Source organism: Triticum urartu, chromosome 7 (genome assembly GCF_003073215.2).
Source record: "Triticum urartu cultivar G1812 chromosome 7, Tu2.1, whole genome shotgun sequence".
NCBI classification, from domain to species: domain Eukaryota; kingdom Viridiplantae; phylum Streptophyta; class Magnoliopsida; order Poales; family Poaceae; genus Triticum; species Triticum urartu.
In genome coordinates, this window is record NC_053028.1 from 420,294,853 (window position 1) to 420,366,941 (window position 72,089).

The 72,089-nt window shown below is 45.8% G+C and overlaps 1 protein-coding gene and 1 non-coding gene across 3 annotated transcripts; one reads left to right on the forward strand and one right to left on the reverse strand.

Annotated features, from left to right (window-relative positions):
* The first annotated feature begins 26,899 nt into the window (after positions 1-26,899).
* LOC125518934 (dihydrolipoyllysine-residue acetyltransferase component 1 of pyruvate dehydrogenase complex, mitochondrial) lies at positions 26,900-33,242 on the forward strand. Of its 2 annotated transcripts, none has more exons than XM_048683821.1 (17): positions 26,900-27,316; positions 27,381-27,414; positions 28,226-28,275; positions 28,363-28,407; positions 28,532-28,605; positions 29,489-29,558; positions 29,653-30,051; positions 30,873-30,933; positions 31,011-31,055; positions 31,139-31,222; positions 31,747-31,823; positions 31,907-31,969; positions 32,176-32,246; positions 32,342-32,402; positions 32,483-32,543; positions 32,625-32,699; positions 32,784-33,242. In XM_048683821.1, exons 1-17 carry the CDS (start codon positions 27,077-27,079, stop codon positions 32,840-32,842), a joined length of 1,569 nt encoding a protein of 522 aa, XP_048539778.1. In that variant the 5' UTR covers positions 26,900-27,076; the 3' UTR covers positions 32,843-33,242. The 2 variants fall into 2 exon arrangements, with proteins under 2 accessions (XP_048539778.1, XP_048539777.1); XM_048683820.1 differs by having other exon boundaries at positions 26,903-27,316; positions 32,619-32,699.
* Positions 33,243-34,059: 817 nt separating this feature from the next.
* Positions 34,060-34,144, reverse strand: TRNAY-GUA. The gene is given in 2 exon segments: positions 34,060-34,095; positions 34,108-34,144. It is a non-coding gene; the product is annotated as a tRNA-Tyr (tRNA).
* Positions 34,145-72,089: the final 37,945 nt, after the last annotated feature.

The window sequence follows — 72,089 nt, forward strand, 5'->3', positions numbered from 1 at the left end:
AATGCTTAAAGAAGTTATTTTTCTGAGGTTTGGAGTCCCTAGATATTTAATGACTGATGGTGGTTCACATTTTATTCATGGTGCTTTCCGTAAAATGCTTGCTAAATATGACGTCAATCATAGAATTGCATCTCCGTATCACCCACAGTCTAGTGGTCAAGTAGAATTGAGTAATAGAGAACTCAAATTAATTTTGCAAAAGACTGTCAATAGGTCTAGAAAGAATTGGTCCAAGAAACTTGATGATGCATTATGGGCCTATAGAACTGCATATAAAAATCCTATGGGTATGTCTCTGTATAAAATGGTCTATGGAAAAGCATGTCACTTACCTCTCGAACTAGAACACAAGGCTTACTAGGCTATTAAAGAACTAAATTATGATTTTAAACTTGCCGGTGAAAAGAGGTTATTTGATATTAACTCACTTGATGAATGGAGAACCCAAGCTTATGAAAATGCCAAGTTGTTTAAAGAAAAGGTTAAAAGATGGCATGACAAAAGGATACAAAAGCGTGAGTTTAATGTAGGTGATTATGTATTGCTATACAACTCTCGTTTAAGATTTTTTGCAGGTAAACTTCTCTCTAAATGGGAAGGCCCCTATGTTATCGAGGAGGTCTATCGTTCCGGTGCCATAAAAATCAACAACTTCGAAGGCACAAATCCGAAGGTGGTAAACGGTCAAAGAATTAAACACTATATCTCAAGTAATCCCATAAATGTTGAGACCAATATTATAGAAACCGTAACCCCGGAGGAATACATAAGACACTTTCCAGAACGTTTCAGACTCCGAAAAGGAATAGGTACTCCCTCCTTCCATTTATATAGGGCCTAATGCGTTTTTCGAGGTTAACTTTGACTAAATGTTAGAACAATAATATATGACATGCAACTTACACAAAGCATACCATCAAATTCGTATGTGAAAGGAGATTTCAATGATATAATTTTCACATTATGCATGTCATGTATTATTAATGTTGTCAATAGTCAAAGGCGGGCTTGAAAAAAGCATTAGGCCCTATATAGATGGAAGGAGGGAGTATGTGGTACGGTAAGTAAACCGACTCCAAAACAATTTTTAAGGCAATGTTTCTCTGTTTTGGAATATTTAGAAAAATAGAAAATTAAGTAGCAGTCCGGGAAGGACACGAGGGCCTCATGAGGGTGGAGGGCGCGTCCTACCCCCCTGGGCGCGCCCCCCTACCTCGTGAGCTCCTCGTGTGCCTTCCGGACTCCGTTTTCTTGCACGATACGTATTTTGGTCGGTAAAAATTCACTATATATTCTCCCGAAGGTTTTGACTCCCGTATCACGCAAAATCTCTTGTCTTTGTTTTGAGCCGTCCTGTTGTAGACAGAGCAACATGTCTTCCCAGGATTCGGAAGGAGAAAGCTATGTGGCTGACTACCTTGCAGACCCTAAGGTCTATGGAGAGGTGGAGCATTATGGTTGGACCACGGAAGAAGAAGAAGACTATGAACCCAAGGGAGAGGAGGAGACGAGCTCAGATGAAGATGAAGTCCCACTACCTCAACCTGGGGACATGCATGTGGAGTTCAAAAAGTCAAGCCTCCCGGATAGGGTAAAGAAACCTAAGATCGAGTTTATCCCTTTTCGACTCTTGCAGGAAAACAAGCAGGAACTATGCAAAAAGATACTGAGCCTGGAACAGGAGATCGAGGACCTAAGGGACCAAAATTCTGTCCTCAAACGCAAATTAAGGAAGAAGCCTACGCCATCAACAAAATCACCACCGTCTCCTCCAACAAAGAAGAATTGAGTATCTGGTATGGGCACTCCACTTGGCAATTGCCAAGCTTGGGGGAGTGCCCCGGTATCGTATCACCATCACTTTTATCTTTACCATTTTTCTTAGTTCGATCCTTTTGGTAATATTTTGATCTAGTAGAATAAAAGTTCTTAATATGATCTAGTTGTGAGTTTAGCTTTATTATCCTTCTATGTAATCGAGTCCGTGATCTATATAATAAAGATTAGTGATTGAGTCAAGGGCTTGTTTATTTTTGCCATGATCCCAAATAAAAGAAAAGAGAAAAAGAATAAGAAGAAACAAAAGTTCATATTGATCTTATTGATAGTAATGACTTCACATAGAAAGAGTGTGATGATTAAAAGTTGTTGGGAGTTGGCAGACATAGCTTTGGTCATCGTTGCAATTAATAGGAAGTAATAAGGAAAGAGAGGTTTCACATATAAATATACTATTATTGACATCTTTTATGATTGGGAGCACTCATCAAAATATAACATGCTAAAGAGTTGATGTTGGACAAGGAAGACAACGTAATGGGTTATGTTTTCTTATATCTGAGATAAAGTATGTTGTCATGGATCATCCAACATGTTGAGCTTTCCTTTCCCCCTCATGCTAGCCAAATTCTCAGCACCAAGTAGAGATACTACTTGTGCTTCCAAATACCCTTAAACAAGTTTTGCCATGAGAGTCCACCATATCTACCTATGGATTGAATAAGATCCTTCAAGTAAGATGTCCTCGGTGCAAAGCAATAAAAATTGCTCTCTAAATATGTATGATTGATTGGTGTGGGAGAAATAAGCTTTATACGATCTTGTGATGTGGAAGTAATAAAAGCGACGGACTGCATAATAAAGGTTCATATCACAAGGGGCAATATAAAGTGATGTTCTTTCACATTAAGATTTTGTGCATCCAACCATAAAAGTGCATGGCAACCTCTGCCTCCCTCTGCGAAGGGCCTATCTTTTATTATTATCTTCTACCTTATGCAAGAGTCATGGTGATCTTCACCTTTCATTTTTACATTTTATCCTTTGGCAAGCCCAGCATGTTGGAAAGAACCTGATATATATATATATATATAGAGAGAGAGAGAGAGAGAGAGACTATTCTAATCCTGGGAATAGAATAACTATTTGGATCACACCGATCCTATATAGGGCCCGATGGACTTTTCCCGAACTCCCCGAACCCGTGCAGAAAAAAACCCAGCCACTCTTCCACCACTTGCCCTCGATCCCCAATCTCCCCCGATCTCTCTGGTACAACGTCGTGCATCTCTCCCCGCTCTTCGATCTCCTAGTGTCACCGTTCCCCGTTTCCCCTACCTTCTGGCGCCGCCGTCCCCCGCTTTCCCCCTCCCTCACGGCCGGCCGGCCTCCTCCCCCACCCTGCTACCCAATGGCCGGCGCGCCTCCCCTCCTCCTCGGGCAGCGCGCCTCCTCTCTCGCGGTCGGATCCAGGCCTGCTCCCATGGCCAATGCTGCCAACTGCCCCGGTGCGCTGCCGTCGCCATCTTCCCTAGCGCGTCGCTGCCGCCATTCCTCGCCGCCAAGATCCAACCTCGCCGGCCACCGACGCACCCGCAGATCGGCGGCCATCGTCTCAAGCAGGATCACGCGGATCGGCGGCAACCGTCTCGAGCAGGATCACACGCGGACCACCCCCAGAGCCATCCCCTGCCCATCGACAGGTCGCCGTCCCTAGATCCACGCCGCTCCTCCACCTCCTCCTCCCGGCGGGGCTCTGCAGCCGAAGCGCCTAAGCAGTTCACCGTTATCACCTTGGGCCGTTCAACGACACACCACCTGACCACCAGGACGGTCGCCACTGCAGTGCCAAGATCCGCTTGGAAGACGGAGGTGAACCACACATGGTTCAACTTTTTCACTCCTTTTTCCCTACCTGATGCGTGCATTGATTGATTGATTAACCCGTTCTTTCCACAGTATTACTTTACTTTTTTGGCAAAACACTCTCACTGTTAATGCATAGTTTCTCTACGGGCTGAATAATGGACACTTCTCTCTCTTTTTTCTACAGTATGAGGCAGAAGAACAGCACCAATACTAGCTAGTTCTGTACTGCACAACAAGACAGGCAGACATACAGTAACAGTTAAAACAGAGGTGATGGTTGGTCTTGTACTACATGCTAGTGAGATGCGAGCTAAAATGTCATCGGTAAATTTCACCCAGTGCTGAACACAACTTTGCAGAGAAACTAACCATACTTATTCTTGATCATTTTTCTGATTTTTTTGCTCTGTGCATTCATGTGTTATCAAACCTGTATTCTGTCTCCAGGTAGCGTCGTCGGATTCTCCGGTATGGCCCCGGCGCTCCATGCCTCTGCCCCAACTCCCTGCTCGCAACGGCGCGACTCATCACATACTACCAAATTTCATCGGAGGAGGCCCCCCTACCGCACCTCCGCCTCCTGGGTCCCGCTGGCGGAACTCCCCTGTTACTCCTCACGGCTGCACTACTCTCTCTCACTCTCCCTCTCTCTCTTTCTGATTGAGGCGATTTCATTGGAACAAATTCATGTACATGCTTGATTGCAAGTATTTTTTTCTAGATGTGAACAAGAACCCATGGCTTGCTGTTTCTTTTTTGTAAGATTGCGTAATCACGTGTTTGATTCTATGCAAAAAAACAAAGAATATGTGTAAGTTCAAATACAGCAATTGCAGTAGTTCGAAATTCCTATCTAGTAAGAACAAAAAAGTATGCTCTCTAAAGCTGCTTGTGTTTATGACTCAAAAAAATTGTTTTCTCTGGAACAAAATACTAAGTGATATTTTGTTCCCTCTGAACATAAATTTTCTATTTCCAACTATAAAAGTAAACACTCTGATGTACAGTAATATCTTTATTTTAAAAAAGAGAGAAAAACACGATGAGAAAGGTTGTAGAGCCCTATGATGTTCAGTTTGTTTCCCTTTCCGAAGTTCAATTTGTTTTGCTTTTTGAAGTTCTGGTTGTTGATTTTCTAAAGAGAAAGGTTGCTTCACTTGCACTCCTCTATCTAGTCATGTGTGGTGATCTCCTCGACTCCTCGGTTTCTACGAAAAATATAAGTATGACGTTTAATTCAAAAAAGACGATTTGATGCTTATTTAAAAACCATATTTTTCTAATAATAAAACAAAGAAGTTCAAGTTCAAACTTTATAAAAACCTCAGATTTTTTCTTGTTACTAAAGAATAAAATGAAGAAGTTCAAATTAAAATAAAATGAAGAAGTTCAAAAATTAAATAACAAGAAGTTCAACTTTTAAAAATAGAGCGCTTCAAAATTCATAAAAAGGATTAAGAAATTCATATTAAAATTCATAAAAAATCAGATATTTTCACATAACTGCCAGAAGTTCACGTACTACACGGTGTGCATTTTGTATTAAAAAAAGAACGAAAAAGCAAACGCTGAAAGTTTTGTTGCTACAAGTTCAAGTGCTCAGCCCGAGAAAATTCCAAAATTCGTGTGAGAGAGGTTGAACAAAAAAACGTGACAGAAGTTCAAGGTGAAAAGATCAGGAAGTTCAACTACCACATTGAATGCGTTTCACATAAGAATATAAGAATAGAAAACAAAAGTCTTAAAAGGTTTGTTGCAAGAAGTTCAAGTGCTTTGTCCGGGGAAGTTGAAAAATTCTTGCGAGAGAGGTTCACCTTGTATTTCCATGTTCGAAAACACAAAAAAGAATTTTTTTTCTGTGTTTTAAAATAATTCTCTCAATCCACAAATAAGTTCAATTACTATTTGGGAGCAATTTGATTTCAAAAAGAAATTAAAAAATTCAAATTATAAAAATGGAAAAAGTTCATGTAATACATGGTGTGTGTTTGATATGAGAAAAATGAATTAAAAGGCAAGGTCCAATTTTTTTGTTATAAGTTCAAATCCTCGGTCGGAGAAAGTTAAAAAAATTATTGTGAGAGATGTTGTACAAAAGGAATATTATTTGTGTAACACTAACGAATGGATGAGAAAATTACAAACAAAAATACATCACAGAAGTTCAACGTGAAAATAGCTGGAAGTTCAACTACTACGCTGAATGAATTTTAGATTAAAAACATTTAAAATCGTCGCGAGTATGAAAAGATGATCAACATGAGAAACTTGCGTGCTTACATCAGCTTTCCATCCGTATATCACCTGCTCAATTCCGGTGAATGGATGGAGAGTTACGAGCAGTGGATGGAGACCTACGAGCAAAAAAATCACGTGAAAAACAGAGTGAAGTTCAGGTACACGCGCCGAGAAGTCCAGGTTCTTCACGCGGTGCATTTTCGAAGAATCTGTTTCGCGATAAAGCCAGAACGCATGATCCCGCTGTTTTCGAAATTACTTGAAAACGGCTAGGAATCAGAGAAAACCATTAACATGAAAAAGTTTCGCATTTTCCGTAGCTTTTCAGCGGTATATTATTTGCCCCATTCCGATAAAGTTTGTAGAAATTACGGCAAAAATACGTTTTTAACCATTTTCAAAACTGACATAAAACCATAGTGAATTAGGAGAAACAATATATACAAAAAAGTTTCACATTTATTCAAGCTTTCCAACGCCATATCATTTGCTGCATTTGGACGTACCGTTAAAAAATTAGCTCAAAAATACGAACTCGGTGGAACTTGTACCATTTTCTAAATTACTTTTAAACCATTCAAAATTAGAAAAAACTTTTAACATAAAAAAGTAGCGCATTTTCATAAGCTTTCCAACGCCATATTATTTGCCTCAATTGGATTAGCCGTTTAGAAATGGCGTCAAAAATACGAACTCGGGTGTTCGATTTACGAAATTTTACGATTTTCTGAATTACTCTTTAACCATAGGGAATTAGAGAAAACTTTCAACTTGTGGAAGGAGTGTTTTGCAGCAGCTTTCCAACGCCATATTATTTGCCTCATTCCGATAAACGGTTTAAAAATGCGATCGAAAATACGATTCACGTTTTTTGTATGAAGAAAAAACGGTTTTCAAAACTGTTCTTAAACCGCTTACATTTTGCCAAAATTTTAACTTGGGTCATGATACTGATGTCCATAGCTATCCAACGGTATATCGCAAGCCCCATTTGGACACCTTTGAGCTGAAGTTCAACCTAGTACTCAGGGAAGGTCAGGCGCGTTACTCGGGAAGTTCATGTTGTGATCAGAATATTATTCTGATCCCGTGATCAGAATAGTGTTTATGTATATATATATATATATATATATATATATAATTGGATGTAAGGGGGCATGAGTTATTATTGTTGACATTAGCCTTGAGGTAAAAGGTTGTGGGGCGAAACTATAAGCCTCTATCTTTCTCTGTGGGGAAAACTTTGTTTTTGCCACTCTAGTTTTTGCCCACTTTGCTTATGCCACTCTAGAATTTCACATTTCACTTTTTCCACTCTTAGCTTTTGACAATATATCACTTTTGCCATTCAGTGGCAAAAGCAAAATTTTCAGAGTGGCAATTGTTATACATTGTCAAAAGCTAAGAGTGGCAAAAGTGAAATGAAAAATTATCGGTTTTGCCACAGAATGGCATTTGTGATGTATTGTCAAAGCAAAGAATGGCAAAAGTGAGATGTCAAATTCTAGAGTGGCATAAGCTAGAGTGGCAAAAACAAAGTTTTCCCTTCTCTGTGTCCGATTAAAACTCCGTAACCACAAGTATTGCGCGAGTGTTAGCAATTATGAAGGACTAGATGATAGTTGAGTATGTGGACTTGCTTTTTAGCTCTAACATAGACTCTTTCTGATGTTATGATAAATTGCAATTGTTTCAATGACCGAGGTTATAGTTTGTTGGTTCTCAATAAGGTTTCTGATTCATACTTTTGCATTGTGAATAGATCATCACTTGAACATAAGTAATCATATGACAATATCTATATATGTTGCTGTTATGAGAATAATCATGATGCCCTCATGTCCGTATTTTATTTTTTATCGACGCCTCTACCTCTAAACATGGGGACATATTTATTGTTATCAGCTTTCGCTTGAGGACAAGCGAGGTCTAAGCTTGGGGTAGTTGATACGTCCATTTTGCATCATGCTTTTATATCGATATTTATTGCATTATGCGTTGTTATTTCACATTATGTCACAATACTTATGGCTATTCTCTCTTATTTTACAAGGTTTACATAAGGAGGGAGAATGTTGGCAGCTTGAATTCTGGGCTGGAAAAGGAGCAAATATTAGAGACCTATTCTGCACAACTCCAAAAGTCCTGAAACTCCACGGAATACCTTATAATAAATAATGAAAAATCCTCGCCAAAGATGAAGACCAGGGGGCCCACACCCTGCTCACGAGGGTGGGGCCCCCCTAGGGCGTGCCCCCCTACCTCGTGGGCCCCCTGGTGGCTCTCCGATGACCATCTTCTCCTATATGAAGTCTTTCGTCGAGAAAAAAATAAGAAGCAACCTTTCGGGACGAAACTCCGCCGCCACGAGGCGGAACCTTGGCGGATCCAATCTAGAGCTCCGGCAGAGCTGTTCTGCCGGGGAAACTTCCCTCCCAGAGGGGGAAATCATCGCCATCGTCATCACCAACGCTCCTCTCATCGGGAGAGGGCAATCTCCATCAACATCTTCATCAGCACCATCTCATCTCAAAATCCTAGTTCATCTCTTGTATCCGATTCTTGTCTTCAAGTCCCGGATTGGTGCTAGTAGGTTGCTAGTAGTGTTAATTACTCCTTGTAGTTGATGCTAGTTGCTTTAATTGGTGGAAGATCATATGTTCAGATCCTATATGCATATTAATACCCCTCTGATTATGAACATGTTTATGCTTTGTGAGTAGTTACGTTTGTTCCTGAGGACAAGGGAGAAGTCTTGCTATTAGTAGTCATGTGAATTTGGTATTCGTTCGATATTTTGATAAGATGTATGTTGTCTAGCCTCTAGTGGTGTTATGTGAACGTCGACTACATAACACTTCACCATTATTTGGGCCTAGAGGAAGGCATTGGGAAGTAATAAGTAGATGATGGCTTGCTAGAGTGACAGAAGCTTAAACCCTAGTTTATGTGTTGCTTCGTAAGGGGCTGATTTGGATCCATATGTTTCATGCTATGGTTAGGTTTACCTTAATACTTTTGTTGTAGTTGCGGATGCTTGCAATAGAGGTTAATCATAAGTGGGATGCTTGTTCAAGTAAGAACAGCACCCAAGCACCGGTCCACCCACATGTCAAATTATCAAAGTACCGAACGTGAATCATATGAACGTGATGAAAACTAGCTTGATGATATTCCCATGTGTCCTCGGGAGCACTTTTCCTTATATAAGAGTTTGTCCAGGCTTGTCCTTTGATACAAAAAGGATTGGGCCACCTTGCTGCAGTTTATTTACTTTTGTTACTTGTTGCTCGTTACAAATTATCTCATCACAAAACTATCTGTTACCACTTATTTCAGTACTTGTAGAGAATACCTTGCTGAAAACTGTTTATCATTTCCTTCTGCTCCTCGTTGGGTTACGATAGATCCCCTATACTTGTGGGTCATCAACCAACTCAAGTGTGCGGCGACCACCGGCGTCCTCCCGATGCTCTGTTCGCCCGTCATCTGCAATGTCCAAGTCACCAAGACCCTCATCGACGGCGGCGCGGGGCTCAGTGTCCTGTCCGTCGAGACGTTCGACAGCCTCCAAGTGCCATATGATCAACTTCAGCCCACCAAGCCTTTCTCAGGAGTGACCGACGGCTCCACCACCCTGATAGGGCAAGTTCGTCTCCCTGTCACCTTCAGTCAGCGCGACAACTACCACACCGAGCTCGTCGACTTCGACGTTGCTCACATCCTTCTGCCGTACAATGCCATCCTCGGGTATCCAGCCCTGGCCAAGTTCATGGCAGTGACCCACCATGGCTACAACGTCCTCAAGATGCCAGGAAGCGGTGGGATCATCACAGTCCCCTGTGAAGAAGGAGACGCAGTGTGCTCCCTCGAGCGCGCCTTCCAAGCCGCAGCAATCGAAGACCCTGACAGCAAGGGCGCGTACCCTCCTAAGGCCACCCCCAAGAAGAAGAAGCAACTACTCCACACAGGGACTCAGGGGAGCGGTGCCTCTAGCGGTGCCACATCAGGATCGGCGCTCGCGCCTGGGGCGCCTCCCTCCCTCGCATAGGAAGGCGTGCCCGGTGCCCTCCTCAGGCAGGGCTCAGGGGCTCTCTTCTGGAGGGCACCGTGCGAGGAGCGCCCGACGCTCAGGAGTTCATCGTCAAGGCCACCTAGGAGCTTAGGAAGCAAGGGCAATACGCGGTGACCGCCGCCTACCTGGCGCAGCTCCTCGTCCAGGCGAGGGTGGCGCGCTGCGCGTCTGCATCGACATCCCATGGCTCAACAGGGCCGCATCTCAGGAGCGCTTCTGGCCTTCGCGCACTGGCCGGTGCGAGGGTCCATCTCACAACTACGTTCGCATGCCATTTGGCCTGCCGAGTGTGGCAGCCGCCTTCTAGCGCAACCTACGGAGTATCTGGCAACCCAGGAGGCCAGACATCACGCGGTCCTGGCGGAGATGGAGATGGTCCTCTGGGAGCCACCTAAGCCCCCAGAGCCTCCCGACAACAACAAAATCAGGTGATAGTTTCCAAGTTCATTCAGCTGGGAGCGCCCCCTGGGCTGCATTATTCCCAGTTCGCGTGGGCATGTACCTGCGGCATGTATCCTTTCATGTTTTTAGCTTACTTTACTGGGGGCGCCCCTCAGGCTGCATCATCCCCAGGCCGATTGGGTCCATCCCAGCGGCATGTATCATTCTTGCATCTATCTAAGCTATCCGGTTCCCATGCATGAGTTATTTATAGCCATCGCCTGCTTGATTGCCACCCACCATGGGAGCCACGCGCCGATCATTTTTCTTTAGGATCCTTCGCATGAGAAGACTAGGCACGGCGCATGTGCTCGAGTCCATCCCTGCAGCGTCGATAAACCCAACGGCTGAGCTCTGTCTGACAGGTCGGCCCCGTTCACGTCACCTCCTGGGGTCGTTGGTGCTTGGCCTCCTCATGCGATAGCCTCAGTAGATCCGCTCGGCGCAGGTTGCCTAACCATCTCGCAGGACCACCACAGCCATCAAGAGCTAAGACCAGGCGCAACCTGCCTTTGAGGTAGGGCCTCGTGAGCCCCGCGCTGGCTCACGAGTGCCCAAACACACCTCTTCAAGCCCTGCCGTGCAACCCACGTGTCATGGCGGGCTTGTACACGCCCCGGGGGCTCCACTCAGAGGGAGCCCTCACCCACGCACCAGTGGAAGCACCATGCTCCATGCTGGCAGTCGACACTGCCGAGGAGTGGCTATGCCCGTGCAAGTGCGGAAGCGCTATGCTCCGCGCTGGTGATAAACAACTGAGGGCGGCCTCATGGCCGTATCGACCTCAGGGAGCCTCCGAGCTCAGTGTCTGGCCTCATCACAACACCTCCCCTCGGGAGAGTCGCGCGAGGGGGCTGGGCACGGGGGCTGCGCTCAGGTCACGTATGAGCGTACGCCACCCTGTCGGGTCCCTCGGACCTGGTCGTCGCGCGCCCCCCCAAGCGGAGCGAAGGTATGAAGGTCGTTTGGACGTTAAGGGGGAGTCCTGAGCATCGCAACTCAGGATCCTGACTGGCCACGTAGCCCCTCACTCCTTGGCCCGTCCTGGTGATCTGGACGGTCCAACGGCGGGCGCGGGGTCGGACCCTGCCAACGTAGAACACTAGGCCTACTCTTGCATCTCCTTTCTATAAGTTGTTTGCGCGTCAAGGGGGACTCCTGAGCATCGCTACTCAGGAGCCTAAGTGGCCACGTAGCCCCTCACTCCTTGGTCCGTCCTGGTGATCCGGACGGCCCAATGGCAGCTGAGGTATGCGCGGGGTCGGGCCCTGCCGATGCAGAACACCAAAGCAAACGGAACGGAAATCACGGAATTTCAAACAAATATTACAAGACATACTATTTCTCGAATACCAAGCACAAGTTTAAACGCCTCCACGAGGCATGGTTCATGTTGCAGAAGCAACGCTGGAAAAGGAGCCGTCGGCAAGTCATCCCATCATCCCTGGACGCCGCCGTCGCTTGCAAGAGGCGTCCCTTCGACGGTGATGCTGCCCTCACCTGAGCCGCCAGCTGGAGTTGCAGGTTCAGCAGCATCACCAGTTGGGGGCGCAGGGTCAAAGGCGCGGAACTTCCTCAGCAGAGCCTCCACCTAGCCCTCCACGGTTTCGGCAGCGGTTGCACAACGCTCGTCGTCCACAGGCTCCAGCAGCTCGTCGAGATTGGCGGCAGGGTCACGAAGATGGAGGTGGCTGAAGACGCATGTCAGTGCGGCCGAGGAAAGTATGCGGGCTTCTCCTTCCACCAAGGGGCCGATTCCATCCACGACCTCCTCAAGTGCCCCGACCAGATGAGGAAGCAGCTGGGTGGGGCCCTCGTCGATGGTGGCTAGCGGCTCTTCCAAGCCCTTCTCGTAGAGTGCCCGCAATGCCACGCGGGACCTCTCCTCGAGGGACATGAAGGCTGCACGGTCCTCGGCCAGGACCTCCGCCTTGGCGTCAAGCTCGGCTTTCTCTGCTTCCATCTTCTGCTTCAGCTTCTCCAGTCGGCTGCGCTCCGCGGCCTGCGCCCTCCCCAACTGCTCCAGCTCGGCGTCGCGACCCCTGACGGTGTCCTCCCGGGCCTTCATCTTCTCCTCATCCACCTTGCGGCCTCGCGCCTGGGCCGCACGCTCATTGCGCATCGTCTCCAGCTCGGCCTCCAGTGACTGATAGCGATCCTGGGCGGCCCCGGCATCTTTCAGCGCCACTTCGCGAGCGGCCGCGGCCTGGGCGGTGGCTTGCTTGTCCTTCTCGGAGGTTGCTGCCTCCTGGCTCAGCGCCGCCCGAACGGACACGTCTGAGTGAAGCCAGCCAGAGACCAGCTCCAGGCGCCCAGCTACCAGGCGGGGGTCCGCGCCTTGAAGATCTTCTCGCAGCAGGGTCATCGCAGAAAGAGCACGCTCCGGGACGTCAGGGGAGGCAAAAGGATCTGATGTCATCAGTGCGGCAGGAGGCGAAGAATTCAACGTCGCCACCATGGCCTGGGAGGCTGGGAGTTCCTGAGCCTCGGGGACCCCAGCAACCGAGCCGGGCATTACACCTCCGGAGCCAGTGGGGCAGCAGGGGCCACCTCCTCTCAAGGACGCTCCCCCAAGCCTCGCGAGGACAATCGAGCCAAAGAAACGCAAGCGTTGTCACTGCCCTTCTCCACAGAGAGGGGCGCAGCCGCCGCAGGTGATGGGGTCCCGAGCAATACCACCACTTCCTCCTTCCTCCTCTTTGCTGCGGGTGTAGTCCTGCTGGCGCAGCAGAGAAGCATTAAGAGTCAACAACAGAAGCAGAAACAAGACAGGACAAGAGTACTTACTGGTCCATCATAGTGTAATCTCTCTGCTTCCTAAGCTTGAAGCCTGAAAGCTTCGCGGCCTGAGGCACGGGTGCACAAGCACCAGGAACAGAAGAAGAAGAAGCAGGTGGGTTGGAAGCAGCTCTGGGCAGCATCAGAACAGGGGCGTCGTCTCGGGAAATCAGCGTCGACCTTCCTCTCGTCGGAATCGCAGCCGGGGACCTCCTCCGAGGACTGGCCTTGGACCTCGAGGAGCCATCGGCCGCAAGCAGCTCCCTACTTTCCAGAAGGGCATCGGCCTCGTCATCGTCATCAGGCAGGGTGTGGAGGATGTCGGTCTTGCGCAAAGGGGAGGTCTCCCCCGCCCCTTCGCGGGTCGCCTCTAAGTCGCGCTCCTCCTCCTCTCCCTCTTCCTCCTCTTCCTCCGCCTGAGACTCGTCGGAAGACACGCCCACCTGAGTCGTCGTCACTAGGATGTTCGAGGGCACAGGCGGCACGAGCCCACGCTCATAGAAGACAGGCAGAGCGGTGACAATCTTCGCCCCATCTGGGCGGTGGTACAAGGGAACGAAGGAGTCCAGCGGGTACCCTTGGTCGTCCCTAACCAAGGAGTGGAGGGCCGAGCGCAGCTCCTCATCAGAAAGGGTCTCCGGGCGCAGGCGGAGGTCGTCCCCTTCATCTCCAAGCTTCCACAAGGGGCGCGGGCACGACTGGAGGGGAGCCACGCGCTGCTTCATGAATTCTTTGACGATCATGGCCCCCGTCAACTTCGCCGCCCTTGAATCACCAGGCCTCAGGTCGGCGGTCATCCTCTCCAAGACCTGCTATGGCATGGTTCTCGGTGAGATCGAGAAAAGCAATCAGTGAAGTAGCCGGGCGTAAAGCAAGCAAAGCTGGTGGCGATTTGTTTGGAGCCTCGACGAGACGCAAGCGGAATCAGAGGCGTCAGGCGAGTCGTGCATGCGGCGGTCGATTGATGGATTGATCGGGCGAGCGTACTCGAGGTGTGCGCTGAGATCGCTGGCGGGGTAGGCTGAGCAAGCCCCAAGTGTGGGGCTACAGCCCGTGCGAGGCCGAGGCAAGGCTGAGGCCTGACGAGGGCCCAGGTGGAACCGGCAGGAGGAGTCCATGGATCATGGTTGGCTGAAACTGCAGGTGCAGCGCGTTGCATGCAGAGGCCGAAGAGCTAGTGAGATTTGTTTAAGAAAAAAGGATCGACTCGACACAAGGGCTAGCCAGGCCGTGATATGCTATCAAGAAGGAAAAAATTAAGTCCTAAAGCTACATACGTGTGATGAATCAGGAGTTTGAGCTAGCTTAGCTTTGTTGATCTGTGGCATGTTCACACGGGAAGGCTATGGAGGACTTTGCTTTGGTTTCTTTGTTGGTACACGTTTGTGTATGGATGGTGAAGGTCACTGTGACGGCTTGAGTCTGGAGCGTGTCGTGCAGCCGCACAAGTTCGGCTTGGTCGGGCTTGACAGTCTGACGGATCAACTTGGATGTCGGTCGGAACAGAGGTGGTGGAATTGGCTACGACGACATAGGTGCGTGATGCTTATGGTGACCGACTTCTGGGGCGTGGAAACACATGGCGCAGGCCCGAAGGCCTGTGTGGCTTCGACAAAACTATGGCGCATGGTTGATTCAAGATGGTGCGCACATGAGATCTTGAATTCGACGGGGCGCGAGGGTGGAATGATCATCTACCATGGAGTCATGTTGAAGGTGGAGCTGGATTGAGAGGCTATGGTGTAAGGATCCAGAGAATCCAAGCCTATTCAGCAAGGGAAAAAAGTGAGGGACACGTAATTCGGACTGGATCCCGGTGGTCTGATGGAAGCGTAAAACTCGTCATCGGTCGGCGATGATTGGTGGTACTCTATAGTGGGGGTTGAGTGGTGTGGTTTCGCGACCCTTGAGACTCGACTGGGACAGCAAAGGCTCGACACGGTAATAGCAGCGAGGCGTGCGGTACGCACGGTACATGGAGACGAGGCAGAGCTCTGGTGGTCATACATGTGGTGAGACAACTGCGAATTTGACTTGGGATGACTACAAGCAACGGTGAAATTCCTTCATGTTTGAGACAGGTGGTCAAGAAAGGAGCTGTGATGTAGAGTTCAGGTAACTCTTATGTGTGACACCCAATATGTGAGTTGTTCACTTTCACGCAGGTCAGTAATCGATGTGTGATGGCGTTGGACTGATACTCTGGAAGTTGGGAGCATAGACTAGAGTAAAGAGGAACTTAATTTTGCTCAAGCATTGACTGTGGTCAAGAAAAGAAGGGATTACAAGTTGTAGGTGGAGTCATGTGGAGTCTTGAAGTAGCAGCGATGCTCATGAAATAAGCTCAAGTCCAATGTAGATGGAAGTTTGACACATGGACAAATTCAAGATGGTGGAGAATATTCGCCAAGGTGGAGTTTGTTAGAGTTGTGTCGAATATTGTGTACAAGGTAGGTTACAGTTGGACTTGTAGTTGTATTGTGTTTAGATAGGATATGGAGTCGTGTCCTAATAGGACACTTGTATCCTAGGCCTCTCATATATAGCGGGGGTAGACACACGATGTAACCTATGCCAACATAATAGCACAGGAACACAGGGGAAGCCAGCGGCATGTGCCAGCGTCCAGGGTGACCTGGTGCGATATTGTAGCGGTGTCATGGGGAGGAGCGCCCATAGTCAGGCCCCAGGGATGTAGCCATATCGGTGAACCTCGTTAACAAATCTCGGTGTCGTGCTCGTGTGATTGCTTGGTTCTCGGATGACCAACGGTATGCCTTGGATTTATTCTAACATGTTGAGACCAAGACATTCCAATCCAACCACAAGAATCTTGATCTCTAGCCCTCCCCAAGTTGCTTTCCACTCAAATCATCTTTCCACCATATCCAAATCTGTGAGAGAGAGTTGAGTGTTGGGGAGACTCTCATTTGAAGCACAAGAGCAATGAGTTCATCATCAACACACCATCTATTACCTTTTGGAGAGTGGTGTCTCCTAGATTGGTTAGGTGTCACTTGGGAGCCTCCGTCAAGATTGTGGAGTTGAACCAAGGAGTTTGTAAGGGCAAGGAGATCGCCTACTTCATGAAGATCTACCCAAGTGAGGCAAGTCCTTCGTGGGCGATGGCCATGGTGGGATAGACAAGGTTGCTTCTTCGTGGACCCTTCATGGGTGGAGCCCTCAGTGGACTCACGTAGTCGTTACCCTTCGTGGGTTGAAGTCTCCATCAATGTGGATGTAAGATAGCACCACCTATCGGAACCACGCCAAAAATCTCCGTGTCTACATTGCGTTTGCTCCCCTCAAACTCCTCCCCTTTACCTTCACATGCAATGATTTACATTCCGCTGTTATACTCTTAGAATTGCATGTGTAGGTTGAGTGCTTGACTTGTGATAAGTTGCTAAAATCTGCCAAGACTTCAAATTGGGGAAAGGCTAGATTTTTATTTGGTCAAGTAGTCTAATCACCCCCTCTAGACATACTTTCGATCCTACAATATAGTTACCCCAAAGTCACTACAGGTCTCCGCAAATATACTATATATGCGTCATGTAATCTCAGTGATTCCCAAAAGATTCAATCCAACATAAATAAATTTCATGGATGTGCAAGATTTAATTCACCACAAAGAGAATAAAGGAAGATACATTAGAAAATTCAACTCCATTAACAAAGCTCGTGATCAAAATCATCATCGAAATCGAACATGATCGAGGGAGAGAGAGAGATCACATAGCTACTGGTACATACTCTCAGCCCCTTAGGTGGACTACTCACACATCACCATAAGAAGAGAGAAATAGTTGTTGGTGATGGCGATGGCGGAGACATCCCTAGCGGCTTTCTAGTGCCACATTGAAGGAGAGGGGGAGGGCCCTCTACTTCTTCTTCCTTGATCTTCTCCCATTGTCAGAGGGGTGTTTTCCCCTTTGGTTGATGAGAGCCTCCCTCAGATTGGATCCGACTTTGACGGAGCAGTTTTTTGGGTGCTAGAATTCGAGTCATGTCCACCTTTGTATTTATTTCGCGAGTTGCATAACTAGGGAAATTCTAAAAACAATATGACGGTTCAGAAACTTCTTGAGCAAGCTACCCGCCAAAACTTGTGATTTTTGGAGTTACACAAGGTTGATTAATAATTCTGTACTTTCTTTCCCAATTTTTTCCTCAAAAGTCCAAAAACTCTAAAAAAATATAGATACGTTTGAGACGTATGGGATGCCTTTTTTGCTATGTCCTGCTTCGATCTTGGTGGCATGGTGTGGGATGAGACGGGTAACGTCCCTCCACTTTGGCTGCATTGGATCTCAGACGCTCATTCCTAGTCTACCAGGTTTCTTGTTGGGGCTGGGTTGTTGTACGGGTCTGCTTGCTAGTGTGATGAGTCGATGGCGGGAATGGTTGATCATTTTTCTTCTCCGTAAGTAGTGAGCGGGCATGGATTGGACATCTGATGTCGCTGGTGGTTATCTATGATGGTGCTTCATACTCTTTTCCGGGTCTCCCTGGGTGGTTGTTTTCGCTGGGCTATGGTTTGAGTTCGTGTGTTAGCGTGTTGGGTCAACAACCCATATGGGTGAGCCCATTGCATGGGTGTCTCCCCATTTCATATGGTGGGTAAAAGCATGTTGTTCTTCTCAGTCGTTTAGCACCTGCTTGCTCTATGGGTTTCCGATGTTATCCTCATGGTCCTGCATGTTGTTGTGCCTTGGTCCCGTATGTCAGTGTGTGTGTGTGTGCGCGTGTGTGTGTGTGTGATTTTTTGTTTTTGGTTGGTTCATTCAATGTTGTCACAGCTCGTGGTGTTCATTTTCTACCATAGAGCTTTCCTTCATCCCCGCCATCTTACATCCAACAAAGTACGCCGGCTCCTGATACGTCTCCAATGTATCTATAATTTTTGATTATTCCATGCTGTTATATTATCATTCTTGGATGTTTTACAATCATCTTATAGCAACTTTATAACATTTTTTGGGGCTAACCTATTGACATAGTGCCCGGTGCCAATTGTAGTCTTTTGCTTGTTTTTTACTTCGTAGGAAATCAATACCAAACGGAGTCCAAACACAGCGAAACTTTTTGGAGATTTTTTTGGACCAGAAGACACAAGTTGGGCCAAGGAAGTACAAAAGGGGGGCTCCGAGGGAAGCACAACTCACCTGGGCGCGCCTGGGGGTCCAAGCGCGCCCTGGTGGGTTGTGCCCACCTCGTCCGCCTCCCGCACTGCCTCTTTGCTCTATAAATACCCCAATATTCCAAAAACCCTAGGGGAGTCGACGAAACAAAATTCCAGCCGCCGCAAGTTCCAGAAACCACATATCCAATCTAGACACCATCACAGAGGGGTTCATCATCCTCATTGGTGCCTCTCCGATGATGCGTGAGTAGTTCATTGTAGACCTACGGGTCCGTAGTTAGTACTTAGTAGCTAGATGGCTTCCCCTCTCTCTTTTGATTCTCAATACAATGGTCTCTTGGAGATCTATTTGATGTAACTCTTTTTGCGGTGTGTTTGTTGGGATCCGATGAACTTTGAGTTTATGATCAGATCTTTTTTATCCATGAAAGTTATTTGAGTTTTGATCTGTTATATGCATGATTGCTTATAACCTCGTATTTCTTCTTCAAATATTTGGTTTAGTTAGGCCGACTAGATCGATTTTTCTTGCCGTGGGAAGAGGTGCTTTGTGATTGGTTCAATCTTACGGTGCTCAATCCCAGTGATAGAAGGGGAAATGACATGTATGTATTGTTGCTATTAAGGATAACAAGATGGGGTCTATTCCCACATGAATAGATATTGTCTACATCATGCCATCATTCTTATTGCATTACTCCGTTTTTCCATGAACTTAATACACTAGATGCATGTTGGATAGCGGTCGATGTGTGGAGTAATAGTAGTAGATGCAGGCAGGAGTCAGTCTACTAATCTTGAACGTGATGCCTATATAATGACCATTACCTGGATATCGTCATAATTATTTGAAGTTCTATCAATTTCCCAACAGTAATTTGTTTACCCACCGTATGCTATTTTTCTCGAGAGAAGCCACTAGGGAAATCTACGGCCCTCGGGTCTCTTCTTTATCATATTTGCCTTCGGGATCTATTTTTATTCACTTTTATTTTCAGATCTATTAATCCAAAACCACAAAAATACCTTGCTGCAATTTATTGTTATTTATTTTATCTCACGCTCCCGCGAGATCTATTTATTCAATCTACTACAATTTTATCTATCTTTTTACCCGGGAGGGATTGACAACCCCTCTTTTACGTCGGGTTGCAAATATTTGTTCTTTGTGTGCAGGTACCGTTTACATAGTGTTGCATGGTTCTCCTACTAGTTCGATAACCTTGGTCTCATCACTGAGGGAAATACCTACCGTAGCCATGTTGCATCATCCCTTTCCTCTTTGGGGAAATACCGACATAGTTCAAGCCGAGCTCCCTCTCGCTTCGCTCCCCTGCAATGGAAATGGTTGTCAGCTTTTTTGTCAGTCGTCCAACCAACTAGATGAGGTTCATACAAAGTTTCCTTATTTCTTGTGTGAGCTCTCGTATGCATGCTCACTGCATGTTGTCTTTCTTTTTGCGCCTGCAGCCACCGTAAGTTTATTTATGTTGTTCGGCTGCAACCTGTCTTGGATTCTTGCTCTTCAATGTGAGCTCCCTCTTTGGTCCTTTCCATGTCATCTGTTTGATGAAATGGCAGTGGCCTAATAAGTATTTCCTCAGTACGTCTTTTTGCTTCTTGTGTTGGGGAACGTAGAATGCAATTTCAAAACTTATCCTACGATCACGCAAGATCTATCTAGGATATGCATAGAAACGAGAGGGGAGAGTGTGTCCACATACCCTCGTAGACTGAAAGCGGAAGCGTTAGGTTAATGCGGTTGATGTAGTCGAACGTCTTCACGATCTAACCGACCCAAGTACCGAACGTACGGCACCTCTATGTTCAGCACACGTTCAACACGATGACGTCCCTCGAGCTCTTGATCCAGTAGAGGGTCGAGGGAGAGTTTCGTCAGCACGACGGTGTGGTGACGGTGTTGATGATGTGATCCGTACAGGGCTTTGCCTAAGTAGTACGACAATATAACCGAGGTGGTAAACTGTGGAGGGGGGCCCCGCACATGGCTAAAGAACAATTGATGTGTCTTTGGGGTGCCCCCAACCCCCGTATATAAAGGGGGGGGAGGAGGCCGGCGTCCTAGGAGGGGCATGCCAAGGGGGGAGTCCTACTTGGACTCCTAGTCCAAGTAGGATTCGGCACCCCCTCCTTCTTTCCAACGGAGGGGGAAAGGGGAAAGAGGTGGAAAGGGAGAAGGAAAGGGGGGCCACGCCCCAACCCCTTGTCCAATTCAGATTGGGCTTGGGGGGCACCTCCTCTGGCTGCCTCCTCCTCTCCACTATGGCCCATGAGGCCCATTAACTTTCCCAAGGGGTTCCGGTAACCTCCCGGTACTCCAAAAAATCCCCGATCTTCTTCGGAACCATTTCGGTGTCCGTATATAACCTTCCAATATATGAATCTTTTCTCTACCATTTCGATGCTCCTCGTCATGTCTGTGATATCATCCGGGACTCCGAACAAACTTCGGTCACAAAAAACACATAACTCATAATACAAATTGTCATCGAACGTTAAGCGTGCGGACCCTACGGGTTCGAGAACTATGTAGACATGACCGAGACACATCTCCAGTCAATAACCAATAGCGGAACATGGATGCTCATATTGGCTCCTACATATTCTACGAAGATCTTTATCGGTCAAACTGCATAACAACATACGTTATTCCCTTTGTCATCGGTATGTTACTTGCCCGAGATTTGATCGTCGGTATCCTCATACCTAGTTCAATCTCGTTACCGGCAAGTCTCTTTACTTGTTCCGTAATGCATCATCTCGCAACTAACTCATTAGTCACATTGCTTGCCAGGATTATAGTGATGTGCATTACCGAGAGGGCCTAGAGATACCTCTTCGATACTCGGAGTGACAAATCCTAATCTCGATCTATTCCAACTCAACAAACACCTTTGGAGACACCTGTAGAGCATCTTTATAATCACCCAGTTATGTTGTGACATTTGATAGAACACAAGGTGTTCCTCCGGTATTCGGGAGTTGCATAATCTCATAGTCAGAGGAATATGTATAAGTCATGAAGAAAGCAATAACAATAAAACTAAATGATCATTATGCTAAGCTAACAGATGGGTCTTGTACATCACATCATTCTCTAATGATGTGATCCCGTTCATCAAATGACAACACATGTCTATGGTCAGGAAACTTAACCATCTTTGATTAACGAGCTAGTAAAGTAGAGGCATACTAGGGACACTCTGTTTGTCTATGTATTCACATGTGTACTAAGTTTCCGGTTAATACAATTCTAGCATGAATAATAAACATTTATCATGATATAAGGAAATATAAATAACAACTTTATTATTGCCTCTAGGGCATATTTCCTTCATCTTGACATTGAGAGGATTCAGTGTTGTTATTGTTTGATTTAGTGGGTCGTCGTCTTGATCATTGGCGTCCACTATGTCAAGGTTTGCTCGCTTGGTTTCTTTACAAATGTTTGCTACTTTATTCACTTTCGATGCAATTGATTCTCTTCACGTTGGTTTATCCTTGCGCCATGTTTATGTGTGTGGTTTCTTGCTTCGGCTTTTTACGTTGCATTGTTGATTCGTGTGCACACAATGCATGTTGTTATCTCTTTTTTATTCCCTGTTTTGACAACATGCTAATAGAATTTGCTTTGCCAGTTTATTTGCAAAAAAATTGCTTTGCCAGTGATGACCCAAAAGTATAGGGGATCAATCATAGTCCTTACGATAAGTAAGAGTGTTGAACCCAACGCGGAGCAGAAGGAAATGACAAGCGATTTTCAGCAAAGTAATTTCTGCATGCACTAAAATTGTCGGTAACAAGTAGTTTGATAGAAAGATAATTTGTAATGAGCAAGTAATAGTAACGGTAATAAAAATGCAGCAAGGTAGGCCAATCCTTTTTGTAGCAAAGGACAGACCGGAACGATCTCTTATAGTAAGCAAAGTGTTCTTGAGGACACACGGGAATTTCATCTAGTCACTTTCATCATGTTGGTTGATTTGCATTCGCTACTTTTATAATTTGATATGTGGGTGACCGGTGCTTGGGTGTTTTTCTTACTTGAATAAGCCTCTCACTTATGATTAACCCCTCTCGCAAGAATCCACAACTACGAAAGAAGAACTAAGATAAAAATCTAACTATAGCATTAAACATATGGATCCAAATCAGCCCCTTACGGAATATCGCATAAACTAGGGTTTAAGTTTGTGTCACTCTAGCAACCCATCATCTAATAACTACTCCACAATGCATTCCCCGAGGCCTTGAGATGGTGAAGTGTCATGTAGTCGATATTCACATAACACCACTAAGGGAATCACAACATACATACCATCAAAATATAGAACGAATATCAAATTCACATGCTTACTTATAACAAGACTTCTCCCATGTCCTCAAGAACAAAAGTTAAACATATTCATGCTCAAGATCAGAGGGGTATTGAATAGCATAATAGATCTAAACATATAATCTTCCACCAAGTAAACCGGCTAGCATCAACTACAAGATGTAATCAACACTACTAGTCACCCACAGGTACCAACCTGAGGTTTTGATACAAAGATTGAACACAACAGATGAACTAGGGTTTTGAGATGAGATGGTGTTGTTGAAGATGTTGATGAAGATTGGCCCTCCCACGATGAGAGAGTTGTTGGTGATGACGATAGCTTCTATTTCCCCCTCCCGGAGGGAAGTATCCCCGACGGAATCGCTCTGCCAGAGAGCAAAATTGCTCTTGCCCAAGTTCCGCCTCGAGACGGCAGTGCTCCGTCCCGAAAGTCCTCTCTTTATTTGCTAGGTCAAATGGCCTTATATACCAGAAGATGGGCACCAGAGGTTGGCCAGGGGCCCACTACCCACCAGGGCGCGCCAGGGGGGGTAGGCGTGCCCTGGTGCCTAGTGGGCACCTGGGTGGCCCCTTCTGGTATTTCTTTTCTCCAATATTTTATATATTCCAAAATAAATCTCTGTAAAATTTTAGCTCATTTGGAGATGTGCAGAATAGGTATCTTTGACATAGCCTTTTCAGGTCCAGAATTCCAGCTGCCGGTAATCTCCCTCTTTGTGTAAACCTTGCATATTATGAGAGAAAAGGCATTAGAATTACTCCACAAAGTGTTATATTGAATACAAACACTATAAATAACAGTAGGAAAACATGATGCAAAATAGACGTACCAACCAGCGATTTCTTACGGTTGTGAGATTTCTGAAGACGGTGTTCTGCTCGCCAGAATAGAGATTGAACTAGCTGGGGATGGCGTGCCTTCCTCATTGGAGATTTTTTTAGCATTGCTTCATGAGGTACCTACCCTTGAGCGTATGACGAGTCTACCTTGCAGGCTATCAAGTTTTTGTAGCATTTGTAGTGGTGTATGCTTTACTCGGCTTCTGGCCTATTTATGGTCGGGTTTGCCGGGTAGCTTTCACGTGTTGTTGCTGGGATGCTAGATGGTCGTAATTTCTGGGTGCATTATGCCGCCACTGTTGGTGTGTTGTTGGTGGGCGGGGAGGAGGGCGCCGTGGAGATTGGTTTGCGGTATGTGCGGGCCCCCATTGTGGTATTCAGTTTGTCTGGCATGGCATATCTATGCCTTGCTCGGCTGTTAGACAATTGTGGTGTTGCCCATCCGACAAAACAATTAATAGCGTGTTGTTGACAGGGTATTGGACCATAAGTAGTTTCTTGTTCTGGTGTCCCAGGTACTCTCGGTGTGCCGTCGACGGTCGTTGGGGGTGTCATTGTAGAGGCTGATTCTCGGTGCCGCGCCCGATGTCGTGCTACTTGGTTTTTCTGGCTTGGTGTTTCCCGGGTCATTCGTGCGTGCGTGGAGAGATATGTTGATTCCATTCCGGCTTTTATTTGGGCATCAAGCCGTTGATCTGGTGTTGGTGTACTTGCATCTATTGGTTGCAGCCATTTGGATGGACAACAAATGTGTTGTTGGTCGACCACCTGGTGATGGTGTTGTTGGTGGAGGGTAAGTTCTTTTTAGATCCAAAATGGAGGAGTATCAAGCTAGCATCAAGCAACAAGTTTGGGCTTGGATTGTTGTTCACGTTTTCATCAACAAAACTACTTTGTGCACGACGGTTGGTGGTCGATCTATGGACGATGCAATATCAGACGCTATTTGGATGCTGCTTCCTCACACCAATGGTGTGATTAACATCATCGTGCATAAATTGGCTAGATGTCGTCGTGTGTATAGCAGGTCTCTTTCATCAAGGACATTGCATAGAGTTGTTTTATAATAGTTATGTTTTTCTGAAGTGATGAAATTGTTTGATTCTCGGCTTGCCATGAGCAGTGTCCCGTGCAAGAATATCAAGTGTGCCTAGGTTGGCATCGAGAATCCAGTCGCTGGGCTTCAACCTTTGAGGGGCCCCTAGCTAAAGACCTCGTTGTTTAGCCTACACAATTTGACTGTATGGTCTTCGTCATTTTCCTTAAGCATCATCATCAACCATTGCATGCTTGGAATAGTTATTGTTAGGATCATCATCAGGATGTCAATGAAAGGGAACATATGAGAAAGTATAGTATCTGATGCTATGGACTATTGTCCTATTGACCTATATTTAGTGATAAAGCCATTATGTTTGTCTCTTTGTGCAATATTGTCTATCATCATTTTTTTTGCCGTAGCACACATTACTTACAAGTTATACCAGGCCAATTGTATGTAAACTAAGATTGCTTATTAATACATCATGGGGCACGTTTGACATTCAGCATGCGGACTAAAGCTTTATACCAAAGCTAATTGAATGTAACTTGCATCTATTGTATGTATTCACTACTTTGTGGAGAAACCACTTACATAACAAACCAATGCAGCTTATGAGTAACATCACATTATTTGGCATTTAACGCCAACAATGAATTGCATACAAGCTGATCTCCTATGCGGCAGACTTCTGAGTTGCCAAGTTTGACACCCGTGGTCGAGCCCGACTCTGACATCCCATGACCGACAGTCCTCCATGTCCGAGGCATGGCCGAGTTTGACTCTGACACCCATGTTTGAGTTTGACTCCCACAAGTCGAGCCTGCCTTCCATATCCTGACTTCGTCTTCCAAAGGCTGGGCTCAACTTCCACAGGCCGAGTCTGATTTCCATCGCCTGAGCCTGACTTTACGGAGGCTAAGTACGACTTCCATAGCCCCGTCTGGCTTCCCTAGCCTGAGCCCACTTTTCATAGGCCGAGTCCGACTTACACACGCCGAGTACATCTTCCAAACGATGAGTCCGACTTCCACCTCCCAAGCTCGACTTCCATATGCCAAGTCCGACTTATCCAGGTCGGGTCGGACTTCCACGGCCCAAGTTCAATTTTCATCGCTAGCTCGACTTTCACATCCCGGTTGCGATCTAGAAATGCTGGTCCCCTCTTGCATGCAAGCTATTCATGTGGCTGGCAGTGCAACATCGCCGCTGGACATCTGAGAGAAGGACGATGCACGAGCTGCAGGACCAAATCTCGCCATGTTACTTATGTGAGCAAGAAGTAGACACTTTGGATCACATTCTGATCCAATGCTCCTTCACGAGACAGGCGTGGTTCCGATGTTTTTTGCGGTTGAGGATTGACCTAACCTTGATCCCATCCAATGAGGCCACCGTGGAGGGGTGGTGGTGCTCTACCTGCAAGAGCGCGTCCCGAAAGTGCACCGCAAGGGGTTCGACACCATAGTCATGCTTATCTGCTGGTGTCTTTGGAAACAGCGCAATGCTAGAGTATTCGCGAACGGCATCATACGCAACGACCGGGACAAGGTAGACTGGATCTTTCAAGAACTGAGCCTTTAGAAGAAGGCGGGAGCAACAAGAGTGCCAAACTTTAGCGAGTAGCTGCGTGAGTGAGTAGGAGTGGAGGTGGTGTTGTGCGCCGAGCTGTGGTCTGCAACTAACATGTAATGTATTGTACATATATTTCTGCCTTCTATAAAGCTAAGGTACGCCTTTGGCGTACTCTCGAAAAAAACATGTCGAGTCCAACTTTCACATCCCAGATCCTACTTCCACATACTAGATTTAAAGGAGGCCAAAATTGACCATTTCAATTAGAGGTGCTATCAGGTAATGATTTTCCTTTCAATTATGGCTCCTTTCTATCTACGTATAATTGTATGAAAATGTTAGATTTAACTCAGCCTTGTCTATAAACAAAAATGTGTCAATTTCTTGCCTTACTTCTTGGCTGTGCTTGAACTCTGTGTCATTTGACGCAACGGGTCATCTAGTTTATCAGAGGGTCCTCAGGCCACGCTATGAAGCAGCAGCCTGATTAAGAGTTAAAATGGTGACACGTTGATAACAGCGAGCAGGCGGATTGGAACGTTGATACGTGCTGGATGGTTGTAGATGTCAAATTGTGAGGGGCTCTTGCAGCTACTGGGTTTTATTATTTTTTAATTCCTCAGCAAAACATTCTTCCGAATGCTCGTTCAAAAAAGTCAATCTATTTTCCAGAGAATCTTGTAACTTTAAAAGTTATAAAGTGATCTAAAGAATAATCAGAGGTAAAGTGGCTCTTTGCTCGGCCCGGCCCGGCCCTGAATAGCCCTCCCTCGGTCAGTTGTACCGGCCAGACCTCCTTCCTCTCCAAGAGTCAATCTCGACGGGGTACCATCGATTTCCTAAATCCGGCGCCGCCGAAAGTGCCTCTCCGCCCTACCTCGCCGCGTCGTCTCCTCTCCACCCTACCTGACCGGTGTTCAGGCCGCCGCCGTCATGCTCCTCCGGACGCGCCGCTGCCTTCCTGCCGCTCTTTCCCGCGCAGCCGTCCATCCACGCGTCTCCCCTGCGCTGCCCTCCCCTGGAGCTCCGCGACAACATGGCCCCGTGGCCGTGGCGAACCAGGGGAGCGCACTCGAGCCCCGATCTGGACCGATCGATTGGGTTCGGAGCTCCACGATGGCCCGAGCGAATCCGGCAACGCTGTTCCCAGCATCCACTGGGGGACATTACAGGGTTAGTCAAAAGTTTAATCCATTTTCTCGCGTAATTGTGTACTCATCTGGTATTTCCACTGCAGATTGGTATGCAGGCCCGATGGTTCTCGTCGGCAGGTAGAGTGTTCTAACTTTAACATGGTCTCAGGGGAATGCATGTGTTTTTTTTTCTTCAGAGAAACATATGCAGTTATGCACGTGCGCTTTCGGTGGAGATGTTTTTTTCTAATATTATATGCACTAGAATTAATTTGTGCATCCATTTTTATTGCATATAAACAAGCCATGCAAATGTTTAATACTCCCTCCGTCACAGTTTACAAGTCCTACACCTATACCTAGGTTGCCAATTTTATCACCCTAATATAAACTATATAACACAAAAATTATACCTTTTGAAAATAGAACATCTGAAGTTTATATTGGTATATTTTTTGTAATATATGACTTGTATTAGGTTAGTCAAATTGACGACCTAGGGGTACGCGTACGCCCTGTAAACTGAGAGAGAGGAAGTAGCTTATGGATCCTGTGCAATTCATCTCTGCCTGAATTTGCGTCAACTGAACTCTGAAATGCAAATGCCTGATTGTGAACTTGAACCTCATGGAAATGCCAGTTTTTTTTTTTTCTGATTTAGACTATTAGTGCTTCCTGATCGTTGTTCAATATAATTGGTAAACAACGACATAAGTTCATGCGCAGCCAAGGGAAGGTAGTAGCCTGAGGACTCTTAATTCTACGTATTATCTCGATGACAATTACTATTGAATCCCGAGCACATCCTTTTGTCACACTATGTACTTGTGCCATCACATCCTCTCTCTTTTATTACATTTGCAACTTAATTTTCAAGTGAAGATGTACTTGAACATTTATAGCGAATAATGTCCATTATATCATTATTTTGCTCTTATAACTTTGGCAGGGCTTCCGCCACACATGGTGATTGGGATGCCAGCGCTGTCCCCTACAATGGTAAGAGCTTAAAAATGGTCATACTAATACCTGATGATTGCGTTTTCCCCATTTATACATATTTGACTCTAACATAATTTTCATTAGAATCAAGGTAACATCACAAAATGGAGAAAACAGGAAGGCGATAAGGTGAGGCTTTTGTTATAGGAATCTTCCATCATATGCCTTGAATACCCTAGTATAGGGTTCTTTACATTTCTCTCTCTTAGCAACTCCAGGTATAGTACCTTCTAAAGTTATATGTTGTTTGCAGATAGAGGTTGGTGATGTGATCTGTGAGATAGAAACTGACAAAGCCACGCTTGAATTTGAAACTCTTGAAGAGGGGTAATGTCCTCTTATTCCACTTCCCATTGCATTTGAAGAGAGATTGTTGACTCTTCTCATGTCATTCTTTTCGAATTACACAAATAATAGTGTATATCAAGTGTTTCCTTAAAGGAATGATTTTCAGCAAAGTTTACATAGTTCACCGTAATATGGTTTTTACACTTTGAACAAGTTACATAGGTTTCATTAGAATTCCCATGCAGTGATAGAACTTGTCAGAATGCTCTTGGGACAGTTTGCCATCCAATTTATTTATTTCTGACTAGCAACCATCAAAATTTATGGCTCCCACATTCTTTCTAGCTGCAAGTAATCTGAATATTTTGCCAGGTCTTGTTACATTTCTTCCCATTCTTTTTTAGAAAAATATGGTTTGCTGGCTGACTTAACCAAACTACATTGACAACCCTTTCTCTCCCTATTGCTTTTGCTAGTTGATATTAAATCCCTAGTTGACACAGGTGTAATTAAGTTCTGTATGAAATGTGCATAGAAAGGTTCAGTAATCCCCGTGAAACTGATTAATCTTTAACCAATTTCATCACTATCGGGATGGACATTATGTGGCAACTATGTGTACGCTATCCGTTGACCTTAGTTGTTATATTGTACTCCCTCCATAAAGAAATATAAGAGCGGTTTAGATCACTTATATTTCTTTACAGAGAGAGTCCAATTTTTGTTTTTAAAAAAATCCTCTGTTATTGTACCATATTGCTCTGTTGTACTGAACTGTTATACAGTGTTGTGTTTTTGCTCTAAACTTCTTTCTCTAGGTACAACTTGTGTTTGCCCGCCTTTTATGTTTATTCTTCTGTCCCATGCATATCTGTGTAATCTGTGCACATCTTCATTTTGGTTCACCACTTCAATTCTGCAGGTATCTGGCCAAGATTTTAGTACCTGAAGGTTCAAAGGATGTTCAGGTTGGACAACCCATTTATGTCACGGTATAGCTCCATGCTTAGTTGATATTTCGTATTATTTCATTGGCCACTGAATTTTGAAGTCAGCAGTACTTACTTTTGCCATGCCCATTTGAAGGTCGAAGAATCCGATGATATTGAAAAGATACCTGCTGATACCTCCTTTGGAGGTGACCATAAGGAGGATGAGTCAAGTGGAAGTGCAGCACAAACTGTCGAAGTTGATGCAGCTGAACAAAGCCCAGTAATGAGCCGCATCAGCCCTGCAGCTAAGATGCTGATCAAAGAACATGGTCTTAATGCCTCTTTGCTGAAGGCATCAGGTCCCCGTGGCACCCTTCTGAAAGGTGATGTTTTGGCTGCGTTGAAGTCAGGCACTGCTTTAAGTTCAGCCAAAGAAAAGACAGCTCCAGCTGCACCTTCGCCCCAACCAGCTCGTGATTCCCAAGTTCACTCTCAGACAACTTCACCAAAGAGCGACACATTTGAAGATATAACGAATACTCAGATACGCAAGGTACTGTGTTTGGCTACCTATTTTATTTTATTGCATCAGCAAACACTTCTATGGAAGACTTAATTCAGATTTGTATTCGCTACACATCACATCCTGTAAAAGAAGGATCACCATTCTATCTGAAAATTAACTTTATTTCAAAATAAAATTTAAATTGTAATGCCAAAATTTGACAGGCCTTTTGATTTTTGTATCTTGTTGGGAGCAACCACATATTGGTTAACAACGAAGTTGGCTTCTCAACTCCCACATCTAGGCCCTGTTTGTTGATAGTCTTTGCTTCCTCTCAAGAAGCCTGCAAGCTGATGCAAAGTGTTTCAGCTTCTCATTAAATAAAAAACATCCCTATGAAGGTATTGAAGCAACAGAATCTGCAACTCTTTTTTTTGGGGGCATGAGCTTCTAGTGCTGTTACTCTGAAGAGTGAAAATGAAGGTACCTTTTAGTTGGAATTGGTGCCTGCAACTTCCCTGAGGCATTTTTCCTGACAACTAAAATAGCTTTCATCTGAGGGCAGTGACACAAAACAATGGGGTGCAGGAGAAGGAAGTTTTTATGCTGGGATGGAAATTAGAGGTGTAAATAAGTGCCAATACAAATGATCCTTCTCTTTAATTGCTACGTATCTTGTTATTGATAACATTACTCCCTCCAGTCCATATTAATTGTCGCTGGTTTAGTAAAACTAGTTGTACCAAACCAGCGGCAATTAAATGAATAGGAGGGAATACATCTTTTTTCAAAATAAAAAACCAATATGCCTTTCTTGCAGATTAAATTGGTCAATTTTTTTCTCACAATGTCAAAATACATTTATGTAGGTGATTGCAAAAAGGTTGCTTGAATCCAAACAGACTACTCCACATTTGTACCTATCCAAAGGTTTGTATTCATTCTATGTACCTTTTGTAATCTTAATAGCTTTGTTGACATGATTGTATGTGTGATATCGTTGCCAGATGTTATACTGGATCCCTTACTCGCATTCAGGAATGAACTCAAAGGTGTGTATTTTCATCTTTTTCGATGTTCCATTAATTTGGTAACCAGAGTAACCCCTTTTCCCTTGTGCATTCTAATATTGCAGAGCAACACGGTGTTAAAGTTTCAGTAAATGATATTGTCATAAAAGCTGTGGCACTTGCCTTAAGGAACGTCCCTGAAGCAAATGGTAATGCTGCAACATTTCTTTTTTAAGATGTGCTGCAACATTTTTCGCCAATATATAAAATTAAGTTATTCTTTATTTTATGAAAGACAACCGGATTTTGTTGTAAATCAGATATATCAGGTGCAAACCTTCTTGGTGTAGACATTTCGTTACTCAAAAAACAGTGTCAGTGTGGTGTCCCTAGGGACAGTGGTAGAATCCTATGATAAAACTCCTTGAACACAAACACGATTCATTTCCATATTGATCAGAAGGTACATGAAAAAAAAATATCATTTTAACTTAGGTCAGTTTCAACAATGATATTGCATCGTAGTTTGTGTTTCTTGAAGTTCGTGCTTCGACTGATTATTTAAATGTTCAGTCACATATTCTGGGTATGTCTAGTACTCCCTCTGTAAACTAATATAAGAGCGTTTAGATCACTACTTTAGTATTCTATAAACGCTCTTATATTAGTTTACGGAGGGGGTACTTTGTTAGCCTCTATTATGTAAATCTCATGTTTTATCATTAATTGCCAGCTTACTGGGACAATTCGAAGGAAGAAGCCCAGAAGTGTGATTCAGTGGATATATCTATTGCTGTTGCTACAGAGAAGGTATGGCAGCATTGTAAACATAAGTTTTTGTTATCATATGTTGGACACTTGGACTTCTTTAATGACAGTCTTTGCTGTTCTAGGGCCTGATGACTCCTATAATAAGAAACGCGGATCAAAAGACTATATCAGCAATATCTTCAGAGGTATGACAAGCTTCTAAGTTTAAGCAGATTCTTCAGCAGCATGTTTTTGTGTCCAAAGTTGTTTGCATGCAGTTCTTATTGTGAACCAGAATCAAGCTTGCATGTGGAAGCACGGAAAATACAAAATTCTTACATAATTGTAGACTATTTTCAGTGTTCCAGTAGATATGGAAGATTTATGGTTTCCCCCTTATTAACTATTGTAGGTCAAACAGCTAGCCGAAAAGGCACGTGCTGGGAAGCTTGCTCCTAATGAGTTCCAGGGGGGTACTTTCAGGCAAGTGACCTGTTCATGTTTGACACTGCAAGTTAATGCTGTCAAACTGTATGATATTCCACATTTGACATCTTTACCTCTGCATGGTTATGCAGTATCTCAAATCTAGGAATGTATCCGGTGGACCACTTCTGTGCTATCATTAATCCTCCACAGGTTCCTCCTTGTCCCTTGTCCTGTCATAAGGAGGTCCTTTGAGTTTGTACCGATAATCGTGTTTCATATCTTTCTGCCAGGCTGGCATTCTCGCTGTTGGTCGGGGTAACAAGGTTGTGGTGCCTGTGATGGACAATGACGGTATATTTTCTTGAATATGTGACGCCCTGCTCAAAATAGTTGCATTCATATTTAAACTCATGTTGCTTTGTCCAGGAACAGAGAAGGCTGCTGTAGTAACAAAGATGATGCTGACACTGTCTGCTGATCATCGTATATTTGATGGGCAAGTAGGAGGTATTGATCGTCTTAGCCCTGTAATTTCACCTGTCTGCTCTCGTGTCATTTACATTCTTCCTTGTATGTCACATTGTGGAACAGGCAAGTTTTTCACGGAGCTGGCATTGAACTTCAGCGACATCAGGAGGCTGCTTTTGTAAATGAAAGGTGCTGTGTTATCGTGTTTCCAAGAATTCTTTGGAGAAGGTGGCCCAAGAAAAGACACTAGGTGCAAATTTAGTTTCAGTTGCTTGATCACCAGCGCATAAGAAGTAACCAGTTTTGTAAATTAATAAGAGAGTTGGCAACTCCACGGCGTTTTTTCCTCCTTAATTTGGGAGCTGATCCCCGAGAAGTTACGGCCATTTCATGTTTGATGTGGTTACACAAACATCAACTATTGAGGCTGAGGTTTGTTGCCACGTTTCCTGAGGATTTCTGTCAACATAAGACGTTTTTGCCCATGACTTAGATACATGGCTTGATGACAGTAATAAGTAATGATTCCTTCTACAATATTGATATGCATACTTCTGAGCATCTCAGATTGTTTGTCAGTTTCCCCAGTTGTGTTTATGTCATACTCCCTCTGTGTGATAAAATTGGATGTATCTAGCACTAAAATATGTCTAGATACATCTATTTCTTTGACGAGTATTTTGGGACCGGAGGGAGTATCTTGCATATATCCTAAGATGCAATATACTGTGGAGATAGATGTTGGGTTGATGGCTACATCTGCATGGATTTCATGTTGATCTCCAAGGGCAGGCCGAATGACCATGACAAGAAAAGGCAAAGGGATGATTTTACCCATTATAGCAGAATTGATCGGGTCTGCGGCGGCAACTTCTACATATTGCCGCACATCTCTCTGATTTGTTGGGAACATATTTCGAAAGTACATCACATGACAAAAAGGATTATAAACAGAAAGAACGAAAAAAAGGAGAGGAAGGAGATAACAGCGATAGGACTGAGAACATATTTCGAAAGTACATCACATGACAAAAAGGATTATAAACAGAAAGAACGAAAAAAAGGAGAGGAAGGAGATAACAGCGATAGGACTGAGAACATATTTCGAAAGTACATCACATGACAAAAAGGATTAGGGTCTGCGGCGGCAACTTCTACATATTGCCGCACATCTCTCTGATTTGTTGGGAACATATTTCGAAAGTACATCACATGACAAAAAGGATTATAAACAGAAAGAACGAAAAAAAGGAGAGGAAGGAGATAACAGCGATAGGACTGAGAACATATTTCGAAAGTACATCACATGACAAAAAGGATTATAAACAGAAAGAACGAAAAAAAGGAGAGGAAGGAGATAACAGCGATAGGACTGAGAACAAATAATTAAAAAAATATTTCCGACCTGCCGGATTCGAACCAGCGACCTAAGGATTGATCTGCAACACTACAGTCCTCCGCTCTACCAACTGAGCTAAGGTCGGTCTGTGTCTCTGAATTAATGAAATTGTATAATTCACCTGTAGTCGGGGCACAACAAGCCAATGCATAGAGCCTTAGAAAACTTCTTATAAGTCATCCTACGCATGTTGTCGTTAAGATGCAATATATTTTCTCCTAAAAAACGATGCACTATATTTTGGCAAGCTGGGGGTAAAGCACATAGCGGGTAGCCATAGTAATAATCAAGTTGTTATTGGTGTCCGTGTCACTCCAAGGGGTGCGGGCATCAGTGCATCACCATCCCCGACCTCCCCTCCCCTCATCACTCCCCTTGCCACCACCGGAAGAAACCGCCAGAAACCACCCGCTCACGGACGATGGAGACAGGGCTTCTCTCCTCGCGAGATGTTGGCGCCATGTCCTTGGACACACATCTTGGCTTCAGGGGTGGCTAGCCGAGGTGACTTAAGGAGGCGATGTTCGAGGTGGCAGTTATGGTGGCCCCACCAGCTCCGCTCTTGGGTGGCGTCGGCTGCCGCACTAGATAGAGGGGCGATGGTGCGAGGCAATATTGCAGCTGCTGCCTTCCTAGTCGTTCGAGGTTGGATGTCGACCGTGAAGGAAATATGCCCTAGAGGCAATAATAAAGTTATTATTTATTTCCTTATATCATGATAAATGTTTATTATTCATGCTAGAATTGTATTAACCGGAAACTTAGTACATGTGTGAATACATAGACAAACAGAGTATCACTAATATGCCTCTACTTGACTAGCTCGTTGAATCAAAGATGGTTAAGTTTCCTAGCCATAGACATGAGTTGTCATTTGATTAACGGGATCACATCATTAGAGAATGATGTGATTGACTTGACCCATTTCGTTAGCTTAGCATTTGATCGTTTAGTATATTACTATTGCTTTCTTCATGACTTATACATGTTCCTCTGACTATGAGATTATGCAACTCCCGAATACCGGAGGAACACTTTGTGTGCTATCAAATGTCACAACGTAACTGGGTGATTATAAAGGTGCTCTACAGGTGTCTCCGATGGTACTTGTTGAGTTGGCATAGATCGAGATTAGGATTTGTCACTCCGATTGTCGGAGAGGTATCTCTGGGCCCTCTCGGTAATGTACATCACTATAAGCCTTGCAAGCAATGTAGTTAATGAGTTAGTTACGTGATGTAGCATTACGGAACGAGTAAAGAGACTTGCCGGTAACGAGATTGAACTAGGTATTGAGATACCGATGATCGAATCTCGGGCAAGTAACATACCGATGACAAAGGGAACAACGTATATCGTTATGCGGTTTGACCGATAAAGATCTTCGTAGAATATGTAGGAACCAATATGAGCATCCAGGTTCCGCTATTGGTTATTGACCGGAGACATGTCTCGTTCATGTCTACATAGTTCTCGAACCCGTAGGGTCCGCACACTTAACGTTCGGTGACGAGCGATATTACGAGTTTATGTGTTTTGATGTACCGAAGGTAGTTCGAAGTCCCGGATTTGATCACGGACACGATGAGGAGTCTTGAAATGGTCGAGACATAAAGATCGAAATATTGGAAGCCTATGTTTGGACATCGGAATGGTTCCGGATGAGTTCGGGCATTTTCCGGAGTACCGGGAGGTTACCGGAACCCCCCAGGGAGTATATGGGCCTTATTGGGCCTTAGTGTAAAAGAGGAGAGAGAAGGAAAAGGTGGCAGACGCACCCCCCTAGCCCAATCCAAATTGGGAGGGGGCTGCCCCCCTTTCCTTTCTCCTCTCCTCCCCTTCCTTCTCTCCTACTCCTACTACATGGAAGGGGGGAATCCTACTCCCGGTGGGGGTAGGACTCCCCTAGGGCGCGCCATAGAGAGGGCCGGCCCCTCCCCTCCTCCACTCCTTTATATACGGGGGAGGGGGCACCCCATAGACACACAAGTTGATCATTGATCTTTTAGCCGTGTGTTGTGCCCCCCTCCACCATAATCCACCTCGATAATATCGTAGCGGTGCTTAGGCGAAGCCCTGTTCCGGTAGCAACATCATCACCGTCATCATGCCGTCGTGCTGACGGAACTCTCCCTCGAAGCTCTACTGGATCGTGAGTTCGCGGGACGTCACTGAGCCGAACGTGTGCAGATCGCGGAGGTGTCGTACCTTCGGTGCTGGATCGGTCGATCGTGAAGACGTACGACTACATCAACTGCGTTGTCATAACACTTCTGCTTACGGTCTACGAGGGTACGCAGACGATACTCTCCCCTCTCGTTGCTATGCATCACCATGATCTTGCGTGTGCGTAGGAATTTTTTTGAAATTACTGCGTTCCCCAACAGTGGCATCCAAGCCAGGTTTATGCGTAGATGTTATATGCACGAGTAGAACACAAAGGAGTTGTGGGCGTGGGTATATACATATTGCTTGCCATCACTATTTGATTCTTGATTTAGCGGCATTGTTGGATGAAGCGGCCCAGACCGACATTACGCGTACACTTACACGAGACTGGTTCTACCGACGTGCTTCGCACACAGGTGGCTAGTGGGTGTCTGTTTCTCCAACTTTAGTTGAATCGGATTCAATGAACAAGGTTCTTTCTGAAGATCAAAAAGCAATCACTATACCGCGTTGTGGTTTTTGATGCAATCACTATACCGCATTGTGGTTTTTGATGCGCAGGTAAGAACGGTTCTTGCTCAGCCCGTAGCAGCCACGTAAAACTTGCAACAACAAAGTAGAGGACGTCTAACTTGTTTTTGTAGGGCATGTTGTGATGTGATATGTTCAAGATGTGATGAGATATAAATTGTTGTATGAGATTATCATGTTTTGTTGAAGTTATCGGCAACTGGCAGAAGCCTTATGGTTGTCTCTTTATTGCATAAGATGCAAGCGCCAAATAAATTGCTTTACTTTATCGCTATGCGATAACAATAGTTGCAAGAGCAATAGTTGGCAAGACGACCATGTGAAGACACGTTGATAGAGATCATGGTGTCATGCCGGTGACGATAGAGATCATCATGGTACTTTGGAGATGGAGATCAAAGGAACAAGATGATCATGGCCATATCATGTCACATATTTTGATTGCATGTGATGTTTATCCTTTATGCATCTTATTTTGCTTAGTTCGGCGGTAGCATTATAAGATGATCTCTCACTAAATTTCAAGGTATAAGTGTTCTCCCTGAGTACGCACCGTTTCTATAGTTCATCGTGCCGAGACACCACGTGATGATCGGGTGTGATAAGCACTACGTTCATATACAACGGGTGCAAGCCAGTTTTGCACACGTAGAATACTCGGGTTAAACTTGACGAGCCTAGCATATGCAGATATGGCCTCGCAACACTGAGACCGAAAGGTCGAACATGAATCACATAGTAGATATGATCAACATAGAGATGTTCACCATTGAAAACTACTCCATCTCACGTGATGATCGGACATGGTTTAGTTGTTATGGATCACGTGATCACTTAGATGATTAGAGGGATGTCTATCTAAGTGGGAGTTCTTTAGTAATTTGATTAATTGAACTTTAATTTATCATGAACTTAGTCTTGATAGTATTTGCATAACTATGTTGTAGATCAATAGCTCGCGATGTAGCTCCCCGTCTTTTTTTGATATGTTCCTAGAGAAAAACTATGTTGAAAGATGATAGTAGCAATGATGCGGACTAGGTCCGTGATCCGAGGATTATCCTCATTGCTGCATAGAAGAATTATGTCCTTGATGCACCGCTAGGTGACAGACCTATTGCAGGAGAAGATGCATATGTTATGAACGTTTGACAAGCTCGGTATGATGACTACTTGATAGTTTAGTGCACCATGCTTTACGGCTTAGAACCGGGACTTCAAAATTTTTGAACGCCATGGAGCATATAAGATGTTCCATGAGTTGAAATTGGTATTTCATACTCATGCCCGTGTCAAGAGGTATGAGACCTCTGACAGTACTTTTCCTACAAGATGGAGGAGAATAGCTCAACCAGTGAGCATGTGCTCAGATTGTCTGGGTACTACAATTGCTTGAATCAAGTGGGAGTTAATCTTCCAGATGAGATAGTAATTGACAAAGTTCTCTAGTCACTATCACCAAGTTACTAGAACTTCGTGATGAACTGTAATATGCAAGGGATAACGAAAACAATTCCCAAGCTCTTCGTGATGCTAAAATCAGCGAAGGTAGAAATCAAGAAAAGCATCAAGTGTTGATGGTTAACAAGACCACTAGTTTGAAGAAAAGGGCAAAGGGATAGAAAGGGAACTTCAAGAAGAATGATAAACAAGTTTTCACTCCTGTGAAGAAGCCCAAAGCTAGACCCAAGCTTGAAACTGAGTGCTTCTACTGCAAAGGAAATGGTCACTGGAAGTGGAGCTGCCCTAGATACTTGGCGGATAAGAAGGGTGGCATAGTGAACAAAGCTATATTGGATATACATGTTATTGATGTGTACTTTACTAGTGTTTATAGCAACCCCTCGGTATGTGATACTGGTTTAGTTGCTAAGAGTACTAACTCGAAACGGGAGTTGCAAAATAAACAGAGACTAGTTAGGGGCGAGGTGATGATGTGTGTTGGAAGTGATTCCAAGGTTGATAAGATCACCATCACACACTCCCTTTACCTTCGGGATTAGTGTTGAACCTAAAATAAATGTTATTTGGTGTTTGTGTTGAGCATGAATATGATTGGATCATGTTTATTGCAATACGGCTATTCATTTAAGTCAAAGAATAATTCTTGTTCTATTTACATGAATAAAACCTTCTATGGTCATACGCTCAATATAAATGGTTTATTGAATCTTGATCGTAGTGATACACATATTCATAATATTGAAGCCAAAAGATGCAAAGTTAATAATGATAGTGCAACTTATTTGTGGCACTGCCGTTTAGGTCATATTAGTGTAAACCGCATGAAGAAACTCCATGTTGATGGTTTTTGGAATCACTTGATTATGAATCACTTGATGCTTGCGAACCATGCCTCATAGGCAAGATGACTAAGGCTCCGTTCTCCGGAACAATGGAGCGAGCAACTGACTTACTGGAAATAATACATACTGATGTATGCGGTCCGATGAGTGTTGAGGCTCGCGGCGGGTATCATTATTTTCTGACCTTCACATATGATTTGAGCAGATATGGGTATATCTACTTGATGAAACATAAGTCTGAAACATTTGAAAAGTTCAAAGAATTTCAGAGTGAAGTAGAAAATCATCGTAACAAGAAAATCAAGTTTCTACGATCTGATCGTGGAGGCGAATATTTGAGTTATGAGTTTGGACTTCATTTGAAACAATGCGGAATAGTTTCGCAACTCACGCCACCTGGAACACCACAGCGTAATGGTGTGTCTGAACGTCGTAATCGTACTTTACTAGATATGGTGCGATCTATGATGTCTCTCACTGATTTACCACTATCATTTTGGGGTCACGCTTTAGAGACAGCTGCATTCACATTAAATAGGGCACCATCTAAATTCGTCGATATGACACCTTATGAACTGTGGTTTGGCAAGAAACCCAAGTTGTCATTTCTTAAAGTTTGGGGCTGCAAAGCTTATGTGAAAAAGCTTCAGACTGATAACACTAGAAAAAAAATATACTTCCGCGATGATACGTGTTTGTCACAGTAGGTCACGTTTTCTGTCATGCATGTACATCCATGAAAATTTTATGATAGAATCAAGATAGTCATACTTGTGCTGTCGTAGAAGTGTTCCATGACATTACCAAAATTATCATCACGAAAGTGTCCACTTCCATGACGATAAATCGCGCGTCATAGAAGTGCTTTCGTCAAGGGTGACCGACACGTGGCATCCACCGTAACGGAACGCCGTTAAGCTATCGGGTCCGGTTTTGGATCCGATAACCCGTTAACAACCCCGACCAATGGGGATTTTCCATGTGTAAAATCATCATTGGCTGGAGGAAACACGTGTCGGCTAACCGTTGGGATAGATGTCATCCACTCATTGGACCCAAAGTGCCTATGATACGTCGACACGTGGCACGGCCCAATAGAGGCCCATTCCTGTGAAAAGGCCGACCCATTTGACTTGGTCAAAAGGTGGCGGGCCGGCCCACGACAAGCCTGTTAATGACCTATTCGCATATAGCCCATTTACAACCCGCTAACCCAGGGCCCGTTTACGGCCTATCCGAATTAGGCCTAGTAGCGTCATCTGGGCCATCCAATATAATTCCAGCCCGTTTTAACTTCCAGCCCATGTATGGCCCATGACGTCTTTTGGCCCATATGAGGCCCTTAGTAACCCTCGGCCCATTAACGGCCCGTGGTAAAACTGGCCCGTAATGAACAGTGTATCACTTTATACCCATTAACGGCCCATTATTCCGTTGGGCCGTTTCCAGCCCATGTTATCTTTCGTCCTTCTCAGGGCTCATTTATGCTTGGGCTCATTTCCAGCATTCGGATATTCGGTTACTTACGGACCATTACTGTCATTTTCTGCTTGTGGGCCAAATTCAGCCCGTGCTTACAGTCGGCCCGTTAATACGTTGGGCCGTTTTCATAGCGTCATCAAATACGGTCGATTAACGACGGCCCATTATGGTCGGCCCATGAATGGACGATTCCAACTCAAGCCGGTTTACGGCCATAAAGTGGTATGTTATTGGCCCATGTTTGGGCAATCGATCATACGGCCCGTATAAGGCCCATTGATGATACGGCCCATAGAAGGCCCATTGATGATACGACCCGTAGAAGGCCCATTGTTTCTACGGCCCGTAGAAGGCCCAGTGTCACTACAATAAATATGTAGCCCATGGTTATTGTGGCCTAGTTTTAAAAAATAGGTTATTGCGGCCACTAGCAAACCGCGGAAAAAGAACAACACTGACTACAAGCAAACAAATAAACAAGACAACAAGGAAATAAATAAGCAAGCAACTTACGCTAGGCTATCACGGCTATTACACATATTACATCCACTGGGCATCAAAGTTCGCCACCAGTGCAAATATAGGGAACAAAGCAGCATATCATATACACTGGTTGTCAAAGTTGGCGACCAGTGCAAATAAACGCTGCAACAAAACAAGTCCAGAACTGAAACCACTTCAGAAGATCTCAAGAAACAATATCCTGGGTACCCATAATGCTGGCAAGATGCTTAGCAAGCTTATTAACTTTCTCTTGTTTGGCGCTTAAATCCTCCAGCGCTTGCTGTTGCACCAGAAAGTATGCGTCTGAATTCTGCAGGGACTTCCTCAGTCCTTCAGCTTCCCGTCACGACACATCTGATCGATGTATTTCAACTTGAAGCTGAGACTCAAGAAGACGAACTGATTCAGATAGCGGGTTCAAAGAGCTTGTGCCAGCAGTAGTGGCTAGTAACTCGAACACTACATCAAGACAGGACTTCTGGGTTCTCTCACTGTCATCAAGGTAGTTTTTATCAGCTTTCTTGGAGACCAACACGGATGTCTCACTATCTTGAACCTTATCTGCATTACTTCTTTCACAATTGCATAACAGGGTATTGTTCTCCAATATTTTGTCCGCATTCTAAAAGAGAAACAAGCAGACACATCACAGGTTTACCATGTTGTATACAAAACTCATTTTGGTAAATCAGTTCAGTAGTAAAGTGCACAGGATAACAACATGAAACAAACATACATCTATGTACCATGGTCACTTTATGGTCTATATCATTCTAGTTTTTGTTGCCAAATCAAGATAGAGACACAGTTCAAATAATATTTGTTCAAGACAAAGCAGAATAGACAAAATATAAGTGTGGGAAACTATAGAGACACTTGTAATGTGCATGACATGAGAACATAACTGTTTATTCAATTGAAACTGAAATCAATATAGGGCAAGTTAGAACAGCAAATCAGTTAAAGAAACAAGTTTAAAACATACCTGTTGCGCCATTGGAGTTTCAATTCCATCCTTCAAATTTGAAAATAGTTGGTCTGAGTAAATACAGTGATGCAAGAGCAAAGGAGTATGAACCATAGCTACATAACCTGACCTGAGAACAATTCTTCTTCTCCTTTAAGAGTTGAGTTGGGATTCAGAGTGGTGGTCTTCGTGCTTTGGGCACTGCAGTTCCCTTACTAACTGCTCGTGTTTGGGTGCTCTGTGGTGGAGACGGTGCTGTGTCAACTGGAACTGGGTTACTATCTGCTGGGGTTGGGGTTAGAAGGGGTGTAGCTGGTTCTCTGTCCAACTGGGTAGGGGTACAATTTGCGAGAGTCTGGGTTATGTGTGGTGGGGCTGGTTCTTGGGCAAGTACAATCGTGGTTCTATCTGCATCAACTGGTAGCACTATCTTTTCTGAAGACCGTGTTCTTACTCCCTTAGATACTGCCATCACCCTCTCCAATTCAAATGGCTGATAAACAAGAAAAGTAATTGAATGTACATACATTGTATGATAGATAGGTGCAATGGATAGTGGGGAATAAAAGAGGGCATGCAATAATTCACATTTATGTTTTCTAACCAAACAGGATAGCATGACACAATTTCACATATATGATGGCTAACTAAACATGATAGCATGATACAATTTCACATTATGATGGCTAACTAAAAAAGATGGAAAGACATAGTTCAAAATATGATGACTATGTAAAGAGGATGACATGATATAACTATATAATGTGTTTATTAAACAGGTTGGCATGCCATAATTCACATACATGCCGCCTATGGAAACATGATAGCATGATATAATTCCCGGATAGAATGACATAATTCAAAATATGATGGCTGTAAACACTAAACAAGATGAGATGATATAACTATATGATGTATTTATTAAATGGGTTGCCATGCCATAATTCAGATAGATGTTGTGTATGTAAACATGATGGCATGATATAATTCAAATATATGATTTATATTGTAAGCAAGTAAGCAGATGGAAATCCATATATGATGTAAAAACTAAGCAATGCAAGACAACATGCATGACATGGGTAATATAACCCTGCCAAGTTTGAGCATAGACCTCAGGGGGGAAATAGGACTGGTCATCAGTCTCCGAATCCTCCTCTGAGGAGCTCTCTGTATCCAGCAAGATGTCTGCTTCAGCAGGTAGCATTGTCTGCTCTGAATACCTTGTTTTCATTCCAGATACTTCCATCACCGCTTCAAATGGCTGATGCACAGGAAGAGTAGTTGAATATACAAACGTTGTCGACAAATGGAACACGTAATACAAAAAAATGATAGCATGATATAATTCACATACATGATGATTGGCTCAACAGCATGGCATTGCATAATTCACATATATAATGCCTTTGCAACAAGATAGCATTGCATAATTCACATATATAATGTCTTGCAACAAGATGGCAATGCATAATTCACATATATGGTAATTAGACACTAAACAGGTGGCATTCACACAAAGCATGTCTAAACTAATCAAATGACATCACAATGCAAGACACCATACGCACGATATGAGAAACATAACCCTGCCAAGTTAATTAGAGCATACACCTCGGGGGAAATAGGACTGGTCATCTGTCTCTGAATCCTCCTCTGAGGAGCTATCCGTAACCAGCGAGATATGTGCTTTGTCAGATAGCATAGTCTGCTCTGAAGACCTTGTTTTCACTCCAGAATTTTCCATCACCGTGACAAATGGCTGATGCACACGAAGAGTAGTTGAATGTCCTAACATTGTTGACAAATGTAATACGTAACAAAAAAAAGGATGATCTGATATAATTCACATATAAGATGACTGGCTAAGCAGGATGGCATTGCAAAATTCACATATATGATGCCTGGCTAAACAAGATGGCATTGCATAATTCACATAAACGATGAATAAACTAAATAGATGGCATTCACACAAAGCATGTCTAAACTAAGCAGTTGACATATTTGATGTATAAAGTAAGCAATGCAAGGCACCATATGCATGATATAACCAACATCAGCATGCCAAGTTAGAGCGAAGAACTCATGAGGTAAATTGGAGTGGTCTTCTGCTTCTGAATCCCCCTTAGAACAGTTATCTTCCTCTTGATTACGATCCGGAATGGGTGGAGGGGGGGCTTCCTTTGCGCCCACCATGGAGCGACGTCTGCATGAAATTTTATTGCCACGCAAGGCTCGTCTCTTTTTCTCTACATGTTCAGTTCCATTGTGTACAATATCTGACATGCATAGGAATAAAACATAGTGAGATTATGTAAGGAGTGCATGCACAAATCCAGAGTGATGGTAGCAAACTATGGATAGACCCAAAACCAATGATAGCAGGCAGCTAATAGCTTTAGTTAAAAAATACAGATAATGGCTCCTTTAATGTTTGTTTGCACCCAACATGAAACTCATAGTAGACACCCGAGATTAACCAGATAGTAGACAGATAATACGGATTGCTGCCCCAATATGTACCCCACAACCATTTAAAAACTCAAGTTTCATCATAAGTTTGGACCTGACTCAGAGTCTAATAGGTGAACACCACGATAAAGTAGCATGTCATCATATTAAGCGACGCATAACGTAAGCAGACACGGAAGAGTGCGACCTCTCTTGCGGACCCATGTAGTCCTCAAGGTCATCTGCTCAGTTGATGATGGTAATGCAGTTGTCGTGGCTGCCAGCGGCGGGGAAGAAGATCTGAGGCGGCGAAAGACAGTCTGGAGAGCGGATCCCTGCTGTGGTGAACCCTTTCGTCGTTGGAGCAACTGAGCTAGGGTGGAACACAGCACCGCAGGAGCAGGACAAACCACACAAGGTTTTCTTTGACACATATCTGTAATAGAAGTAATTGTGTAAGGGCTTGTTTGAATTTTAGGATTCTAACAATGCAGGGATAGGAAATAGATAGGAATAGGATAGGAATGCACGTGCAAAACAGAGAATTTAAAAACAGAGGATTTCTGCCAATCTGGGTGTTTGGTTCACAAGAATGGGAAGATCACAGGATGCAAATAAGCATGGTGAGATTAAGTCAAACCACAAGAAAATGTACGGTTATAATGCTATTATGCTACTACCTCTTAGTCTTGTGCTTCATGAATAGGAATTTGAAAAGGAGGACAAGTGGAAATTAAAATTCCTACAGTTTTTCTTTCAAGGAGTCACTAAACGAACAAATCCTACAGTTTTTCTTTGCTCCATTCCTTTGCACCAAATTCATGAAAAGTAGTACCATATGAAACTTTCGAATTCCTATGTTTTTCATTCACTTTTCCTTTCAAGCACTGACGATTCCAGTAGGCAGGCTTGAGCAAGGAAAAGCCTACACTAAAAAAATGTTTTTGTGCTACTTCTATTACTTTGGACCCAGGCCACTGCCCTACTAGCTCAACTCCCAGGGCAATCGACAAATGCACAACTCAAACGCGCAGAGATAAATAATGATGGCGTTCAAGAGAGTCCATCATGGATAGCTAAGTTGCCTGGTACCTCACTGCTTGTCATATAGTAGGATAAAATGATCGTATTTCCCGTTACTCCGTGTGCTCAGTGGACAATATATATAACATGTAGAGTAAAAAAGATATGCAACAAGTGTACAACCTCTTTGGCGAAGCCATGTTGATCTCAGCGTGATTGGGTTGGCCGGTGAGGATGCTCCGGCTGACTTGGCTATCGGAGGAGGGGAAGAAGATCTTAGGTGTCTGGAGATGGAGCCCGAGGTACTGCTCCGCTATGATGGAGGGTTTCGTCGTTGGAGCAGCTCCGGTGAGTTGTACGACGCCGAGGCTGAAGCAGGACAAGAGAGACAATGCTAACCTGCGTGGAATTCTAATATCATCTCCAATAGATGACGTAAAATACATAACCACAAAGTGCTAGATGTATACATCAGCCGCTCATCTCTGAACTTAACTGTCGAAACTGAATTTAACTACCGAAACTGAACTTAACCGTTGAAACTGAATTTTGCTGTCGAAACTGAATTTTACTGTCGAAACTGAATGCACTAGAGGTGAGGCTACACGTCAGTCGACTGAATTTTTCATCTCCGGTCAGTCGATTTTGCAGCCGTTGGATACGAAATCAAGGGCCTGTAGTTCATCTTCAACCTCCACCCCCCTGAGCCGCCAGCCACCACCGGCCAAACAGCCGCCCCCTGCCGCCCGCGGCCGGCGGTGCGCCGCCCCGCCCGCCCCGATAACACTCCCCACCGCCAGTCCGCCGCTGCCCCGGCCATCCCTGTAGGCCCCCCCTGTGCCGAGCTTTTTCTCCGGTGATCCCCACGCCACCGCCCCACCACCGCCGGCGACCACCGCCCCCACCCTGAACCCTAAGATAGATAGTGGAGTACCTCTTCGGCGAGCCCCCCTCCCTGCTGCGGATGGTTCTTCCTTAACTCCGGCGAGCTCCCCACCCCCTGAAAATCGACTGACCCAAAAGTCGATTCGTTCGACTGAAGTGTAGCTAAATCGGAGCAACATCGCAAGCAAGAGCGAGAGCAGCAGTGCGAGCGAGAGCTAAAGCAGCAGCAGCTCCTACTGATGTGGCCGCCGCCGCCGAGGGAGCGACGCCGTGGAGGAAGTGGCCGGCGACGCCGCCGTGGATGGAGCCGCACCGTGTCGGCTCGGGACCGAGCGCTGGCAGCACCGTGAGATCGAATCAAGAAGAAAATGCGGCGATTAGTGTACAACCTCTTTGGTGGCGCCGATTAGGCCGCAGCTTCATCCGAGGAAACGGTGATGATGATGCTCTTCCGGTGGTGCAGGTATAGACGACGGTGTGGGAATGGAGGTGGCACAAAAGACGAGGGGAACATCGAGGGACGGGGTGGCTGAACCGGCGGGACGACCAGATTGACGACGGATCCTCATCTGGTACGATGGATGAGGGACGTCGAGGTGTTGCTGTGGATGAGGTCATCGGGGAAGAGGCTCCGGTTGGGTGGCGGACGGAGGAGGGTGTGGGGCTTCGCGGGTTTTCCCAGCCTCGGTGTACGAATGGGTGGGTAGATGGGATGGGAGTGGGGAACCATGGCTTAGGGATGCGCTTGTCTGAAATGTGGGGTAAGTTACGAAAGTACCCCCACCGATTTGAGGCAGTTCTTTTGGTTTAGGGGTATCACGGGCATTTCTCGTGTCGGGATTTCACAGGAGGTGGGAGTTTTCGCGCGCGTTGTAATTTTGGAATAGCAAGGTGCGGGTTGAGATGGAGGGAGTTGTCGGAGCACAATGAGACAAAGATATATCTTAAATATTTCGGGCTAACAAGGCGCGGGTTGAAATTTCCGGACAAGCCTAACATGTACTGTACCAAATCAATTCGCACTACAAATGTCGTTCAAAACTTTGAATTCATGTTATATTCAATTAAAATATTTCGCTACGTGTATAATGCATGCAACATAGTACTCAAATGAACGTTTTAATGCATTCCAAACGTATATACTACCGCTTCAATATGAACTAAATTTGAATTCATTTCTCTATTTGAGTAAGATCTACAATAATGATTGTTGTGAAGTCAAAGCATTTGAATTCGTTTCTATATTTTAATAAGATCTACAATCGTCATTATTGTCAAGTTAAACCATCGTTTGTGTATTATTTTCACAGCACACCACATGATTAGTCTCGAGTTACATATGAACTATGTGTACTATATGAACTCGAACTCGATTTTTTTGAATCCACTTTATGTTGATTTCAAATCATAGTACATTTCAAGCTCTAGCTAGATCTTCACAAACTAAACCATGTCTCATATGTATAATATGTTTATCACATTATGTATGGTGCCCCGCCCCCTACGCCTACAAGTATTTAGATGTGAGTTGCAAACACCACACATTACCACAAATTCAAATAAAATGTGAGAATGTTCGATATATAGTATTGTTTAGATTGTTCGATATTTAGTTGTAAGCTGCAAACGCCACACATTATCACAAATTCAAATAAAATGTGAGATTGTTCGATGTATAGTATGGTTTAGATTGTTCGACATTTAGCTGTGAGTTGCAAATGCCATACATTATCACATTATGGTATAACATGTGCAAAACCACAACACGTGTATCACCGCTATATTCATGCATGCATATGTTTAGAACACTATGATCTCCTGTTCAAATATATGAATCCACTTTCATATCAAATTATGATCTTTGTTAGTCTCTTACAACCACACAATCCTCTAACCTTTGTAGCTACCACTAACTTTCTCTCGTGCATGCACACGCCCTCCTCGCCCTCCCACTCCCTCAGCATTCTATCCATCGCACACATTCATTTTTTTCTTTAGGTCATTCTCCCATAGTATCCACAACTCCTTTCCGACACACATCGATCGATAAACCTCTCCAGCGATGTCTGCCTACAACATACACACGCACCTTCAATCTCCTCCTTTATGTGTCCTTGCCTCATGTCTCTCATACGGTCTTCATCGATCTCACAACCGCACACTCCTCCCCCTATCTAGCTAGTAGCTGGGCCTCTCGCACCACCTCCTAGCTCCATTCTCTTTGTCCATCCATCTCGCCGGGCCTTATTTGCCTCTAACAAATGGACGTACACCGACTGATCTCCCGCTATACATATAGCTAGCTAGGTCCTTATAACTCGTTTTTCCCCACGTGTCGATCGATCTACATAATTAGTTGTGTCTCTCCCTTCCTCCGACAAACAACAATTGATCTACCGATCTAGTTAGGTTTGCTTACCAAACACATGGTTCCCCTTCATCATCCATGGATGTGTCCCGACAAATCTATCACGCACAGGCACACACAGAAACACATCCCCACTCTTATTGATAATATTTCAGTTCCACCCTCAGTTTGTCTAGTAGGCCTCTCCCACCATCTTCGAGAAGCAAATCCATCACCCATCCAGCACTCCACCCCTCTCCCTCCCTCTCTCTCTCCTCTCTCTCTCTGTCCCATCCTATTTCCCGTCCTTCAGTTATGTATGGACGTCGACCGATCTCCCTCAAGACATAGCTGGGTCTCTCCTTCTCAACACATATACGAGTCGTTCTACCTCTATAGTTAGGCCTCTTCCTACCCCTCCCCCACCCCTCCCACACACACACACACCGATACATCGAGCGCTCTAGTCATGTCTCCCTGCCACACACAAACTTGACCTGTGCCCTCTGACGTTCCGGTAGCTAGGTCAGTCGCCCTATATCTTTGACTTGCACACACACACAATTTCGATGGCTCTCTTCATCGATCTCGCACCCACCCACTTGATCCTCTCTTCGACTCTATCGATATCTATGACCCCTCCCTCTCTTCTCATGGATCGCCCGACCCTCTATATATGATATGGATAGGCCTCCATTTCACACACATTGCATGCAAAATTTTGTTTGAGATGTCATCGACACATATTCCCACAAATACATTCACGAAATCAACCCCCCCAAACAAAAAGCACTCACGAACGCACAAGCCATTTGTCTAGGTTTGTATCTCTCTCACACACCCACGTAGGTGGGGGACGTGCACGAAGAGAAGAGGTGCACGCACAACGCACGTACTCCCGTCTCTTTCCCAACCACACCTGCGCGGGTACATGGTGGAGCTCATTTCTGTACGAAAAGGCAGCTCACGTGGTAACTTGACACATGTACTGGTTGCCCACTAGATGGAGGGATGATCGTCTACCACGGGTGAACAAACAAATTGTGACTTGACGCGTTATGTTAAAAAAGAGGCAAACCATGTGTGGCCCAGCTTAGAGGCAAGGCTCTATACACTGGAGTACTTTTGATGTGTCCCGTCAACTCGCAGAATGAGGAGAAGCTTGCTTGGTACGCCCGCTCCCTCGCCCACGCACGCGGTGGCTCGCAGGATGAGGAGAAAATTTTACTAGTACTCCCTCCGTTTACTCCTCGTCCCTACCTTGGTTAGAGAGATTATCATATTGTTTGGAATATATGTCCTTTAGTAGATTTCAATATGAACTACTAGTACATACTCCAAACACTGATGTATATAGACGTATTTTAGAGTGTAGATTCACTCATTTTGCTCCATATGTAGTACATATTGAAACGGACATAATAGTACACACTCGCCCTTGCCCCTTGACCCTCGCCACATGGTGGACGTGCATCAATTCATTTGGTCTCATATATCCAGAATGATATATACTGCAGTACCATTATTGCTCAACTTCCCAAAGAGGCGAAGAGCCAATCGCAAGGTTAATAGTTTGGAGATGCCAAGCGCAAGGTTTATAGGAGAATGAGTAGTAGGTGCTGCGTCATTTATAAATAAAGTTTTTTTCTTCAGTGGAACGTATGCAATATAAATAGGTTCATATGGAGAGAAAAGGAAACCGCTCCAGTATATACATAGGCAGGACGAGCCTACACAGTTGCTTTCTGGGGTTGCTCTCTTCAGTTTTCACACTCTCTCGCACAAAACCACTGTGGCCACATCTCTAACATCCCGGCGGATCACGTCCGCTGAGGGAAGGGGTGGATGCTTAGTGTAGATGCGGTCGCCGTCGCCGACGGCGAAAACCCACTGTCGGCACGTCCCGATCAGGGGTCCCCGCCATTCTCTCTCACAAAGCCGGTGAGGTTGCCTTTGTCCATTGCTCACTACCGCGACGTGGGTAGTTGCCTCCTCCCGCCCCCTCCTCTAGGTTGAGTTACGCCCGACATCCCTCAGGTACAATGCCCTTTACAGCCGGCTTGCACCACTGCTCTAGCTGCCCACATCACTCCATGTGGATATTTCTCTACTTCTTTGCCCCGCACATATCTCTACTGGCTTCTACGTACTGTATTTGTGATGAGTTTATGTCTCATCAACTAGTCCCAGTAATCTTATTCTAATCAATCTTCTTAAATTTCTTTGCCATAGGGATGCTCATCTCGATTTTGGTGAAACTGCACAAAATGATCCGATGGTCAAAGGGTTGCAAACTTCATTTCTTAGGAAGCGTCGACGTTGCCAGCAAATTAAAGCCTGGTTAGGGTTTACGGTTCAAGGGCTAGGGACTGCATGGATCATTTTTTCTTTAGCTATATCTGTTTCAATGGCTAGGGACTGCATGAGTAGTAGTAGTACTGTACACCTTATGCCCGCTCCCTCGCCCACGCGCGCGGTGGCTCGCAGGACGAGGAGAAAAATTTACTAATCCGTCCATTCACTCCTCGTCCCTACTACCTTGGTTATAGAGATTATCATATTGTTTGGAATATATATGTCCTTTAGTAGATTTCAATATGAACTACTAGTACATACTCCAAACACTGATGTATATAGACATATTTTAGAGTGCAGATTCACTCATTTTGCTCTATATGCAGCATAAAGTTGAGACACTTATTTTGGAACGGAGGGAGTACATATTTGCTATGATCTTTCAATCATTGAGATGCAATAGCATGCATGTTAGTCTCCTTTGTATTTGATGAAATGTTGCAACGGGCAACCTTGGACGCAAGATACATGTAACAGAAGCTGGAAGCTTCATAGCATTGTACTATCTCGCTGATAAATTACATTACGTACTATAGAAGTACTTCCTCCGTTCCTAAATATAAGTCTTTGTAGAGATTTCACCATGAACCACATACGGATGTATATAGATGCATTTTAAGTGTAGATTCATTCATTTTGTTCCGTACGTAGTCCACCTAGTGGAATCTCTACAAAGACTTATATTTAGGAACAGAGGGAGTACTATGTAAAGAGTTAGGTGTCGCACGGTGTCTAGAAAATATGGTGATAGTGTGAGGTGGGCCATGTAATCACTGAGCCTGCGTGTTTTCACTGCTCTTGCACTCCTCTGCCGTAAGAATGGAGAAAATTATAATCTATTAGTACCTCCTTTCGCCGAAAGAGTGGGACATCCAGCAGTCCTACCACCTCAGTAATAATGACCAATGAGCCGTCAAATCACATAGACCCAGCAGTAAGTTGGACGGACGAAGCAACCATCACTCTTGAATCCGCTTCTCCCTTCAACGCAGGCGCCAGTGAGAGGTCGCGTCCGCTCTGCCCGGGCATGAATGCGGCACTGACCGTTTCGGGCGGAAGCGCGCGCGGGCGATGGAGGGGCTTTGGGTGGGCCAGGCTGGTCAGGAGCGGGCGTGGCAACTGTCCGCCTGTCCCTACCGGACGCCCGGAAATGAGAGGATGCACCGAGTTTGGCAGCTAAAATCTTACACTACACACCATCTCTCTGTAGGAGTAGGTCGATCTGTCGCTCTCTTTGACACACACATGCTGTTAAACACACACACGCACACACACACGCACACATAGGTTCATAGAATAGGAAAATCATGCGAGTGCGAAGCCACAAGAAGTGAGATACAAATGGAGTACGTACAAGAAGATAAGAGGTGACGAATATTCCATCAAACCTGGACTGAGGAGTAGTACTCCCTCCGTCTAGGTGTTAAGTCATCCTACGGAAATCAGATATTCCCAAAATGTTTAGGCGTCGTCCATTAACTTCGCATCTCAATCCCCTCCTAGCCTTGTTGCTAGCGAGCGTTGTTACTTAGGGAGCGTTTGGATCCTTAGCAAGAGCAACTTATAGCATAGCCGGGCAAAGTTAGGCGTTTGTAACTGTTAAAATATGTTAGCTTTTGTGGGCCAGCTAGCTTGGGTGGGCTAGAAAAACCTTGCTAGCTCAGGAGAGCCAGATCGGCTCGCTTCCGACGGCAAACTTCATGTAGTAGTAACATAGACTAGTAACATATGCATGTTGTACTAGTCCAAGTTACTTACCACTATGACCAGCCTAAGCAATGTAACAAAACGCTCCTTACTCTGCCTTGTTATCTCCCCCGGAAACCCAATGCATGGAGCGCAACTACGCGTTGATCAGTCAAGAAATCAAAGTCGGTTTGCATGTGAGTTAATACGTGGCCCTGCATGGTAGCTAAAATGACATCTCTTAGTTGTTTGGATTAATTGTTGTGTTTAGAGACAGAAATCAGGGCTTTGATTGGAGGAATGACCGGTCAACAGTTTCTCCTTCTCCTCCAATCTGCTTGCACCTTGGTCCCGCTGCACCTTCTAACGTGACTTATTACACCTAGACGGAGGGAGTCGTATGAGATACGGTGGCACACTGACTTAGGTCGAATACAAGTGCCCAAAATTGTGTGCATGTTATAATAAGGATTCACTTAAAATAGTACGTGAGCGAACAAAGGCATCAATTGGACAGTGTTCCCGAGTAGTAGCGAGATGTGTGAGGTAAGATACACCGCTGACGCTTTTAATTTTTCTTATTAATTTGTTTGTTTCACCCTCTGACTCGTGGGACCCAACGTACTACGTGGAGAGAGGTAAGGTGACTAAGGCTGCATTATTTCTACACAACTGTGGATAGTCTTACCACCAAAGGCACATGACACGATTATGATTTAAATCCCAATGACTCCCACACACACAAAAAATGGCATGCTTGTCACACGAATGCAGGAATGTATAAAAGGTTATTTTCCTCTCGTTGAACATAAAGGGAGGGTTGTGTAGCTGGTTAGCCTGTTCGCTCATCAAACTTGAGGTCTCGGGTTTGATAACTACACTTGAGCATAATTCGTGCCAGGAGGATTCTTTGACTGGTCAAAATGGATGGATACGAAGCTATACGATCTCGTAGTGACCGTATAATCACCTCATCACGTATAAGCTACAGCCTCGGCGCTTGTTTTCTAGGGTTTGCACTCTTCACACACTCTCCAGTATATATATACATGCTGGAGCCTCAGCGCTTGTAGTTGCTCTCTTCACACTCTCTCACCCTCTCCAGATCTAAACAAGACTTCATTGGCCTCTCTCTCCCCTCACTGCTGGTCTGCTTGTAGTTGCTCTCTTCACACTCTCTCACCCTCTCCAGATCTAAACAAGACTTCGTTGGCCTCTCTCTCCCCTCACTGCTGGTCAAAGAGCCGGCAAGATCCGTCCGCCGGGAAGGGAAGGAGGCTTAACGCTGTCGTCGTCGGTGAGGGAGGAGGGAATCCACTACCGACGCAGCTGTTCACTTTCACCCAGCGGCGGCGCGGGAGGGCCTCCGACCTCTTCTTCTTCGCCGCCGTACATAGTGTGGGTCGAACAGCCTCTGGTCGCCCACCGAACCACACCCCAAGAACCTTAAGGTATAATTTACTTATTCCACATGCATTGCTCTAGCTGCATGTGGGCTTTTTCCGCTTCTGCACTCGAATCTAGGTGTTGGATCAAACAGGAAAGTAGTGAGGAAAGTTGTATACCATGAATCTAGGACGTGGTTCAAAGAGGAAAGGAATGGGGGAAAGTAGTGGGAAAAGTTATACAGCATGAATCTAGGATGTGGTTCAAAAAGGAAAGGAAGGGGGAAAGTAGTGGGGAAAGTTGTATCGCATGAATCTAAGATGTGGTTCAAAGAGGACATGAATGGGGGAAAGTAGTGGGGAAAGTTGTATAGCATAAATCTAGGACATGGTTCACAGAGGAAAGGAAGTGGGGAAAGTACTAGTACAGACTGGCTATCCAGCACCTACGTTGGTCGAAAAGGGAAAACAATGACAAACGCAGTACACACATCTGTAACGAACTGATCTTGTGTTTTGGGGGACAAGGCTGTAGAGTTTGAGCAGGACTAGATTTGCTGCGTTCACATAAGGAAAGGTGTCTAAGGATAAAAAAACCGGGACCAACACAAATATGCTCCTTGGTTGTTTGTTCTTTGTTGCAACAGACTGTGCATCACCCCAGTACATCGGTAGATGAAGATGGTGCTGGTGCGTCCACTGTCCTGTGCAACTCTTTAACTGTTGTTAATCTAAGGCTCTATTTGGTTAAAAACTCCCTAGTCCCTACCTACTTGGTTCCAGGGACTAAACATGGACTAGAGGTTATTAAATGACATGCTAAAAGACCATGTTACCCCTAGTAATGAACTAATAGAGACAAGGTGCGATGCGTGGCAGGGGCAACTGTTGGAAAAATTCCCCAAAAGACTCTCCCTCGGGGTCTTCTTTCTTTAGTCCCAAATGCCCACTTTTAGTCCCTAAAAGTCCCTCCTGTTTGGTTTAGATGGGATTGACATGGAGTTTTTTTAGTCCCTCCACCAAAATGTCCGTGTAAACAAGCACCCTCTAATAATGCCGCTAGAAAATTGATGCAATGCCACAGTTAAAAGAAAATTACATGTTTAACGAATTTAATTGTTAATATAATCTCTCTGTTAATATTAATCAATGCCACCGTTTGAGAAATGCTAACGTCTTGCTTTATTTCCCATTTAGGTAAGGTAGATTCTTCTTTTTGTTGGCTTCTATGTCATCCACCGTTATTGACCACTAGTTGTTTCCTTTGCACCTCTGTGTAAACAGGGTTATCTACTTCACCTCGTTGCCATTCTGACCTTTTGTTGCACTGCACAAAACACTTTTGTTTTAAGAGTGTTTTGTGCAGTTCAACCAAAATGTCACACCGACAACGTTGGTTTATTGCTTGATCTTAGTGGAACTGCACAAGAGGAGATCTTACTTCCTATCCGTGTTGGCAGATTTGGTTCAGATCTTCTTCTTGTGAGTTGTTTGAATTCTGCGTCATCAGAGGTCAGTACTAACCTTCTTTCACATGATTCAGCAGTGTGCTTTCATATGTTTTGCTACTTGTACGGTAATGTTGCTTGATTTTAGTGAACTGCACAAATGGAGACAAGACTTCCAATCCATATGTGCACCGCAATATCCCACTGAGGTAAGATAAGGATATTTCACAACTGTTGGCCTGTATTTTGCCACTTTCATAAGAAAATTAATGTCATTGTTTAGTGCTATACTTATGCAACCTAATTGACATGCCAAATCTTACATTGAAGGCGAAGCTTGTCTGTTATTGAACCAAGTGTTGAAGGGGAAGAACAAGCGGAAGAAAAACAAAAATCAACTCCTGTTGCTGTAATGAAGCACTGGAACTGTGATGACACAAGTAATGATATAGTTTTGCATCTTAATTTATTGCTATGGCTAGAACGATCAATTGTTTTTCCACTGATTTGATGCCACTCTTAATGTAATACGCAATTATCTCTACTTGTGCAAACAAGGATCTTCTTTGAAGATACCATATATTTTAATGGAACTGCACAAGAAGATGTTGGAAACATTAATCTAATCGAGGAGTATATAGTAAGCATGGCCACCACAGTAGATAGCAATAGATGGTTCCGGAGAAGTTCTTCATCTGTATGCTCTACACAATAAGCCTACTGACAAAGGTTGGTACTCGCCCACTGATTTCATCCATATGATTGAGCTTTGTCATCTCTATTGGTGTTGTGCTACTGTTTAGATACTGTCATCAAAAAGTGGTATTGTCCTTGAGAAGTGCTTCATCTGTGCTGTTTTTAAATATTTCCTTTCATTTTTTTCGAGCAAACAGGGATGCTAGCATTTAGTTATCCTCTTGTCTTTACACAATAAGATCATCCTCCTCTGAAGAATAATATGGAGTACGTGAAGTGACTAGTTCCAATTATGCCAGGATGAAGAAGCCCTGTCTATCTTGTCATCAGAAGGAGCAGTTGAAGGATGGTTACATTACCCCCCACAAGACCAAACTAACTTCAACTCAGAAGGACTGACAAATCTCCATTTTCTTGCTGTGATGCGCGAGTACAATGTTGTTCTAGGATTCTTTTCGGTGAGTTCAATTTTTCGGAAAGTGTGCTTTACATGGACCATGTCGGTGCCTGTTTAAACTATCAATTCACAGTACAGTTTGCTTTATACTAATCACTTTTTTTGTATTTGTGCAAACAGGGTGCTCAGCTTGATTTCAATGGGAACTGCACAAAATGTTCATGAATACATTGAATCATTCATTTCCACCACAAGAAAGGAGGTGCCGATAAGTTCAAGGTGTTGCAACATATAAGGGCGAAATCATACAAGCTACGTGCGAATTTGGTTGATTTTTGTGGAACTGCACAAAAAGAACAGCTGGTTTATTTAGCACGAGGTGCCATGTCAATGTACGAACTGATGGCAAACCCTGCCCATTCCACAACCGTAGGCATTTGATATTTTGGAATGGGAAAACCTTATCAAATTTTGCTCATTGATTTTAGCAAGAAGACATGCGTTTGATATTTTCGAATGGGATGCCGTTTGCTGTCAGCAGCGTCGATCCATTTTTTCTTTATTCTTTAGTTGTGAAGTAAATATTGGCTCTGACATGTGAATCATTGAGATGCATAATCATCGATTGTTTTGAATGTTCTCTATGAATTGCCAGGCCCGTGTGTTTGATTACAATGTACATGAACGCTAAAAAGCTGCTCAAACTCTTTGTACTCCTTCTGTTCCTTTTTACTTCGCACATTGTGAAAGTGCATACTTTATTCTATAAGATTGGTCAAAGTAGAGATACTTTGACTGCAGACAAAACTTGTATGCAGACTAGAAAGGACCGGAGGGAGTACATGTGAAACTGCTGCAAATGAGGTGATCACCCTGGAAATAATGCTAGTACATATTGTTTTGCATGTTCATGCAATGCCAGTGATACAAGAATTCGAACTAATCGAAATAAATTCATTCATACATGGTCGGATGTCATATAAACATGCCGAATTTCATTACATTTCATACATTCTTCAACTGAAAAGGGGTGTGCTGGAGGTATAATTAATTAATCGAAGCTACCCACCCGTGTCCTGCTGAGCCGAACAGAAGCTTTAGTGACTTAACTGCAGGTGCAGTTGCGTAACTGACATGTGGCCCAGATGCCTGTTGGGCTCACGTGCCAGTCAGCCAACTGCACCAGCAGTTAAGTAGAAGCAGCGTCCTTCTCCAACATAGCTCTCCGACTCCACGTCGCCGCCAAGAAACTAACCGGCCGTCAGTGGTCAACCCGCCTAGCTTGGCTTCAACCGAGGGTAGCAGCGGTGGCCTTACTTGGACCCAAGCGGCGGTGACCTGTCGTGTTCTACTCTTCCTCGTTTTCTGTGTGGCGCGGCCTCGCTGGCAGCAGGGCGGAGCCTCGGCAGAGCCGGCGATGTCCTCTGTCTCGTTGCCGGCGGGCGGCGCCCCGGCGGAGCAGGGGAAATCCTCCCCCTCGTTGCCGACAGGGTGGGGCCTCGGCAGAGCCGGCGGTGTCCTCTGCCTCGTTGTTGGCGCCGCGGGGCCTCGACGGAGCAGGGCCTCGTCGACGCCAGCAGAGCGGGGACTCGTCGGAGCCGGCATTGTCCTCTGCCTCGTCCTCGGTCTCGCCAAATAGCGCCTCACGCACTTCATCGCCCTCTTTGTAGGCGGCCGCAACCTCCGCCACCCGCATGCGGTACCGCCAGCACTCGAGGTGGCTCTCGCGGGCGGAGTGGTACGAGTCGAGCAGCGCCTCCTGCTCCGCCCGCTCCGCGATGATCTGCTCCTCTGCCTGCAGGTGCTCCTGGAGGAGATGGTGGTTGTAGGCAGTGTCGGCCTGCGCCTCCCGGAACTACTCCTCACGCTTCTGCCTCACCGTGTCCATATATTGGGCACGGGCCTCGCCGATGGTCATGGTTCAATGCACCGGCGAGGATGGCGCGGAGGAGGGGGTTGGCGCCGGATCGTCGACTACCATGTTCTCCATTGGGACGTCGTCGTCCTCCGGCTGCCTGTTGGCTAGCCAGTCGGCAGCAATGGCTGCCATCTCCTTGTGGTCCGCTATCCGCCCGTCCCGAAGAGCGCTGGGGCGCGATGAAGCCATGGTGGGCAATAGTGGTGTGGACAGGAGAATAGGAACAGATGCGGATGACTACGGCTATGGCCAGCGCAGCAGTTTATATAGCAATGGTGGGCGGCGGAGGGATGGACGTGTGGCGCCGGAGTAGCCACCTCGGCAACCGCGTATCATTAATGTGGGCGGCAGAAGGACTGACGGACGACACTTGTGTCATTTGAAGGCGGAGCAATCGCATGCACCGGGAAGCGGGGCGGGAGGCGCTGACCGTTTCGGGCGGAAAGCGCGCGCGGGCGAGGGAGGTGATCTGGGTGGGCCAGGGCAGTCAGACTCGTGCTTGGCAGGGGGTCGGTCCAGCAGCCGGACATGCTGGCTCGGCAGCTACCTCACCGAGCTGAGCGATGACAATCAGACGATGGCCGTAGCTTCCGACCAGGAGCCGGCGCCACTGTCCAAGCCGGTTCATGCCGTGTTCACCATAGAGCAGGTGCGGCCGCACTTCGACGCCCTAATGGCGGAAGAGCTACCAGCGTAGGAGGACCTATGCTGCAACCTCCGTCTCCTCAACGAGCACCGGTGAACAAGCGAACGACAATGCCGTCGCGGACATGTGGCCCTATGATCCTGGCTTCCTGAATGAGCAGCGGGCACTGTATCAGACCATCCGTAGGGCCCGCGAGGCCCTCTCCGTCGTCCTTCGAGTTGTTGTGCTCGCCGTGGGCACCACCGTCTCGCATTGTCAACATGGTCAACGGACATGAGGATGAGGAGATAACTTTACTTGGAGAGGATGACAGTGGGGACCCACCAGGGCCATAGCCGCATGTACGCAAGTGCCTCCTTATTAGTATATAAAACAATAATTTTTTTTGCTTCCTCCTGGTTTGCTGACATCAGGGTCCCACACCATTGTCAACCTATGTAGTCAATAAACGAGAGAATTGCACAAGAAGCGGCCGACAGCTGGAACCAAGCAGCTCGAGCAGTATTTGTGTTTTTGAGGTGTGAGCACTGCAGAGTTTTTCTTGAGCGACGTTTAGCCTAGATATTAATTTTTCTCCTCTGAACAACAACGAAAACATCGCTGCAGCTATTAACTGGGCGGGCTGTGGCCCGTCTAGCCTAGGACAGATATCCAGCCCAGATATTTTTTTTTCAAGCTGAAAATGGCTAGCCCAGCTATACTTTTTTTAGGAATACCCAAGCAAGGTCAAGTTGTTATTCTCCGCCCCGCTGGGCTGCAAATCTTTCCTAGGAGGGATGCATTAGGCTTAATAAGAAAATGGGCTTTAAGAAATAATAAATGGGATGTAATTATAAAAACTGGGCAGTAACTATAAAAAATGCACCAAACACATAATTACTTTATAAAATATTATTTTTGGATATTGAAAAATTTAATTTCATTAATTGTTGCGAGCGCAATGTTTCGTTGGATTTTTACGTAATATAATTTTATATTGAAATTGTATTTAATCTGACTAGAAATTTCGGGATAAAAATATTTCGGATCCCATCAAAATGTGGGAAATTTTATTGAATTCTGTTTTGAACGGTTGGTTGAAATGGGCTGTACTTTTAACAAACTGTAAATGGGCTGTAGTAAATTACATTAGAATTCAAAAATTGGCTGCACATTCTTACAAATCTCAAATGGGCTATAAGTTCTCTGCCACACACTTGTGGCCTTACTAAGTTGATGCGTCCCCTCAAAAAAGTTGACGCGTATGCAAGGCTTTGTCAACTTATAGTTAACACACGCTTCTAGCAGCAGTGGCCGTTGGATGTCCATCCAACGAATGCCGTGCTTATTCTTCAATCTCGGATATTCTAGCTTCACCCGCCCAAAAAATGAGTCCTCCCCCTGACATCTGGGGCGCACCATTTTGGAAGCTGACCTGTGGGCATTCTAAGTTGACGCATACCAAGGGCTTTGTCAACTTAGTCAATATAAACGATTCTAGCTCCAGTGACCGTACGATGTCCATCCAATGGCCGTCGTGCTTCTTCAACCTCTGGTCTTCTTGCTCCAGCCGCCCAAAGCAGCGCCGGTCGTGCCGCCTGCTCCTGCCTCCCATGGCCGGCTGTGCTGCCGCGCAGGTCTCACCGCCCCCTACTACTCCCACCGCTGGCCAGGGCATCCCTCCACTCACCCACACCCCCTGTTATTCTGCGGCGACGACAGCCTCACACCGCAACCGAACCAGTGAACCCTCGTACTCCTCTCCGCGTGAGCATCCACTGCCGCGTCTTCCCCGGCTCCGCGTCATCCCCTTCCTAGGCCTCGCCGTCATCCACCACCCTGGTGCTCTCGGCGCGGCGTGGTCAGCGTGGTCAAGGAACTCTTCCATCGGAAGAGTACTGTACGTGGAGAGGCCGACAGCTGGGTCCACGGCAGCCGCAAGGAAGTGCCTCCTTATTACGCGGAAAATAATTATTCCTCCACCTGACAGCAGGGACCCACCGGACGGGCCACCGTATTTGGCGAAAAAACGTTTCCCCCTGACTGCTGGGACCCACCGTACGGGCCAATGTATTTCACGAAAAAAACGTTCCTCCCGCTGTCAGCTCAGACCCACCAGAGGTGCCTCCTTATTACGCACAAAAAAATGAATACTCCCCATTCTAGTTGGGACCCACCTTGGTGGGAGGCTGACTTGTGGGCCTACTAAGTTGACGGGGATGGAGTGCTTTGTCAACTTAGTCAATATGAACGATTCTAGATCTAGTGACCGTACGATGTCCATCCAACGACCGTAGTGCTTCTTCAACCTCTGGTCTTGTCGCTCCAGCCGCCCAAAGCAGCGCCGGTCGTGCCGCATGCTCCTGCCTCCCGTGGCCGGCTGTGCTACCCCGGAGGCCTCACCGCCCCCTACTATTCCCACCGCTGGCCAGGCCATCCCTCTACTCACCCACACCCCCTGTTATTCTGCGGCGACGGCAGCCTCACACCGCAGTGAACCAGTGAACCCTCGCACTCCTCTACACGTGGGCATCCACTGGCGCATCTTCCCCGGCTCCGCATCGCCCCCTTCCTAGGCCTCGCCATCGTCCACCGCCCTGGTGCTCTCGGCACGGCGTGGTCAACATGGTCAAGGAACGACTTTCATCAGACGTGGACTGTACGTGGAGAGGCTGACAGCTGGGTCCACGGCCACAGCAAGGAAGTGCCTCCTTATTACGCGCAAAATAATTATTCCTCCACCTAACAGCGGGGACCCACCGGACGGGCCACCGTATTTCATGAAAAAAACATTTCCCCTTGACTGCTGGGGCCCACCAGCTACATCTTCGCATGCAAGGAAGTGCGTGCGGGCAAAAAAACGATTCGCCCCCTTGACTGCTGGGACCCACCAGCTACATCTTCGCATGCAAGGAAGTGCCTGACAGTCGGGACCCACCTGGTCGAAGCGTACGTAGCGTTGTCATTCTGGTCGCGAACGTGTACGTACATACTGGTCGATGTAGAGGCGCGCACGTGTCGTAGTAGAGGCGCGGGTGTAGCAAGTACACATACGTACAGCGGCCAGTGTGCAAGAAAGAAAATACGGCCACGTACATACATACGGGCAGGGTCTCGAACGCCTACTCGCGCATACGTACGGCCAGGGCTCGTGTACATGGCTGGGTCGGAACGAAGAAACAACATCGTCGTTGTGTTCATGGGGAGCCAGCAGGCTGGGTCGGAACGGAATGCATTGTCGTGTTCATCGGGAGGGCTTGGACGGAACAACCGATGGAAACGAGGCCTGGCGTACCGCAGAACGGAGGAAACGGCCTTGTGTTCGACCGACCATGTTCGAAACGGGATCCTGTTCATTGGGAGGGGTCTGGCGTACCGCAAAACATAGGAAATGGACCTCCTACAGTCAAAACAGGGGTCCTGTTGATCGGGAGGGGTGTGGCGTACCGCAAAACGGAGGAAACAGACTTGTGTTGGAGCGCTATGGTCGAAACGGGGGTCCTGTTCATCGGGAGGGGTGTGGCATACCGCAAAACGGGACTCCACGAGATACTGTTCATCTCCACCATCGATCCCCTCTAGCCTCCACGGGCTACTGTTCATCCACCGTTGACCTCCTCCAGCCTCCAACTGCGACTGTTCATCCACGGGCTCCTGTTCATCCAGCCTCCACCGCACGCTACTCCACCGGCTACTGTTCAACCATCCCTCTCCACGGGCTCCTAGTCAACCACCCCTCCACGGGCTACTGTTCATCCAGCCCTCCACCATCTACTATTCATCCTACCCTCCACGGGGTGGTCCTGTTCATCCTGCCCTCCACGGGGTCCTGTTCATCCAGACCCAACCGGCAAGATCGATCGGGGTCCTGTTCATCCAGAGGCAACACCATGGGGTCCTGCTCATCCACCCCCACCGGGAACTATTTATCCAACCCCCCCCCCCCAGCACACTCACTGTTCATCCAGAGGCAGCATCGATCGGCTTTAGTTAGCAGTAGTAGCGAAGGAATCGCTCGATCGGGTTCAGTTAACAGCCATCGATCGATCGCTCGGGTTCAGTAACGCGTAGCCTGCAGTGCAATCGCTCGGGTTCAGTTAGAGCCCAACACCTCGCTTGAGTTCTGTTAGAGCCCAACGCCTCGCACCCACACGCGTGTGTGTACGAGAGAAACGCGAATCGCTCGGCCCCGACCACCCACCGTAACCGGGAACACCCCGATATTTTCCTCGCCCTCGCTTCTACCATGGTTTTTTTTTCCGTCATGGACGGCCCAAAGAATGTCATGCAGCTGCGTCTCCGACCCGCCCATGACGAAAAGCCCATTTTCTGTCATGATTTTTTGTCATAGAAGTAGGACCCCACCACATCTATGATGATACCGGGTTTTGTCACAATTATCATCATAGAAGTGTCATAAGTATGACGGAATTTTTTTCGTTCGGCCCAAAATGTCACGGATGTGTCTTTTTTTTGTAGCGTAAGCTCGAACCCAAATTGGAGAAATGTGTCTTCATAGGATACCCAAAGGAGACTGTTGGGTACACCTTCTATCACAGATCTGAAGGCAAGATATTCATTGCTAAGAATGTATCCTTTCTAGAGAAGGAGTTTCTTTCGAAAGAAGTTAATTGTACCTTCTCCCAAATTGGAAAGTTGTTTATCAAAGAAATCAGTTCGAGTGATTCCTACACCAATTAGTGAGGAAGCTAATGATGATAATCATGAAACTTTAGATCAAGTTACTACCGAACCTCGTAGGTCAACCAGAGTACGGTCCGCACCGGAGTGGTACGGTAATCTTGTTCTGGAAATCATGTTACTAGACCATGATGAACCTACGAACTATGAGGAAGCGATGATGAGCCTAGATTCCACAAAATGGCTTGAGACCATGAAATCTGAGATGGGATCCATGTATGAGAACAAAGTATGGACTTTGATTGACTTGCCCGATGATCGGTGAGTCATTGAGAATAAATGGATCTTCAAGAGTAAGACGGACACTGATAGTAGTGTTACTATCTACAAAGCTTGAATTGTCACAAAATGTTTTTGACAAGTTCAAGGTGTTGACTACGATGAGATTTTCTCACTCGTATCGATGCTTAAAAGTCTGTCCGAATCATGTTAGCAGTTGCCGCATTTTATGAAATCTGGCAAATGGATGTCAAAACTGCATTCCTTAATGGATTTCTTAAAGAAGAGTTGTATATGATGCAACCAGAAGGTTTTGTCGATCCTAAAGGTGCTAACAAAGTGAGCAAGCTCTAGCGATCCATCTATGGACTGGTGCAAGCATCTCGGAGTGGGAATATATGCTTGATAAAGTGATCAAAGCATATGGTTTTATACAGACTTGCGGTGAAGCCTGTATTTACAAGAAAGTGAGTGGGAGCACTACAACATTTCTGATAAGTATATGTGAATGACATATTGTTGATCGGAAATAATGTAGAATTTTCTGGAAAGCATAAAGGAGTGTTTGAAAGGAGTTTTTCAAAGAAAGACCTCGGTGAAGCTACTTACATATTGAGCATCAAGATCTATAGAGATAGATCAAGACGCTTGATATTTTTTTCAATGAGTACATACCTTGACAAGTTTTTGAAGTAGTTCAAAATGGAACAATCAAAGAAAGAGTTCTTGTCTGTGTTGCAAGGTGTGAAGTTGAGTAAAGACTCAAAACCCGACCACAACAGAAAATAGAAAGAGAATGAAAAGTCATTCCCTATGCCTCAGTCATAGGTTCTATAATGTATGCTATGCTTTTTACCAGTCCTATTGTATACCTTAGCATGATTCTGGCAAGGGAGTACAATAGTGATCTAGGAGTAGATCACTTGACAGCGGTCAAAATTATCCTTAGAAGACTAAGGAAATATTTCTCGGTCATGGAGGTGATAAAAGAGTTCGTCCTAAAGAGTTATGTCGATGCAAGCTTTTTACATCGATCTAGATGACTCTAAGTCTCGATCTGGATACATATTGAAAGTGGGAGCAATTAGCTAGAGTAGCTTCATGCAGAGCATTGTAGACATAGAAATTTGAGAAATACATACGGATCTGAATGTTGCAGACCCGTAGACTAAACTTCTCTCACAAGCAAAACATGATCACTCTTTGGGTGTTAATCACATAGCGATGTGAACTAGATTATTGACTCTAGTAAACCCTTTGGGAATTAGTCACATGGAGTTGTGAACTAATCACGTAAAGATGTGAACTAGATTATTGACTCTAGTGCAAGTGGGAGACTGAAGGAAATATGCCCTAGAGGCAATAATAAAGTTATTACTTATTTCCTTATATCATGATAAATGTTTATTATTCATGCTAGAATTGTATTAACCGGAAACTTAGTATATGTGTGAATACATAGACAAACAGAGTGTCACTAGTATGCCTCTACTTGACCAGCTCGTTGAATCAAAGATGGTTAAGTTTCCTAGCCATAGTCCTGAGTTGTCATTTGATGAACGGGATCACATCATTAGAGAACGATGTGATTGAGACTCCCAACGTCATACCAACATTAAGCTAACCGATGAAGAGGTCACTTAGGCCGTCAAGAAGATATTGAACAAATTGGAAGCTGTCTGTCGCCAAACCAGACTAGACCCTTTTTACACGCAGAACAAACCGCCTGCTGTGAGTATTGTTCCTCTGCTTTACCCTTGATATCTTTAGACTGTACTATCCTTGAATACCCTTCTTTTTACCTTTAAACAGGGTGATTATCCGTTTTGGAAGAAGAAACCTCAAGAGAAAGCGACAAAAACTGCCCGCCCTAAAACCAAAGCCGTCAAGAAAACCACAAAGCGGAAAGCACCTGAACGCATCAGTATGGAACTGGACGACGACCCGGATGAACCAGAAGTTGAGGTAGAACTTGATTCACTTGGTTCCCTTTTCACGCATCTCATTGTAACACCCCGGATGTAACTTTCCCAATTTGTACTCCAACTCTTGCCGTTTCCGGCGTTAAGTTAATTTATATTCTCGGGTTCGGGTCTTTGTCTCCATGTGTTGTTGTCATTGTCATGCATCTCATATCATGTCATCATGTGCATTGCATTTGCATACGTGTTCGTCTCATGCATTCGAGCATTTTCCCCGTTGTCCGTTTTGCATTCCGGCGCTTCGTTCTCCTCCGGTGGTCATTTCTAGCTTTCTTTTGTGTGTGGGGATTAAACATTTCCGGATTGGACCGAGACTTGCCAAGCGGCCTTGGTTTACTACCGGTAGACCGCCTGTCAAGTTTCGTATCATTTGGACTTCGTTTGATACTCCAACGGTTAACCGAGGGACCGAAAAGGCCTCGTGTGTGTTGCAGCCCAACACCCCTCTATTTTGGCCCAAAACCCACCTAACCTTGCTCCATCATCTAGATCGTTCGATCACGATCGCGTGGCCGAAAACCGCACCTCATTTGGACTCTCCTAGCTCCTCCTATGCCTATATATAGACCCCTCTCGAAAAATCCGGATCCTCCCCCGTCCAAACCCTAAAATCCATCGCGCCGCCGACGGACATTGTCAGCCCGGGGCGGACACTCCGCGCCGCCGCCCCCGCACCAGTGGTGTTCCGCCACGTGGCGCTCGCCGCTCGCCGTGCCGCCGGGCCCGAGAAGCCCAAGGCCAGCCCCCGAGGGCCCGTTCTCCGCCGCCGCCGCCGGGGCTCGCCTCCCTCGCCCGCCCGCGCCTTCCCCGTCACCGGGATCCGCCCCGCCGCCGCACGCCATCTCCGGCGAGGGCGCCGCCTCGCCCCGAGCCGCTCCGCCGCCGGCCGCCGCCGCCAAGCCGCCGCCTCCCCCGCGGATCTCCTCCTCCGCCGCCCCGCGGATCTCCGCCGCCGCCGCGCAATCCGCCACCGCCGACGCCGCACCCTCCGGCCGCCTCCTCCCTCCTCAACTCCGGCATGAACAGTGCGTGCGCCGCCGTCCTCGGATTCCGTGCCGTGAACAGTAAACCCTAGATCTCGGGGTAAAATTTCTTCCAAGTCCTCGGAATCACAGATCCAAGTGCTCATGTTCGTGGCCCCGTAACTTTGCATCCGTAGCTCCAATTCATGCATATAGCATATCAAAATGTTCATCTCAGAGAGTACATCATTTCATTCCATTGCATCATTTTCATTTGAGTTTATCTTGATGCCCGAAATGCTGTTAGAAGAGGGCTACTTGAGATAATTGTCAGATCTGCTACTCCATTTAGCTTTTTGTCATTTTTGCCATGATTATTGTCTGCATGCTATGCCCATGGGCTCTACATATGTTTTGTTAAGGATTTTGTCATCTTTCCAGAGGTGCAACCCATGTATTTTTGTGATGTGTGTGGTGACTAGTGCAAGCTTGCAAAGTGGTGCACTTGCTAATTCTGTTTTCAGGGACTTAGCATTTCCACTAAGTCCTTGAGCTGTTAATCTCATGATGCCATAGGTTCATGTTGTTTCCTAGTAAAGATGTTTTGTTAATATTGTAGTGCTCTATTGTAACGCCCCGAGACCGATGTGCCAGGTGTCGTTCAGTTATTCGTTGGTGTTGCCTTGTCATTCCTTGCGTGTCATGCATTGCATATCATGTCATCATGCGCATTTCATTTGCATACGTGTTCGTCTCATGCATCCGAGCATTTTCCCCGTTGTCCGTTTTGCAATCCGGCGTTCCGTTCTTCTCCGGTGGTCATTTCCACCTTTCTTTCATGTGTGGGGATTATACATTTCCGGATTGGACCAAGTCTTGCCAAGCGGCCTTGGTTTACTACCGGTAGACCGCCTGTCAAGTTTCGTACCATTTGGACTTCGTTTGATACTCCAACGGTTGACCGAGGGACCGAAAAGGCCTCGTGTGTGTTGCAGCCCAACACCCTTTCAATTTGGCCCAAAACCCACCTAACTCTTCTCCATCATCTCGGTTCGTTCGATCACGATCGCGTGGCCGAAAACCACACCTCATTTGGACTCTCTCCTAGCTCCCTCTATGCCTATATATACACCCCCTCCGAAATTCGCGGTTCATTCTTCCCCTAACCCTAAAAATTCTCAGATCCGCGCCGCCGGACGAAATCCCCACCTTCGCCGGACATGTCCGCGCCCCTCCACGCTGCTCCAGCCAACCAGAGGCTGCCACGTCACCTCGCCGCCGCCGCTAGCCAACCAGCGCGCATCTGTCCGCTCGGTGCCCACTTCGCCGCACCACGCCGCAGAGCCCGCGAGGCCCGCCGCAGGCCCTCCCGGGCCCGAGGCTCCCCGCCGCGCCTCTCCTTCGACCCCGCCGCCTCGGGCGCTTCGCGCCGCCACCGACCCTCGCCGGAACGCCGCCGCAGTGCAGCGCCGGACTTGGCTCCGGTCATCCCGACCCTCGCTGGAGTCCGCCCCGTCGCCCCTTCGTTTCCCAGCCGCCGTCCAGCTCGCCTCTGCCTCGATCCGGCCCTGGGGAGCCGAGCCCCGCCGGATCCGGTGCTCCTTGGCCTCCCTACCTCGCCGCACCCTGCCGGAATCCTCCATCGCCGCCATCGCCATGGATCGGGAGGAACCGATCCAGCTGGTTCCTCTCGTCGCCGTCGACCTTCCGCGTGGGCCGCGCCCTCCCGAAGGCCCAGCTCGCCCGCGCCCCCGCATCCAGCCCAGCTCCCTCGTTGACGCGCCCGCGTGGCCGGCCCAATCGTCCTCCCGCGGTCCACCTCGCTCGGCCTCCTCCCCAGCTTCCTTCGCCAGATCCGCCGGCCTCTCTCTGCAGATGGGCCAAGGCCCAGGGTGAGCCGACCCCCAGCGCCCCCTCCTCTATTTTTTTTCTCTGTTGGGCTTGCCCAGTTTCAGCCGATCATGTTTTTTTTCTCGTCCTGCGATTTTGTCTAATATTCCAGAGATTGCAGTTTTGCAGAATTCCCCCTAGTTCATGCATTTAATAACTCACTAACCGTGCATCGGATTAAAATGAATTATATATGAAACTTGCTCAGAATTTTGTGTAGATTAATAATATCCAACTTTCATCTATGTTTGAAATGTTAAAATGTTGTTTGCATTAATTTTCTCCTATGCCATGTTAAAATGATTTAATTCATAACTAATTAACCGTAACTCGGATTTTAATAAACTTTATATGTAAATGGGGTAGAATTTTGCCTAGTTTAACATGGTGGCTTCATTTTGCATGCTTAACAACTCTAAAATATGTTTAGGGCAGAACAGTACCAAACCTAATATATGCATATGAGGAGTTTCCGGAATTGTTGTTCGTTGCTTCCGGCCTCATTTAACCTTGACTAGATAGGTAGTTTACATTTGCTTCACCCTCTTGCCATGTTAATCAACATTTAATATTGTTGGGGTACATAAACGAGAGAGAACTAAATAATTGATGTGGTGTTTTGTCAATATGCATCCCGATGCATATTGAGCTCCACTTAATTTGTAGGATTGCTTGTGCACTTTGCCATGCCATGCATCATTAAACCGGACATGCATCATACTTGTTTGTGCATCATGCCATGTCTATGTGGTGGTTGTTTACTATGTGTTTGCTTCTTTCCGGTGTTGCTTCTTCGGGTTGGTTCCGTAACGTCGTGTTGTGAGGATCCGTTCGTCTACGTCCGTTTATCTTCTTCATGGACTCGTTCTTCTTCCTTGCGGGATTTCAGGCAAGATGATCATACCCTCGAAATCACTACTATCTTTGCTATGCTAGTTTGCTCGCTCTTTTGCTATGCCAATGCTACGATGCCTACCATTTGCTTGTCAGCCTCCCAAATTGCCATGTCAAACCTCTAACCCACCATGTCCTAGCAAACCCGTTGATTGGCTATGTTACCGCTTTGCTCAGCCCCTTTTATAGCGTTGCTAGTTGCAGGTGAAGATTGGAGGCCGTTCCTTGTTGGGGTATTTATTTACTTGTTGGGATATCACGATATATCTTATTTAATTAATGCATCTATATACTTGGTAAAGGGTGGAAGGCTCGGCCTTATGCCTGGTGTTTTGTTCCACTCTTGCCGCCCTAGTTTCCGTCATATCGGTGTTATGTTCCCGGATTTTGCGTCCCTTACGTGGTTGGGCTATTATGGGAACCCCTTGACAGTTCGCTTTAGTAAAGCTCCTCCAGCAATGCCCAACATTGGTTTTACCATTTGCCACCTAGCCCTTTTCTTTTCGCTTGGGAGTCGCGCTCCTGAGGGTCATCATTATTTTACCCCCCCCGGGCCAGTGCTCCTCTGAGTGTTGGTCCAACTGAGCGATGTCCGAGGCTACCAGGGGCAACTCTGGGCTGGCTTATCCGACGTCTGGCTCATCTGAGTGTGCCCTGAGAAAGAGATATGTGCAGCTCCTATCGGGATTTGTCGGCACATTCGGGCGGTGTTGCTGGTTTAGTTTTACCCTGTCGAAATGTCTTGTTGTACCGGGATACCGAGTCTGATCGGAACGTCTCGGGTGGAGGTCTATTCCTTCGTTGACCGTGAGAGCTTGTTATGGGCTAAGTTGGGACACCCCTGCAGGGATTTGAACTTTCGAAAGCCGTGCCCGCGGTTATGGGCAGATGGGAATTTGTTAACGTCCGGTTGTAGAAAACCTGAAGTCGACCTTAATTATAAATGAATCAACAGCGTGTGTAACCGTGATGGTCTCTTTCCGGCGGAGTCTGGGAAGTGAACACGGTTGTTGGAGTTATGCTTGACGTAGGTAGTCTAGGATCACTTCTTGATCATACTTTTATTGATCGTGCTTTGCCTTCTCTTCTCGCGCTCATTTGCGTATGTTAGCCACCATATATGCTAGTCGCTTGCTGCAGCTCCACCTCATACCTTGACCTTTCCCATAAGCTTAAATAGTCTTGATCGCTAGGGTGCGAGATTGCTGAGTCCCTGTGGCTCACAGATACTTCCAAAACCAGCTTGCAGGTGCCGATGAGACCATGCAGATGACGCAACCAAGCTCAGGAGGAGCTCGATGAAGATCTTGTCCTTTGTGTTGTTTCGTTCTAGTTGATCAGTAGTGGAGCCCAGTTGGGGTCGATCGGGGACCTTTTGTCGCATTTGGGGTTCTTCTTTTATTTTTGGCTCCGTAGTCGGGCCTTGATTGTATATGATTGATGTAATGCTTTATTCATGTAATTGGGTGAAGTGGCGATTGTAAGCCAACTATGTACCTCTTTCCCTTATATATTACATGGGTTGTGTGAAGATTACCTCACTTGCGACATATGCCTTCAATGCGATTATGTCTCTAAGTCGTGTCTCGACACGTGGGAGCTATAGTCGCATCGAGGGTGTGACAAGTTGGTATCAGAGCCTTCCCCGACCTTAGGAGCCCCATTGCTTGATCGTTTTAGCGGCCGAGTTGTGTCTAGAAAAATGTTTTGAGACAGTTAGGAATTATATATCGGAGAGTTTAGGAATTCTTTTTACTTCCCAGTCCCTTCATCGCTCTGGTAAGGCATCCTGACGTAGAGTTTTGACTCTTCTCTTCTCAAATTTCACTAAAAAAAATTAGGATCACGCGGGTATCTTAGAATCGTTCCGATGGTTTTTTGATGAGAACATTGTCTTGGTGCCTCCTGTCAGGGGTTTAGTGGAAGTGTCTCGGGGAGTTGAGCTCTGAGGTGTTGTCATCATAATTTTATCATTGCAGTTCTGGAATACGCGAGTTTAGTATGCCGACATCGAAAATCTCTTTTATACAGTTCGTTGGTGAGATAACCTCGACGCCACCCAGTACTGGGGCGGGAGTTCGGGAGTATCGCCATAACTTGTATAACGGATGCTTTTCGAAGGTTGAGGTAGACGATTTCCGAAGGTTTCTTGGTTATGTGTTGAAGGATGGATACAACTGGATGTAGGATTTGCTAGTTTGGGTGAG

Excerpts from the sequence above, each read along its gene's own strand:
- LOC125518934 (XM_048683820.1), top strand. The coding sequence starts at position 27,077 with ATGCTCCTCCGGACGCGCCGCTGCCTTCCTGCCGCTCTTTCCCGCGCA. Across the intron at positions 27,415-28,225 it reads CCGATGGTTCTCGTCGGCAG|GGCTTCCGCCACACATGGTG; the intron begins GTAGAGTGTTCT and ends TAACTTTGGCAG. Across the intron at positions 32,247-32,341 it reads TTCCAGGGGGGTACTTTCAG|TATCTCAAATCTAGGAATGT; the intron begins GCAAGTGACCTG and ends ATGGTTATGCAG.